At 50.9% G+C, this 54,868-nt stretch overlaps 3 protein-coding genes across 4 annotated transcripts; 2 read left to right on the top strand and 1 right to left on the bottom strand.

Annotated features, from left to right (window-relative positions):
* Nucleotides 1-4,390: 4,390 nt before the first annotated feature.
* On the top strand, nucleotides 4,391-19,858 carry CDKL2 (cyclin dependent kinase like 2). Of its 2 annotated transcripts, none has more exons than XM_059826784.1 (13): nucleotides 4,391-4,626; nucleotides 8,871-9,065; nucleotides 9,983-10,161; nucleotides 11,062-11,174; nucleotides 11,472-11,611; nucleotides 12,666-12,754; nucleotides 13,258-13,384; nucleotides 14,275-14,549; nucleotides 15,021-15,096; nucleotides 15,877-15,991; nucleotides 16,113-16,219; nucleotides 16,968-17,060; nucleotides 18,737-19,858. In XM_059826784.1, exons 1-12 carry the CDS (start codon nucleotides 4,459-4,461, stop codon nucleotides 17,025-17,027), a joined length of 1,644 nt encoding a protein of 547 aa, XP_059682767.1. In that variant the 5' UTR covers nucleotides 4,391-4,458; the 3' UTR covers nucleotides 17,028-17,060; nucleotides 18,737-19,858. The 2 variants fall into 2 exon arrangements, with proteins under 2 accessions (XP_059682767.1, XP_009812180.2); XM_009813878.2 differs by having other exon boundaries at nucleotides 15,021-15,111.
* RCHY1 (ring finger and CHY zinc finger domain containing 1) lies at nucleotides 19,437-26,865 on the top strand. The gene is made up of 10 exons (XM_059826724.1): nucleotides 19,437-19,463; nucleotides 21,124-21,162; nucleotides 21,246-21,365; nucleotides 21,526-21,641; nucleotides 21,766-21,844; nucleotides 22,357-22,401; nucleotides 22,504-22,562; nucleotides 23,501-23,527; nucleotides 24,123-24,243; nucleotides 25,260-26,865. Exons 1-10 carry the CDS (start codon nucleotides 19,437-19,439, stop codon nucleotides 25,386-25,388), a joined length of 762 nt encoding a protein of 253 aa, XP_059682707.1. The 3' UTR covers nucleotides 25,389-26,865.
* An 11,606-nt stretch (nucleotides 26,866-38,471) lies between these two features.
* On the bottom strand, nucleotides 38,472-52,354 carry PARM1 (prostate androgen-regulated mucin-like protein 1). The gene is made up of 4 exons (XM_059826723.1): nucleotides 52,306-52,354; nucleotides 40,127-40,834; nucleotides 39,279-39,357; nucleotides 38,472-38,684 (listed from the first exon to the last, which is right to left on the bottom strand). The coding sequence occupies exons 1-4, from the start codon at nucleotides 52,352-52,354 to the stop codon at nucleotides 38,600-38,602; spliced, it is 921 nt and encodes a 306-aa protein (XP_059682706.1). The 3' UTR covers nucleotides 38,472-38,599.
* Nucleotides 52,355-54,868: the final 2,514 nt, after the last annotated feature.

Raw genomic sequence — 54,868 nt, 5'->3', positions numbered from 1 at the left:
TCGCTAAAGGCATTTCTTCCCCTTCCAAGGGAAGAAGCGTCAGGGAGGTGAGGTGGCGGTGGTTGAGTTGTCTTCTGCGGGTGTATCCAGGTCGGAAAGGTCCTGTGTGAAAGGCAGGCGGGTGTTGAGGTTCCATCATCTGGGAAAACGGGATGGGTTGAAAAAAAAAAGGTAGTTTACCACAAAACTGCCTTGGAAAGGCGGCAGTAGCATCTCATGACCAACTGTATCATCAGCACCGCGTGCCACAGGTGTGCTTTATTTATCTATTTCATTCCCCTCCATTTTGTGCGATGAAAAGGAATGGGGTACATTGTGAAATCCTGTATTTTGGCATATGTTCGCTACAGCTTGCACACGAACAAAAATTCCTTAATTAAAACGAAACCAACCGTGGTAATTTCAGCCCTAAAAGATCACTTGGGGCACCAGACTACTTCACCTCTAACTTCTCTAAGTCGCTGGATACTTCATTATCAAAAATATTAAATATAAATAATAATATAAATATATATAATTATAATATAAATAAATATAAAAATAAATATATAAATAGAAATAATAACTAGTCATGACCCATCTAAAACCCAGTATCTAAATGATAGCGGCTATCACTATTTGTCTCACTGAGGTTTAACTACAAGAACTACGATGGATGATTCTGGCAGATACCCCGATGTCTGAAAAATTCTGGCAAACAAAATAGAAAACCAAAATCAGAACTGACACTGCGTTGACGTTCTCTAGATGAACATTTCTGAGAGCTACAGCAAGACAAACACGATGTGGAAGGCACACGGCACAGCCACGTGTTACTTGGTATAAAAAGCTAAACAATATATGAAAGAAATGCCATTGCCCCACATTCAAAGGATCCAGAATCCATATCGACAGAAATCGTATCTGTTGCACTCAGCTCAGAATACTGAAAATGTCTAATTTATATTGTAGATATTTAGAAAATGAAACTATCCAGTTATTCATTCATTTAGATACAGGGCTGCGTTCACTGTAAGACTACCAATTTAATTCTCAGAAAAAGAAAGCTCTTCTAGCTATTGACTTGAAAATTCTTCTGCCCCTTTCTCATTAACCTGGGGGATGTCCTTTCCTGTGGTCAGGGAAGATCGGAAGAGCTCACAGAGGTCTGCATTTAAAAGAAGAAAAATATTCCAGGGTTCCAAAGGCCAGCATGAAGAAGCATTGCCAGTAATCACACTTTTGAGGAGAGGAATCCAGTTCAAGGTCCCTGGTGGCTATGGGCATCACATTATGAGAGAAAAAAGGGTTTCTCTCAAATTACCGAGACACAACTGGGTCGATGCCATTGAGATACCAACAGGCTGTCAAACCTATCTGGAGCACAGGTGCTACACGGCTTAGCAAGAAACCTCACTCGTTTTTCACCACCTTCAGTCTCTCTGGCTTTAAATTACAGCACCCCACCAACACACATCATCATAAGTTAACAGTGTCGTTATGTATATAAAAATAAAGATCACTCAGAAAGCAAACCCCAAAGCAACCTATAGCCAAAAGAAATCGTTGTCATCTTTAATTAGTTGCTGATGGTAAAAACCAGCATTACTCACACAGCAGGGAGGCGGCTGGAATCTCTCATTAATAGAGATCCCATTGACACCGGACACTGTCCATAAGCGAGAAAGGCTGGTTCCCCATATTGTTTGCTATAATTAAAAATAAAATTGAAGAACCATCTGCACTGACAAAGTGAGTGTTTTGAAGTCTGCTGTGCATGCGTGGTTGTGGTTTGTGCCTTGCATATAACGAAGCCAAAAGTGGTACCTCAGCAGTGGAAGAGTTAATTGGTTGCCTAGTTAGCTAGCTATTAGCAGTGCTGAACAGATGCGGGGACCCAGAGAAGGCACTTGCTACAATAACGATGAGCAGTAGAAGGTGGGAAGAATGTAATAAATTAATGCCGACTGAGCTCTGATTTTTTTTCCTGGAAATGCGAGGTCAGCCTTGAAAGAGGCGTTACAGTGATTGCATTTAGGAAGTGAGAGTGAGGGTGAGAGAAATGAAAACAACCAGAAATGAATAACGGAAGGTGACACATATCAACATGACTGCAGAGAAATATGATAAAGGTTTCGGAAAGTATTATTGGAATATATGATGCCTCACGATGCTGTTTTCCACGGAATTGGCATTTTGGCAAGGTATATGCTGCTTCTCTCCCAAAGAGAAGTGTTGCAGTAGTCAAACCTGACAGGTGTTCATAAATTTCTTCAGAGCAATTGGAGACCTTTTCTTCCACAGTACCCTAGACTGTGCAGCGTAGGCCACCAAACTGAGGAGAGAAATGCCTAGGAATTGATTGGTAAAAACAGAAGAGGGAAAGGGGCTCAGCCCTTGATGATGACCGTGGGCTGTGACATTTTCCTAGCGACCTGACAGGGTAGGAGTTACACAGCTTTGCAGTCCTTTGAACGGACACAGCCGGTCTCTACTCCTTCCTCCCTGTTGCTTTCATCTCTTTTTTTTTTCCCCCCCCACAACTCTTAACACAGCACTTTTGTTCCAGGAACATCCACACAGAATTTCTTTGTTTCTGTAGTTACAGTTTCTGATTGCTTTTCCCTACTTGCATCCTGCTGTGCCGCTCATGTCCGGAGCAAGACAAGTCAATGTGAGCGCAAGACTCACCGTCACGGGTTGCTACATCACTCGCCGTCTCCTTCACTGGTGTGCGGCGGAAAGAGCAAGAGTATGTTAGCTTAAGTCTCCGTCGGTAAACACACACGCATGCCTCAGCTTTGCTAGAAGCAGCCCCTACTGAAGGAAACAGGTTACCTTCATGCCCGATGTTAAATTGCATGGAGTATGTGCAGAAACTGCCACGTTTTTAAAATAAAATGCACAGCAAGGGCACTGATACAGACATCCATTTCAAAGCAAGCTATTCCACCTTTATCCTTGCCACATTCTCAGCAACATAAGCTGCCTTGCAACAGCACACAGCTGCTCAGGCACAGCATATCCTTTAAATGAATTCATTCTGGATTTTTATCTTGGCGCTCTGCCCACCACACATTTTCATGCCAAGATAAGTTTGCTTAGTCATTTGTTTTTTATGTGTCTTAATGGCTCTAAGAAAAGAACCTCAAGGGAGAATGCTATATAAGGCCTTTTTACTGGTTATAGCCAAGTAGATTTCCAGCACATCTTGGGCACTCTCTTACGCTGGCTTTGTTAGGAAGGAGTCCGGCATCTCTTGCGCCATCAACTCACACATTTGTTTCCTGGCTATTCCTGTCTTTTCCCGACCCCTTGGCCCAACACTGAATAGCAATCCCAGGCTGAGGGGACAAGGATGCAGAGTTCTTCAAGACAAAAGCAGAGGAGGAAATTTTAGGAGCAATGGGCCTCGAGGAACAGGAGACTGTTGTAATTACTGTGGACAACCAGGTCATTGAAAAGGGGAATGCTCAGTACAACCAAAGGGCTCCCGGAAAGGACCTCTCAGTCCTGCGGAGCAATCCTTCCCTTTTGTGCGGTCGCTACTGAATACAGTATGTTTTCCCCTTCTTCTGATGAGAATCCTGTCTTAAACCTTTTAACTAATGAACATAATTACCCCTGTCTAACAGATACAGGGGCAGCTTTTTTTACCTTAAATCAGTAGACCTATTCATCGGGGCTCTCGATACTGTTTTTGCGTTCACTGGGGGAAGATACAGCTCACAGAGACAAGGCTCCCTCAGGGCTTCGCTGGGACCTCCACTGGTTTTCTAAAATTTTAGTAAAAGATTTGCAGGATGTTGTGTTTAAAAAAACAGATCTGTTTTGATACAGTATGATTTATTAATAGCCAAGGAATCTCGTCTCGCTGACACCCGTACCTTACTGTTTGCCTCAGCTGAGAAGAGCCATCAAACTTCTCCACATAACTTACCATTTTTTTTAAGAGAAGTGCAAAATATCTGGGTTACACTCTCCCGCACAGACACGCCAGAGGTGGGCCCGATGCCAAATAACACACGAATAAAGCTCGCGGCTGCCGCTGGCAGGGCCTCAGCCCGCACACGACCACCGGTAACAAGCCGCAGCCCGTCGCCGGGACAGGGACACGCGGTACCTCAGGAGCCCCGCCCCCGGGACCACCCTCCGCCCTGCCTCCCTCACGGCGGCCAGCCCACTCTCCTTCTCCCGCTGCGGCGGGGCTGCCGGCCGCTCTCCGGTACCGCCGGTTGCGGCAGCCCGCCTTCCCTCACAGCCGCCCGCCCGGCTGTGCGGTGCGGCTGTTGCGACAGGCGGGCCGCGCGCGGCGGCTGCGCCTTACGGCGGGCCGTTGTCTCGGTGACGGTGCGTTTGGCGGGGGCCCGCCGCCGTCCAGCAGCGGCGCGTGAGGCCCCGGTCCCTTCAACCCACCCCCGCCGCGGCCTAACGGAGCTTCCCCCGTTCCCGGCCTCCCTCAGGGGGAAAGCTGCGGCCATGGAGAAGTACCAGGTGCTGGGGCTCGTGGGGGAAGGCAGCTACGGGGTGGTGACCAAGTGCAGAAACAAGGAGAGCGGGCAGATCGTCGCCGTCAAGAAGTTCCTGGAAAGCGAGGACGACGCGGTGGTGAGGAAGATCGCCGTGAGGGAAATCAAGTTGCTGAAGGTGAGCAGGGGGCTGTGAGGGGAGCGGGCCTGCGTTTTCCAGCAAAGTCAGACCAAACCGATGGCTTTGTGGTTAAATTTGTAGCTCCTCGTTCAGCTGGGAGACGTTTGTGTCGCACTACGACGTCTGCCGCATCGAGGTGGTTAGTACCGAGTGTGACCTTTTTATTTTGAACCTCCTGCAGTTACTACTCCAGCAACCTGCCCTGCTGCAGGCCAGGGGAACGGTGCAGCTGAGCCCGGGTGTTCCCTGGGGAGGGGGAGCAGCGGTGTGCGGGTCCAGCCTCTGCCGTGCTCGAGGTTCCTGGTCACAGCGTGTTTTGAATCCTAGTCAGGTGTTTAAATACCTTCGTGAAGGCAAATGTCTCCTTTAAGCAGAATAGCAGCCTTCGTGTCTGTGGTCTGAGTTTGTCTTGCAGTAAAGGTGCTAGTTGTTTGGAACTGATGGGTGTGGGTGAGATCTACCTGCAGGGAGCTGGTGGGTTCTTGGGAGGAAACTGCCTCCTGAGACTCCTTAATAGTCCTTCAAGGAGTGGTGTTTATCCAGTGAAGTTAAAGGATGAGTGTAAATTTAAGCCATTGAGTCAGTTTTGAAAGGGAAACACAGTTGATTCTGACCACGATTTACAAAGTATAACTAAGTCCAAACCACAAGAGACTTGATCAGGCCCTGTTTGTATTTCCATGAGCAGCCAAGCCATGGTGGATTAATTTAGCCTTTGGGTTGTAGCCTTGCACAGCTGCTTTTCCCTTTGGCTGGGTGCTGTGCTGGATTTGCCTGGCTAAACCTGACTTGATTAGAAGTCTGTTAATGTGCCCTGTATTGAGCGGAGAAAGGTATGAGGAAGGGAGTCACAAGGTCTTTCTTGCCTCCTGGTGGTAATTGTGACTCCCTGTGTTGTGTACCAAATTTGAGTACCTTGCTGCTGGCAACTTGCTGAAAACGAAAGAAATGCTGAACTTCTAAAACCTGCAGGTGAGTGGTGACCTGGATGCGTGACAGTGTGCCTAACCAGACTGGGTACCGGTCTTACCTGATACGGATAGCTGCTTCTAGGAAAGTTTTACTTAATTTTATTTTATTTTATTGATGGCACTTCCCTGGCAGGCTTGTACTGCCAGTGAGAGGCTGGAAGAGGATAGGTATCAAATTCCCTGAACCTTATCAATCAACAGCTAGCCCCTAGGCTGAAGCCAGCTGGCACTGATGTCATTTGCTGTTTGAGTGCATGATTTGCCTGTTATCAATTGTGGATGCTTTATAATCAGCTAAATGTCCAGTCCTACTTCAGCCTGTTGTCTTCTTATGAGTAGTGTTATGTGGTGTAGCCTCATTGTGTGGGTTGGTTTATTAAAGGTATTTCTCTTCATGGGCTGTAGATACTCTGTCTGGGAAAATACCCAGCAGCTTTAGATAAACAGGGGTTTGTGTGTATGCTCCTCAGTGTTTTGTAACGTGGTCTTCCTGCTTCCTCTCTTGGCTTTGTTCTTCCTACAGAAGCTTTTGCAAGTTCCTAAACCGTTTCACTGCCAGGTTTTTCTGCTGCGTGCCTTTGTGAATAGGATGCCAAGGATGCAGGGTGGCATTCCGTGCCAGGACGTACATCTGTTCTTCTACTTGCTTTTTTTTCTTTCTTACCGCCTTCAGCCCCTGTGTTTGCCACTGTAACCTCTAGCAGTAGTTGGAGCATTTTTCTTCTTCCCTTGTCCCACAGGTGGTATGCACAGAGAAGTGCTTGTCCCTGTGCCTGGGCACACATGGTAGTTTTAAGCGTTGAGACAGGGGTGATGTGTCTGGTGAAGAAATGAAGTCTTACTACAGTTGGAGTGCATTTAGGCTTTTCCTCTGATGCGGGGTGTTCTGGAGGTGGGAATACGTGCAAGCCTGCCTCCTCTCCTCTTGACTGCCACAAGTGTCTTTTCGCAAGTCTGCCAGACTATAGTCCCTGTGCTGTGAAGGAAAAAAGTCATCTCTGCCATCACCGCAAGAGCTACAGACCCCTAGAGTTGATAGAAATGCATGTGCTGGAGCTTGAGACGCAGTCAGCAGCTCCAAGCGTTGTCCCCTCAAACTCTTTTAAAGCAGATCCATGGGAGTCTGCATTGTATCTGATCTGTTGGCCAGGCTCGCTCAGTTACTGAGTCAAAGCACGTACCACCTCCCAGGTGTGTTGGGAATTGACTTGTTTTCCTGGGTAGACGGGAACTTAGCAAGGGGAACATTTCCATATATAGCTCAATAAATGTGGCCTCTCACAGTGAAAATAAATACCTAGAGATTTAATCTTTTTGCAGTTTCTCCACCTGCATGCTCCCTGTGAACCTAATTTTTTTTTTTTTTTTTTTTCTCCTGTTCTGTAGTTTGGGCAGAAATTTAATCATGGCTGAAAACGGCAAAACCTCTTCAGGTCTCCTGTGCTCGGAAAAAATTATTCTTGAGAAGAGAGGTTTATTTCTAATTGATCATCTTTTTTAAAATCTTCACTTTTCAGACCTTCAAAGAAATCTGGGTCTTTGACAGACCCAAGTGCAGGTTGGCTGGCACTCCCTCTGGACTGACAGAGCATTTCCCCTACAAGTCCCTGTGCTCTGCAGTCCTTGGTCGTGATCCCTGGGCTATGGTGCTGCCTTCAGGCAGTCTCCGGTAATACTTCCCTGCTAGGCTCCAAGGTAATAAATAACTGCGCATTGTAGCATGGTCTGTTTTGTTAAAGTGGTGTGTGATAAACCAGTGTTACAAATATGTAATGAATTGGAGCTGGATTCTTGGCTGGTCACAATGTGATGACAAAATAACTAGAAAATAGATTGGCTTTTTCTTCCTTTTCATTTAAGTTGCAGTTTTTTTCTCTAAACTATCTTCAGCTTTACCCTCTGCATAATATTGGAGAAAAAAAATCTCTTCAAGTCCTTGGCGTCTCAGTTTTCACTCTGAATCCACTAGACACAGTTTAATAGAAGCTGTTTAATTGTTAACACTATTGTAGGCAAGAATGCTGAACTTTCTTTTTGTCCATTCAATGTGCCTGTATTCTGGCACACGTTAGTTATTGTAAATGTGTATAAGCTGGCAGCACCAACAGAGGTGCTTTGGGTATGGTAAGAGCTTAAAAGAAGAGTCTTCTATCAGCCTTATTAGAAAAAATTAACATACAGACACTGAGCAGTTGGTGATGAATTTGTCAGCTAGGTAGAACAGAGAGGTACTGCATCTGCTTTTGTTTTTCTTATAAATAGGGATGTAAGAGACTTTTAAAAAGAGGACCTAGAGAAAGGAGTGACAGAGAAGAAGGGTAGAACTTCCTGGAAACATGGGAGAAAGACATGAATCAGCTTTGGGTTGTTGGGAGAGGCAAAAAGTGTTCTTAAAACATTGAGAGCTGTCTTCAGCAATCCTTTGAATCCTGTCTGGAAGGGGTAGCTAGCATTGCTCCTTGTGCCCTGCCCTTGATGAGAATATCTCCTACAGGAGTCTGAGGCACAGATACAGCGCAATGTTACGGGAAAAAGCTGTGTTTATTGCTGCTTGAGCTGTTTGTAAGCAAAATCAGCGAACCAGCAAGGAGTCTCTACAGCTCACCTGTCATGGCTAAACACCCTGTTCTTCTTCTCACAGAGGTCAGAGACATACTTGGCAGCATGCTGAACTTTCCAGTACAAACTGTCCTGCTTGGTCTTTCCTGCTAGCTCGGGGACCTCTGGATTTTCCTTTGCCATGACAAGTCTGTGGGAGATGCTGTTAGGTGCCTGCTGTCTCTCACGTATTAACCACATGCTCCTCTGGAATTCTTTTTGACTTCCTCAAGATTTCTCTCACGTAAGCTTGATCTAAAGCTTGTCAAGATCAGGGCACGAGTTAGTGTCGCCTCTTATGTGAGGAGAGTATTGGTGAGAAGCAGAATACATGAGATTTTCCAACAACAGAACAGTGTATTCTGAGCATCCCCATTAAGAAGAAATGTCCTTAGTCAGTGGGGTTTTTATTTTTAGGTTACAAAAACAGGTGTCTGCATATATAAGGTAGTGGAAATCCTCCAGCTAATGTTAAAAAAAAATAAAATTGGCAAAATAAAAGCTATTCTAAAATATCAGTGAGCTTTTTTAAGAATAAATCAATGTGAGTGCCATGACAAGAAGAGCATTCCAGGGCAGCACACCAGCTGGGTTGCAGTTAAAAATATCTGGTCATAGTTTACCCATTATATGCTGTCAAGCTCTCATAAAATATTTCCTGTTTTATAACAGCAACTCAGGCATGAGAATCTCGTCAACCTGCTGGAAGTGTGTAAAAAGAAGAAACGGTGGTATCTGGTGTTTGAATTTGTGGATCACACGGTGCTTGATGACCTTGAGGCGTTTCCAAACGGACTAGACTACAGCAGGGTTCGGAAATACTTATTTCAGATTATGAGAGGAATAGCATTTTGTCACAGTCATAATGTAAGTATGCACAAGAAGTCAACTCTGCAGTTAACCTTGAATGAGTAGATACAGAAGCCTATATTTTTGACCTATATTAAAACTTAGAGAAATAAAGCTTTGGCTGAAAAGGAAGAGGCAGGGCAGAAGGGCTGGACTGAATTTCATATAAAATGTCAGAGCTTGATGCCAGCTAATCCAGTAGTCTGGCTCTGACTGATATGTGAGAGTGTTTCAAAGGAAGGGTCCAGAAGTCCGTGGGGATCCAATACTTGGTGGCACCTTATTGTATGTTGGCTTATCTTGCAGAGGGAGAGAGTCTCTCTTTCAAAAGTTTGATTCTGATAGTGTCTGTGTAAACATGTAGGCTTGCTTTTTCTCTTCAGTGTTTTTAGTTTTCTGTTCTCAACTGATTTCTAAAAGGTTTGCCAATTTAATCATAGTTGTGTAACTATAGATGTATAAACACAGGCACATTTATTTATTTATTTATTTATTCATGTTGATGTTGGGGAAACTGTCTCTCTTACGAATTCTCACAATGCTCTTCACATTTAACTGCAGGACATGCCCATGGCCCTTGCAATACTTACAGCTTTTAAACTTGTGGTCAAGGCCAGATTTTCAAGCATAATAAATTGTGCCTGTTAAAGTACCTATGGTAAATACACCTGCAGAACATATGCAGAGAGATACCTAAAATAAACGCTTCTGCGTGCAAAAATTAGCGGTTCTGTGTTTACCTGTGGACTTGGGTCAGCACTTGTTCATTGACTGTGTGCACACAGCTGTCTTTTGCAGACTCCGTATATTTCCCATGCCTGCAAAAATGTAATTTTCTACCTGGACGTGAGAAAGCTACTATTTTTGGTGAGCCAGTCAATTTACTGTGTAGAAATGGGGGATTTATTTGTCTTGACCTGCTTTTCTCTGTGCAGATAATACATCGGGATATTAAGCCAGAGAACATACTAGTTTCCCAGTCAGGAGTTGTAAAACTATGTGACTTTGGATTTGCCCGTACCTTAGCAGCTTCTGGGGAAGCTTACACAGACTACGTGGCAACCCGGTGGTACAGAGCTCCCGAGCTGCTGGTGGGAGATACCAAGTATGGCAAGTAAGAGACTGGCAGGCAAGGCTGCAGAAGGGTTGTGGGGAGTTTGGTGGGGGGGATGCTCTGTTTTTTGGGAGGGCAGGGGACTGTTGCTTGGCAAACAGGTTAAAGGGATGCTCTTCAGCATTCCCTAGTTACTCACTTGTAAAGGTTTAAGCCTTTCTCTTCTCTCTGCCGCTCTGCAGCTAACTGCTGCCAGTGCTACGCTTTCCTGGCTCAAAAGGCGAGGAGAGCCCTCAGCATTCCTGGTCTGTTGTGTATAGGAGCTTTTCAGTTGCCGATGCTAGTATTGGGGGAGGCTATGATAGACCTCCCTCCTGTGCAGTTGGAGTCATGGAGGGAAGGAAGGAAGAAAAGTCCCTCCAAACAATTTTGGACAGACATTTCAGGAGGGAGGAGGTGGGATGAATGAGATTCTTCTTAACTGGGATCCCTGGTGCCACAAAAGCAGGTCAGGACTTAAACTGTGTTATTCACAGGTCTGTTAGTACAATTGTGCAGGTTTATGTATGTCCCTGCATTACTTAAACTTAATTTTCAGTAAATGTACCTGAAGAGCTGATGCATGCAGAAAGAAGAGCTGCTTACCTTTGTGCTCTCTGAAGTGCAAGGTTCTACTGATGTGTTATGTTGTATTAGTATTTTTAAAGCACTGGGTTTTGGAACCTGATTTTACATCTTTCAGGCTTCTGCTAGCAGTCATCTGCTTCAGGAGCTGAATCCTTGCCATTCATCGGAGCACTAGTAAGCTTGCAAAACAGCTGTCTTGCTGTTCAGGGGGGCAGAGTTGCCCTTGGGGCTTGTAACCTGCTGAAGATGTGCTATGCACTGGCTTGGCTCAGCCTTTAGATCAAAGAGATGAATGAAGCTGTGCTGAGCTGGGGTGTTGGGTTTTTTTCCCAGGGCTGTGGACGTGTGGGCTATTGGCTCTCTGATAACAGAAATGCTTACAGGAGAGCCCCTCTTCCCTGGAGATTCAGACATTGACCAGCTCTACCATATCACCAAGTGCCTGGGTAAGAACAGCCTGCTTAGTAATGAAGGGGTCATATACATTTTGACAGGGGGAGTAGGGTGTGGGGAGAAAGGCTGTGATGTGTGCTGAACTATTTCTGAGAGCGTGTGCTCTTAGCTCCCCCTCTGTAGAAGGTGCTGGGAGCTTGCAAGTACAGCATCAATTCATGGCGCACAGGTGGAAAAAGAACGACCCAGACGGTAGCCCTTACGGTAGTGCTGATCCAGTATTTCAGCCTCTCAAATGTTTCACGGGACTGTATTTCTTCCACGTGGTTGCTTTGTTCGTGTGATTCCAGGTAATCTAATTCCAAGACACCAAGAGTTATTCTATAAAAATCCCCTCTTTGCTGGCATGAGGTTGCCTGAAGTGAAGGAGGCGGAATCTCTGGACAAACGATATCCCAAGCTCTCTGCTGCAGTGCTAGATTTAGCCAAGGTAATGAACTGATTGTTTACTGTGAAGGTTTCTCTGTTTACTTGTCCTTTGCCTTGGGGGGCTGAATAGAGCCTACAGAAAGGGCTGGGGCTGTTAAACTGGCTTTCTCTCAACTACCCATGCAATGAGCAACTGCTTGGATTGGTAGCTTAGTGAAGACTGCAAGGATACGACAGCTACTGTCCTGGGTGACAGGGGAGACTAAGCCAGTCATCTCCAGAGCCAAAATGGTGACCGCATATCCTCCAGGGAGGATTTGTAGCACATAGTGCCCCACTGATGAAGTTTTCCAAGGAGATTCGAAGGTGAAGAAGGACTCGTGTGTTAAAAGCATCCCCCGTACACCTCACTGCATCAGTTGATCTTTTTGAAAGGTCTCCCAACAAGCTTTGCCCCTCGTCTGCTACCGAAGTGGATGCTTGGTAGGTGATACACAGCCCCGTACTACTTACTTGCTAGCAGAGCTGTGTGGATACAGTGTTTTCTGCCAGCCCTGCCTCTGCCTGATGGTGAAGGCATTGCAAGCAAGTAGGCTGGGATGGAACGGCATCCAAACATGTCCCTTGCTCTTGGAGCTATGTGTCTACTGTGTGGGAGTTAGGAAGCCTACAACTTTGTAATAGATTCTGAAGAATCCTTCCAGGGAGTGTTTTTGTGCTTTCACACAGTAGTCTGGAGCACCGATATGTTGGGTAACTAAAACAACCTAAAAACCACGTGGTTGTATTTGAAATGCCTAATGATCAAAATAGATTCTAAAGCCTTAGTCAAACAAATGTAACTGAAGATAAGGGAGGTTTACTGAGAGTGGAATGATCTATTTATATGACCAGTATTCCCTATGCAATGAGTCTTTGTGAGCATTAGTGATTGGAATGGAAGAAGCCAGCAAACATGAAACTTCTTTGGCAGTGCTGTCTGTTGGGCTCATCTCAATATACAGGCCCTAGAAGGGGGAGTTCTGCAGCTTTCTTCTGGACTTCACTCAGAAATGCTAGAGCCTTTGTTTCTTTTCTAATGTATTTGCCTTCTAATGTTTACGTTGATTTGACAGAAGTGTTTGCAGATTGATCCAAGCAAAAGGCCATCCTGTGCTGAACTCTTGCAGTGCGATTTCTTTAACAAGGATGGATTTGCTGAAAGGTAAACAGTTCACTTCTTGCTCAAAGCAGGCTAATATTAGAAGGAAGTTAAGCAGTTGTGCTTGAAGATTGCATGCTGGGTTTGCAGAGCTGACAGCCGTTGAATGTCTTGGGTTTTGTTTGGTTTTAGCTTCCTGGATATAGAACATTTGAAAGGGAACGCATTGCAGCGGCATGTTTGCCTCATTGCCTTGTCATGACATGAATTCATCAGTGTGAGCACCCAGTGTCACACCGTATTGGGTAGTACAGTCTTGCACTATATTCACTGTCTGCATCTACACTAGACTGGGATACAAACACCTGTATTGCTGTAATGTGAAAAGCGTGTGCATGTAAGATTTGATTTCTTAATGGATTCAACATATTTGGCTGGCTTCTCGTTAGCTAGAAAGGCATGGTTTGTTTGGTAACTTGAAAGGCTATAGGAGCCTATGCTGAACACCAACTGGGGATGATACTGAGATTAACAGAAGCCCTTTTTTTTTTTTCCTTTGAATGTAGATTTGCTCAAGAGCTTAAATTAAAGATTCAGAAAGATGCCAGAGACCATCAATTGCAAAAGAAATTAAAAATCAGCAAAAGGGACAAAGATGATGTTTTAGAAGAAAAAAAAATGCTTGGTGTCCAGGTTGGTCCCTCTTTGTTTTCCAAACCTGTATTATTTTTTGTTTTCATGTTTTAAAATCACTATGTAAGTATGTGCAGCAGTTTACGTTCATAGCAAAAATATAAGCATAATTGTCCATTTCAATTTTTTAAAAAAGACTAAGTAAGTGTGATGTGACAGAGAAGTTCATCTTTGGAGGCCACTGTGAGTCTAAACAGTGCTGAAGACCTTGTCGCCCGATTCAAGGCAGTACATTAGGCCTGTGCCCCCACAGCTGCGACACTCGGTGCAAAACAGCCTGCAGGCTGTTGTGGAGAAATTCTGTGCCTTTGATTCCAGCTGTCTGGCTGCTACAAGGTTGCTCTAGTGCTTGGCTCGGCAGTTTGCAAGTGGCTATTTGGCCAGTCCCTTAAAGGTAAACTACATTGTGATGCCATTACTGGCAAATATGGAGCTGAAGGGAGAATCGGTTAGGAAGCATAACTCATGTTGAATCACGAAAACATGCTCTTATGCTGTTGTTTACCTCTGTTAAAGCCCTGTCTCCAAAACTACATATTTTGCTTTCAATCAGATACTAAGGAATAGAGGCTTCAGAGTGACTTTGAGGTGATGTTGGGCTCAGTTCTTACTTCATTTCTTTGGAAGTGAGACAGGATATGGCTGTTCTCCCTCCATCATTTCTGATCCTATTCTAAGGTAACTTATTTACAGAGGGTGCTGGAACCCTGATGAGTCTCTTCCAGTTTGATGGAAAACAGAGGTTTTCTACTAAAGACAACTCTGTCTCCATCAAGTCCTTGCAGAATCGTGCAGGTTTAGGCTTTTGACGTTTTTTCCTGCATGCGCTGCTCTAAGCTACTTTTAAAACATAACCGTAAGAGAAAGATGGTGCTTTTCTTCCCAAACAGGATTTCAGCATTGACCAGAAGAGCAGACATGCAAAGCTATTGAAGGCGAAGCGCTCTAAAGCCGATGCAGAGAAAGCAGGCCGATCCTCCAACCTGAGCTCCCTCTATGACAGTGCAATCAATCCATTTAAAATAAGCCCTCAAACCAGCCTGAAAGATTCCAGCAGCAGCCTGGACTACGGCAAGAATGCAGGCATAGTTATCCCTCCCATCAACCAGAACCTTTCTCCCACTACAGTTGGGATGGGACCTGTGCCGGGGAACCTTAATTACAGGTATGGGAGCAGAGCTAGAAGAGCTTGTATCTATTGTCCCTGTTGCCGAGGAACTGTAATGTCCTGAGAGAGGTGCAGGGTGATGATGTGGGAATGCGAGATGTGGGTTTGGGACAGGACACGACTTGGAACAGCGCTTTCGTGGAGGACTGGATGTGGATCAGAAAGCCTGGCTTCACCTCGAGCAGCTGTGCATGTCCACACAGGCACCGGGTCTCTGTGTTTCTGCATTTGGCAAAGCGCTACTGGACAGCAACAGTTTGCCAGCTGCTGTGACACTGGCCTTTTTTTGACCCATGGCTTGTCCTTTGGACCAAACTTCTCTGTTAAGTGACATCACGAAGGATGTTCTCCCTGTGAGCCTTCTTTCTACACATTTATGACAGTGTTTCTGGGTGTCTTACATTTGTTGTTTTTATATTCACAGTGTTACCCCAGTTAATACAAAGTTTGGGGCATTTTTTATTACAGAGTCGATGAAAAGAGTAAAAAATACTTGAGCCCATTTCTGAAGCAACGGAAGCATTCTCCAGCGGGCCGTTACAGTGTAAGCTTGACATCAGTAAGTCGTCTGTCTTTTCCTCTTGGCAAAGGAAAAATAAATTGTGAACTCAAGTACGTTTTATTGTCAAGAATCCCATCTGTTGCAGCCTTCACCATAAGGCCCAACTAGAAATATTATTTTCTTTACTCCTTTTTTCTTACAGGTGTGTCATCTGTTATCCTTTGCTAATAGTTATGTTATATGAAACATATTTTGTGTCAGAGGACAATTTGAAATGAGGGGAGTGGTCCAACAGAGGATATCTGCGAGACTTGGAATATATCCACAGCCTCCTGCCTGGCCAGGAAAAGTAGACCATGTGTGCTGTGCAACTGAAGCAGAATTGAGGATTTTGGTTTAACGTGGTCAGGGTCTTATTTAGTCATGTCATAAATGCATTAAAAATTGATAATGAAAACAAGTGAAATGGAAGGCTTTCCACTGCACTCACTATCTAGGCAATATTCTTTCCATGCCAGCAGGAATGTTTGCCTTTTTACAGATAACTAATCCGAGCCATTCTCCAAGTGTTGTATTTTGTCTCTCTGAAAGCAATCTCGCTTAGATGATTGGGTTTTTTTGCTGTGGCTGTTCTGTTGTTTGTAATGTATAAATAACACTTGAGCAGAATGGATTCCTTTACACACATTAAAGTCTTTGCTTTTACTCTTGCGCAAGTTCCAGCTACAGTGGAACATTGCTGTGTTGATGCATTTTTAAGCTTGAAAGTAGCTTTGTTTTTGCTATATTTTCATGAGCTGGTACTTATGCCCTTGATTACAGGTGAATGTGAATGAAAAAAACATCCTGCAGGCAAATAGAAAAAAATGGGAATTCTCCAAGACAGATGTACGTTTGCCAGAACTAAATCATCTCCCTGAACTGAGAGGAGTGGAAGGTACGAGCTTTGATGTCCTTTAAATAAAATCTGGATCCTAAGTAAGTGGCAGGAAGCAGTGTGCATTAGAGCAGTCAACTCTTGCTTCCTTAACATGGTATGCGTTGGTTGTGTTTTGCAGCGTGGCATCCCAGATTTCTGAAGAAGGAAAATAAAACAGTTTCAGAGTCCCGTGTCCCTTCCCTTGCTGCGATTGACCTCCATAACCCAAGTCTGGCCTCACAGCAGGTAACAAAGCAATAAAATAGTTTGTGCTGCTCTGTATTTGTTTGGTTCGGGACTTTCTGAACAGCGTCACCCACAAATTTCCAGTGTGACTCTTAACAGAAGCGGAACTTGCCTTTGTTTCTTCACTAAGTAAAAGGACCTGAGGCCTTATGCTGGGGGAAAAGAGAAGGGTCCCAGATGAAACATGGGGCTCTATTTGTCTCTCTGAGGTTAGCTAAATACTAGATTCTCACTGCTAAGACAGACAACATGAGTTGTTGCTGTTTCAGCTGGCTGGATCAAGGTGGAAGCAAGCCTGATTCACCAGAGTTGAAGAGAGATCGGGAGGGACATGTGTTTTGAGGAGAACTGTTCTGGCTGTTTTAGATGTTGAGGGGCTGAGTGCAGTAGGGAGGGAGAAATTGTAGGAGCCAGGCATAGGGAGAGAAGGGGAAAACTTGCAACTCTCTTAAAGATTAGTTCCTCAGTAACATTGGGATGTTATTTGGGAGTTAGGTAATTCCATAGGGAGTCACTTCGGCTACCTTTCTTCCAGTTGAGGTTTGGCAGACTGTATTGTGGGGGGAGCATTTTTTTGAAGTCTGATTTAATCACAGAAAAGATTTGTTTCAAGTTGCATGTCGGCATTGCATATGTCCCTAGAAGGTGGTTTCTGATTGTTCTCTCTATTTGTACTACACTTGGAAATTGACTCTCTCTTTTCTTTTCTTTCTTCCCCCCCCCCCCCCCCCCCCCCCCCAATTTACAGCTGTCAGGGTCCTTGATGCCCGATGCGTCAGAAGCCAGTTTCCCCAGAGTTGACCACTAACCTTGTGGAGGAGATCACACCTGTCTGTAAAAGGTAGGCTTTCATTTCTGCACTGTAGCCTTCTGATGGCTTTAATTTCTGCAGCGTAACCTTCCGGTATCTTTCAAATGGATAGTTTCATGAACACTTACCTAGTTAGGGGGTGCAATGGGAAAATGCTTTTACACTTCACATTCTTGATTAGAACAGACTTCTTAAGGAGGACAGCACACAGCTTTCTTCACAGATACTGAAGTTGGCTGTGACAGGTAAATCATTTTCCTGAGCTGAGGTGCTGGGCATTGGTGTTGGAAATTAAGTAGCCCACAAAGTTGGGGGTTGAGGAAGCTGACAGAGTAACAAAAAGGGGAAAGTGTCTGCCTTCATGTGAGGAGTGGAAAGAGATGGCTTGTATGTACAGCACTGTCTGGTGCATCACAGAAAATGGACTTGCAAGAAGTGAGAAAAGCATTTTGGGGGGGGCTTGTCAAGCTTAACATTAGGGAAAAATTTTAGTTAACTATGTCATGCAATCTAAATTTCTTTAATGTAGCTGTTGATACCTCAGTGCTCTCTGAGCGTGAGATAGGAGTCTGGGAGAGAAGGAGGCTTAGGAGAGTCCTGGCTGTGTGGTTGACTTGTAGTCTTAAGATTGAAATACTAAGTTTGAACTCTGCCACTGTATCTGCACTTTGACTTAGCATTGCATCTTATCATTCTAGATTGTTTTAAGCTGAGGCTTTTAAATATGGTTTTAATAGTTTCTCATCTTGCCCATCGAAAGACATGCAGTTCTCCAAGTCATTTTGTCTGAAAAAACAAGTCATAGAAAAAATTGTGTGGGTTTTTTTGTTGTTCTGTTTTTTTCTATTGGGGTATTGTTACCTCTTGTTGCTCACCAGCTTCCAGGGAGTCTGCTGTATGTGTTGGAGTTTGTCTCATCCTCTTGAAAGTGAGAACTGCAGTGCTTAGCTGAGGGTTTTTACTCTCATGATCACCCCTCTTTTCCTCACTGAGGCAGGGCAGAAGGACTGCACCTTCCAGAGGGAGCAAAAGTTGGGGAGAATTAAGAGGGAAGGAGACAAGGTGCTCTGGAAGGGTCTCCACAGGCTGTGCTCCAAAATCTCACCGGCTCTATTGGAACCTTGTGTGCTGCATAGATGGGCTCTACTCAGTGCTCTGGGTACCCTGGTGCTGCCAGCCTGCACCTCCAGGGATTCTCCCTGTGGCTGCAGGGACCACCAGGCACCACAGCCTCCCTCCTCTCTTAGTCAGTGTTAATTACAGATAGCCACGAGCATGTCACGGCAATACTCTTAACATCCAGATGCAAACTGTGCATCTCAGTTTTTTCTTTTGGGCTCTGGTGTTTCCTTTTTGAGGAGAGGGAGCAACTGCTGACTCTGAAATCTCTGCACGAATACTGCCCATGCTTTTAATCTATATGAGTGTATCTGTCACTTACATTCGTGTGATGTCATGGCTTAATGCTACTAGGAAGAAAGAAGAAAAAACATGGGGCTGGGAAGCAATCGTGATAATAGAAGTGGGGTGAAAAAGAAACCTTACTAAAGTTGTCTCATCTGTGAAGCACAGAGGTGTAAGTGCACAGCTTTAGCAAGGTAAGGATGGGTAATAAATCAAAATAAAGGAAGCGTATCATCAGGGAGTATCCTGTGGTTTTGTTAGCCTGTCCATAACGTCATTCTGCTTTTCTCCTCTTGATGCAGGTGGCTGAAACAGTGGGAACAGTCCACCTGAGCTTCCAGGTGCTAAAACTGCAAGGTCTCTGCAGGAGAGAGGAGGATCCCTTACTCTCTTGTTAGTGCAGCAGACTGCCGGGGGAAGTGGCTCGGGTCCAGTCCGAGAACAGAGCTCGCACTGCCATTGCTGCTGGATTTCTTGCAAAACAGCTCCTGAAATGTTGACTTTCTGGCCCGGGGCCAGGTCTTGTCTGAGGCTGCTGAGAGAAAAATAGTGGTTATTGGTGTGTGACAAGGGCAGAAGCTGGTTTGGAGGATTTTGAAGGAAGCTGGGCTTTCTTACGTCTAACTGCTGCCCTCTTGAGGGTTTTCTTTTTAAATGAATAGTGAAGAGAGTAGATAGCTGCTGAATTTGCCATGTTTCGGTGGGCTACCTGATCTGTATTGGAAAGCACCTTTGCCTTGACAAAAATGTCATTGAAGAAAATGTTTGTGCAAGAAATACAACATGTAAATGTGCCCAACTGTTGCTTTGAAACCCTTGCTGATGCTCAGCAGCATGTGTGACCTTGTGTTAGGTTCCTTTTCCCTCTGTGCTTTCGTCCACCAGTCTTTGGGTGTTTTTCTTTTGGGTCTTTAACTGGGCCTGTTGTCTGGCCACACTGGGTGGATGTCTGGCTGCTGTTGATGGTGAAGGAAGAATATCGATGTAGAATACTGAGCGGTCATGCAGGTGGCATGTGAAATGGCTCCTGTGAGTCATCAGTCCTTTAGGATTCCCTTTTGGGGGAATGGGATATGTAAGTGTAAAACTCGACAGTGGCTTGTGGGGAGAGAAAGTTGGCATCGCTTTTATCTTGGGACTGTTACGAGACCATTTTTGCTTAACTGCCCTCAGGTTGGCTGTAGTCAGTCAGTTCTACGGTGTCCCTGCGTTGCTCACTACTCTGTTTTCCAGCAGCTCGAGGCTGCTGTCACAGCTCACACCCCTGTACGGTGTAGTTCATTTTGGAACTTGTCTTTCCACAAAATGTGCCCTTTCCCATTGATGTATCATGGAAGAATACAGTATGAATGCCATCGTATTTAGAGCTTTGTGGCTATGCGGTGTTTTGGCATGTACATTAAAATTTGTAAGTAAAAGGGTATTCAAATCCCAAATTTCTTCATACTAGTGTGTGCTTACAAACGTAAGATGTGCTCATGTATGTCTTCCCTGGACTTGGTGTTATCTCTGCTCGTTTATGTTGGTGGTATTACCTGCACTGAAAAATAGAACTTTTGATTCAGTTTTTATTTAACAGTTGACATCATGTTTCTTGCAACCATTGACAAGCACCGGTTCCTAATGTCCCTCAGCAGCATCTGGCCAGCACGTAGCTGACCGTGCTCATCCAGTGTGCCCTTCCCAGCTCGGCTGGCCTACGGGCGATAGCACCGCTCCCTTCCCATTGCCATGCCTCTTCTGCGCCGCTGAGGAGGCTGAGGGGAGACCTCATCGCTCTCTACAGTTACCTGAAAGGGGGTTGTGGGGAGGGGGGTGTTGGTCTCTTCTCCCGAGTGACGGGACAAGAGGAAATGGCCTCAAGTTGCGCCAGGGGAGGTTCAGGCGGGATATTAGGGAAAATGTCTTTCCGGAGAGAGTGGTGAAGCCTTGGAAGAGGCTGCCCAGGGAGGTGGTGGAGTCACCATCACTGGAGGTGTTCAAGGAACGTGTGGATGAGGCATTGCGGGACGTGGTTTAATGGGCATGGTGGTGTTTTTTGGTTGATGGTTGGACTCAATGATCTTACAGGTCTTTTCCAACTTTATGGATTTTGTAATTCTGTGATTCTATGAACTGCTCCAGGGTAGCCCAGCTGCACCCATAGCCCCTATTCCCAACTGACCACAGCAGTCATTTAGCTAGCCGTGGGCAAACGCAACCAACCTACTTGCCTAAAATTGACCTACTGCGCATTCACCAAGGCCCCGGCGAATGGAGCGGCCCCCAGCCGGGGCCGGGACCCTCTCCCGCTGCCAGCACCAAGATGCTCAGCCTCGACACCCATGGGTGGTGGGTCCTTGTCCCCTCCTGGGAGACACGCGGGGGAACCCGCTGTCCCTGTGCTGCGCGGACGGCCAAGACCTCTGCGTTTAGTATTTGGGGAGGGGGGAAAAGAAGGGTTTGGGGGGAAGAGTGAGGGTTTTGGAGCGGGGCAGAGGAAGGTGGGGGGTGCAGGTTTTGGGGGCGGGGGGGAAAGAAAGGTTTAAGGCCAAGGGGGGGCTAATTTGAAAGCGCTGTTACAGACCGCTGCCGCACGCAGCCCCGCGCCTGGGCCCGGCCCTCCGGTAAGCGCCTCTCCGCCTCCGGAAGCGGAAGCGGCGGGGCGGCCGGGCAGGGCCGGGCGGCCATGGCGGCGGGCGGGGAGGAGGAGGGCTGCGAGCACTACCGGCGCGGCTGCCTGCTGCGGGTGAGGCGGTGGCGGGGCGGGGGGCAGGCGGCGGGGGTTGCCGGGGGCGGGCGCTGAGGTATGCCGTGCCGTGCCGTTCGCAGGCGCCCTGCTGCGGGAAGCTGTACGCCTGCCGGCTGTGCCACGACGGCGCTGAGGGGCACCGGCTGGACCGCTTCCGCGTGGCCGAAGTGCAGTGCACACGCTGCCGTCTCCTGCAGAAGGTGGGTCCGGGGCGGGGGGCAGAGGGCGCCGCCATTTCGGGGGGGGCGCCATTTTGAGGGGGGGCGCGCCGCCATTTCGAGGGGGGGGCGCCGGCGCCGCCATGTTGTGTGGGGGGCCGGGCGCGCACACCTAACGGCCGTCTCCCCGGTGCGGCGGCAGGCCCAGCAGCGCTGCGAGGGCTGCCACAGCCTCTTCGGCGAGTACTACTGCGGCATCTGCCACCTCTTCGACCGCGACAAGAAGCAGTACCACTGCGCCGAGTGCGGTATCTGCAGGTGCGTGTGGGGCGGGCGGGCGGGCCCCTCGGCCCGCAGGGACCCGGGCCCTGCCCCGCTGGGGCGGGGAACCGGGCGGGGCGGAGGGGAGGGAACGGCCCCGGCCTGACGCTGTTCTCCTCAGGATTGGTCCAAAGGAGGACTTTTTCCACTGTTCAAAATGCAATTTATGCCTCGGCTTGAGTCTTCGAGGAAAGCACAAGGTAAGAATACACCGCTTCACTCCACATCTTAAAAAAAAAAAACACCTTGAAAATGAAAGCTGGCAGTGCCTCGGCTCCATCCAAGGCCGTACGGACAAGGAGAGCAGCAGTTTCTCTTTCTCTGAGCGCACCTAACAGCAACACAGAGCGCTTCTGGGCTGGCTTTGCTAGCAGTTGAAGCTGTAGAAAATAAACCTTTTTATCTCCTTTTTCCCTTTCAAAAGGAGGTGTTGATTGCAAATCTGACGTGTAAGTTGGAGCTCCTGTTCCAGCTGCAGCGTAGGAAAAGCTAGGCTGCTTGCCACTGCAGGAGTTCCGGGAGCCCTTTTCTTATGTGTACTTTCAAGCTGTTTGGTTTTTTATACACTAAGCTACTATTAAGTCTCAGCACTTCAAACCTAAATGCAAACAGTAATGTTTCATACATCTTTTTTTTTTAAAGGAATTTTAGAATTTAGAAAAATGCAGATACCCATGCAGTAGCATAACCTTTCTTTTTTTTCTTTGTAAAGTGTATTGAAAATGTCTCCAGGCAGGACTGTCCGATATGTTTGGAGGTGAGCTGCTTCTTTTCGACTTTGGGATTTGCGTGTGGCTGTATTTTTGACTGTGTTTCAATTAATTTTCTTGGTTTTTGTTTGATACTTGCCTCGAACCAGGATATTCACACATCTCGTGTTGGAGCTCATGTTCTGCCCTGTGGTCACCTTCTTCACAGGTAAAGCATTGCAGATACTTGAGAAAGGGGAATAGCTGCTGCCCTGTGTGTGGCATTTCTTCAGCGGTACTACAGGCCTGGTTAGTCTGTATCAGCTACTTGCAGCTGGTTTCCAAGGGACCCACACAGTAGGGGATAGTCTCTATTGCATCAGGAAATACTTTCTTTAGAAAGGTTGTCTTCCTTCCACAGTAAATTTTGGCAGTGACGGAGGGACCTCTGTACTGTTCATTCTAAATTTTCCCATCCTGTAGGAAGTCCCACCTTGGTGCCAAAAACAGTTGCACGATGGTTTTAAGAGGTTGGTGGCAGGTCATCAGTTAAGTTTTACATTCTTCCCTTAAGACAGCCCCCCAAGACAATGGAACACTTTGTTGCGCTACAAAAGCTGCCAGCTCTGTCGGGATTTTGAAGTGATGTGATATATAGCGTTAGGTGCCTTTGGAGGATTAACTACCACGTTTCCTTTCCATTTTCCCTTTCTGCTTCTGTCTTGTGTTACAGACACAGCTTTTTGTCACTCCGTTGGCTCTCTTGGTTTTTCCCCCGTTGTTTCTGTGTGCTAAGTGAGTGGCCTCTGTGTTGGATCTAGGTCCCTCCAGACTGAATCTTCCCTCAACTCCTGTCCATCTTAAACTTAACTTGCGATGCATCACACTCCATTTTTTCAGCAAACTTGGACCACACAGTCTTTGTTACAGTGTTGACTCTGTTCCCTCGTGTTACGCTAGAAGACCTTAGAATGGAATCAAATGTGCTTTGTTGCCTAAGTGCCCAGTGATTTTGCTGGGAAGCTTTCTTCTCGCTTGGGCTCAGGATATATTTTAGCTTCTGGTTTGGGGATAGCTGTGTGCCTTTTTCCTTTGTTCAGTCCAAATGTGTTACCAGTCAGTAATAGCGTTCTTCTTACTGAACTTCTCATTGTGTTTTCTTTTCAGAACATGTTACGAGGACATGCTAAAGGAGTAAGTATTTCTAAACATCTCTTCTCTTAATACTGTAGTCCAAACAGATTACTTCAGGAGGCAAAGATGATCATGCCAGTCCTGTAGCGAGTAACTTAAAGCCAACTCCTAAAGGGATCAGGGGTCTTCGATTGCCAGTTCTGTTTGCGAGAACCTTATCGCTCTCTACAACTACCTGAACGGAGGTTGCAGAGAGGTGGGTGCTGGTCTCTTCTCCCAAGTGACAAGTGACAGGACAAGAGGAAACGGCCTCAAGTTGCACCAGGGGAGGTTTAGGCTGGATATTAGGAAAAATTTCTTCACTGAGAGAGTTGTCAAGCATTGGAACGAACTGCCCAGGGAGGTGGTGGAGTCACCATCCCTGGATATATTTAAAAGGTGATTAGGGACGTGGTTTAGAGGTGGACTTAGCAGGGTTAGGTTTATGGTTGGACTTGGTGATCTTAAAGGTCTTTTCCAGCCTAAATGATTCTATGTTGTGGTGTTTCTCTTTGACTGGTATGATATGAAACTTGTGCTTTTGGGTGGACTTGTTTCATGGTCCCACTCCATCTTCTGATTTAGAAATTTTTTTTTTTCTTTCCCTTTCTGCCAGAGGTTACAGGTGTCCTTTGTGCATGCACTCGGCTTTAGATATGACAAGGTACTGGCGTCAGCTGGATGACGAAGTAGCACAGACTCCTATGCCCACGGAGTATCAGAACATGATGGTGGAGGTAAGAGACGAGGCTTGTGCCGATGACGTCTATGTTCTTGGCAGATCTGCGCCTTTGCATTACTGGCAGTAGAGGGCACCTAGGAACTTGTCCTGGATGGGAAGTCAACCTGATGGTTAGGGAATGTTGAAGGAATGCCATGTGAGGGCTTACAGTATTCATCTACTGGGTTTATAAACACAAAAAAACCCCACCCCCCACCTGCACTCTAAAAATAACCAACCCCAAAACCACAACCCCTTAGTGTTGTAGTATCACACAGCAGAGAAACGGCTTGGTCTTTGGAAGTATCTTGCTTTCTCCAGTATTGTTAGATGCTGTCATAGCAAAAAGCAGGAACATCTGGTTTTTAACAGCTTGGAGCTTCGTGTTCCGGACTAAACGTGGTGGGGTTTCTGCAAAAATACTCAGCTGTTGATTTGTGCAAGGCTGGCAGATAGAGACGACTTCTGTTTCCTTTCTGTTTCTTTTTGTTAACTCAGAGCTGTGAAACTGGTTGCTGTTTGCAGGTAATGCTGACTTAAAAGGCACCGGTCATTAATGTTTCAGTTGCATCTGTTACGGTGTAGACAACCCATCCTACCGACTCTCGGAGTCAGGATATTTGGGAAAAACCTCTTTACTGTCTATTTTGAGAAGAATGCTTACTGGCCTGCCTTGCACAGCAGACTGGCTAATCTTAACTAGCTGCTGTTAACCTGCTCTCATCTTCACTTGAGGGTTTCTCTGGTGGTTTCCTACATCAAGAGCAGAAAGCAAAGCATGTCTATCCCTGACTCATGCAAGGAGTCACCTTGCCATACTAAAAGTAGCTGCTCTGCGATTACACAGTGTGATCTGGGTAGTTACAAATGGAAAAGTTAAATCAGCCCTGCTGTCTTCAAGAGGAGATATTTTCTCCTTTGTCCTCTGGTGGGAAACCAGTTCTGTGGTTGCTAGAAGCGTGATTGTAGTATGTTGTTGAGTGTCCTGCGGATGCTAAAGCCTCTCTCTCTCTCTCTTTTCTGCGTGTGTAGATCCTTTGCAATGACTGCAATGCCCGGTCTACAGTGCAGTTCCATCTCCTAGGCATGAAGTGCAAAAACTGTGAATCGTACAATACGGCCCAAGACGGAAGATGCCGGCTGCCTTTGGAGGAGCAGTGACCAACATACACACTGCATTCGGCTGGACGAGGAAGACTCTGCCATGGAAAAGACTGTCTATTTAAAAAAACACTTGCCAGTAAAAATTCGAAGTTGTCACGGCACCAATGAAATGGTTACAAGATCTAATTAATGCTGGTGCAAGGGAGTTTTGCTAATCTGCCCCCCTCCCTAGTACCTGGGGCAGAGCGCAGTCTGGCCCCTCAGGAAATTCTCCACCAAGCAGTGTGATGCCCGATGAAGGTTAGATTCTGGAGAGAATTGGCACCCTTTAAAAGAGCTGTTTACAGAGTCGGAGAAGAGACAGCCTAGAAGAATAACTAATGAGATGGCAGAATGAGAAATTATAAGCAGCTGACACAGCAGAAGATGTTTTGGGGCAGCTGAAGGTTGTGAGCATAACAGGAGGTGGAGGTATAGCTGTTCGGTTGCAGCTGCTGGGGAAAATTGGTAGCTTTCAGAGTGGCCTTTTTACATAAAGCTGACATCTGCAAAGTTTCACGCAAGTACGTTTTGTTCCTTTTAAATGACGTGTTTGTTCTAGGGCCTCAGAGCCGTCGGCGCAAGTGGATGGAGAGGGTGAACTAGCAGAAATTCCATCCCTTGGCTTGGTTTGTTGACACGTGCGTGCACACGGCACGCGTACAGAATTGGTTTTGGAACAAGGCCGGCTTGCCTGCGTACGTGCGATGAACAGCCTAAAAATCTAGCCGCGAGGCTGCCGTTCTCCCCCAGACGCCCATCTGACCTGCTATCTGTTCACTTAGCTTCCTTTGCTGGCTGCAGTCGCGTTTACACCCGTTTCTTCCTCATTTTGCTTTACTCGCTTACAAAGGCTGAGGTGTCGTAGGGTGTTAGGCGTATCTGTAGCTTGATATTTTGATGGTTAAGTATGCCAAGTGAAGCACGTACTGTTGTTGTGTCAGGATTGACGTCGGGCCATCTAATTGGGCTGAGCCTGAGGTGTTTGCTAAAGTAACAGCAGTTCATAGAGGCACTTGAGTAATGCGGGGACCAATTTTCTGTCGTTTGGGGTTTTTTTTTAACGGTATCTGATTTCATTGGGGGGCGAGAATGGAGGATGGAGGAATGCTTTTAAAAAAAAAAAAACAGGAAAAAAAACAACAAACCTCTCTACCTGTCTTCATGTAATATCCTGCCCAAGGTGTTTTGCAGTCTAAATATTACAGAAAGTTTCTTAGTTTCTCAGAATTTCAGAACGTGCAGGTAGTGTTCAATAATGAAATACGATACATGAAAAAGAGCCCAGTTACTCTTCACCATACAGCTACTTGTTTTTAACTTGTTTACTGTAAAACAACGGCTTTTCTTCTTAATCTGGCAGTGCCCCTTCATGTATGAAATGCTAGGACTGGGATGATAGTGTTACTGCAGCTTGCCTTTACTGGAGTATCTTGTTCTGAAGCACTTTTCTCACTGCTATAAATAAACGTAAAATAACTTCTATTAAAACCAATTACACGATGTGGGATGTGCTCTCTTTTTACACACGTAACTTCCCTGCTGAGTTTATGATTCAACGCTGCAAAACAAGGGTCAGATGTCTGAATGTGGGACCTCTGGGTCTCTATTATGAAAACACTGGTCTTCACAGCCCCTATACTGCCGTATTTCGGTGGTACCAGGTGAGGGGGTCTTGCCCACAGCGCGGAAGGGGACTGGTCCCAGTCTGGGCTCCCCAGTACTGGAAGGGCTGGGATGAGTTGGAGCAAGTCCAGCGTGGTGACCCGAGGTGGGCAGGCAGACTCAGGGGGCTCTCCCAGGGAGGAGATGGAGCCAGGCTCCTCTCGGAGCTGCCCGGCACCGGGATGGGAGGACAAACGTTTTGGCTGTGTGGGTGGCCAGGTGCCGGATCAGGCCCAGAGGCTCTCTGCATCCGTCGCAGGCAGCTTGCGGTGCTGGGGCTGGCTCTGAGCGGCGGCTTGGACCCCACCTCTGCTGCAATGGGACACCATCAGTTACCCACGCTCTGCTTGTGTCTCGCTGCGGGGAGGTCGTGTTACCCTTGGGAGACTCAAATTTTTGCAGAAATACATAAATCTGACACAGCAGAGCCCCTCCTGCATCGCTGAACCTCTCTGGAGAGAGCGGGATTGTCTCTGCCCAGGACAGCACCACACCGCTTGTCTCCTTACTCCTTCGCAGCGCTGTTTTATAGGCGAGCGGTGAATTAACCGTGCAGCCGTGCTGGGCGGGGGAGGCCCCATCAAAAGCGAAACCAGAGCGGCTTGCGTCATCCCAGCAAGCTGTGCCAGGAGCAGAGCAGCTGCCGAAACCCAGTTTCTTTGGGTCCCAGCTCATGTCCCTGCTCTCCCACCCCAAACCTGCCCCCGCCATCCTGCCCCTTCCGAACTAGGGGAACGCGGTTGGCTGTAGCTACGCGCACGGCAGAGCGGGCGCTTTGGGTTGAGGCTGGTTTCCTCCACTCTCCGCGGCACTTTGGACGAGTCCCATGGTGAGGAACCATGTGTGGGGCCAGGTGGGCTGCATCAGCTCATCTGGAGCCCATCAACAGCCTCGGGGCTGCCCTGGCTGGGAGCAGGGTGTTCGGTGAGGGAGCAGGTCGGGCTTCTGTCCTCCATTCTACTGGATCATCTCCCTGCCTTTGGGGGTGCTTCTGGGGAAAGGTGCTTTTCGGAGGTGTCGTGGGGGGGTATGGGCTGTGCTGGGCACCAAGTGGGGGTTTCTCCTGGGGGGGCTGCTGTTAAAATGAGGGAAGCTTGGGGGGGACTGCGTTGTCTTCGGAATTTAAAGCGGAGAAGGAGAATGGTTTGGCTCCTTGCTGTCTCCCCAATCCTCTCACGAGTGGGGTTTGGGGTTGGCCATCCTGGGGAGTGTCTCTCCGAGGGGATACGGGCTGGGACGGGGCTGGTTTGGCTACGGGACTGTGAGTCCCTGCTGCCACGTGCCTATCGAGTGAGGTCTTCCCACGGTGCTGACATCACTGCTTGACTTAAGCTCTTGTAGACGGTACGAAGGACTCTCCTCTTGCTTGTGGATGATGCTTTGGGTTCCTCCGTCGAAGCAGGCAGCGAGGCTCCCTGCTGCTTTGCAGCACCGTCCAAACGTGTGCCATCACCTGGTGACTCCGCTACCCTCTCCGGATGGAGACCTGCTCCCAGGTAAGCCGCGAGGGCCGATGGGGTTGTCATCCCAGAGCTTTGTGGCCTTGTAGGGAGATCCCAGCTGAGCCAACAGAGCCGTGCGGAGTATTTCTTGAATTGGGAGGGAGCAGCAGCTCTGGGTGTGCAGGGGAATTCGGGTGCCCGATGCCATCAGAGCTCATCCCACCACCGTCACCACCGCTGCTGCTGCACTGGGTCTTGCTCGGAGGTTGCTGCTGCCCGAACAGCTCCAGCCCCGCGGTGACTGCCAGCAGCTTGGCTCGCTGGTTTTGGCTGCCCAGAGGCAGGATAAAAAAAGGTTCAGGTGATGCCACTTGGATGTTTTCAAGGTGCTCTTCTTGCTTGAGCGTTACTGCTTGAGAAGTGACTTCCCTCTGGCTTTGAAAGGACAGGCAGGGTTAAAATGGGCTAAAAACGTGATGTCAAATGATGTTTTTGAGATGAATCTGAGGAATGTTGGGTTTTTTCTGCATTATTAAAGCGGTTATAGTCCTTCTCCTCCCAAAGAGGAGGGAAAAAAAATAATCCCTTGACCACACTTAGTTGCCACCTGAGAAGCCCTCCGATGGGAAATGCTGGGTAAGACGCCGTTTGCATAGGCAGTGCTGGCAGCAGGGCTGGGATTTGGGTGGTGGCTGGGGAAGCAGAGATGGCGTGGAGATGTGCTGAAGGCGTGCGGCGTAGCTGGGAAAAGGAACAAACAATAAAATCCTTCCTCTATTAAAAAAGCCACTAGTGAACGGATGCTCAGAAGAAGGTTGGGGACCTACGTCTGGTCCTCCTGGGCTCCGAAATTGGGGCAAGCTCTCTCTGTAGATGAGTGTGGCAGTGTCCCCGGCTAGGTGATGAGTGCTCTGGGTTGATGGCGGAGGTGCCCCCACCTTCTGCTGCTCTGGAAGCAGGGGATAAAACACTCTTTCGGGTTCCTCGCAAGCAAGTCTTGCATGACACAGGGTCATCGTAGGTGCTATCGGGGCTCCCTGTGTGGATGGGGCTGTAGTACGGCTTCGCGGGCGCCTGGCAGCTATTGCCTTCAGAAGGTGGTGAGATGTTGAGCGCATCTAAAGTGCTGCTGGAGGTGGAGGACACGGGCACTGACTTCCCTTTTACGTGTCTCTATGGATTTTCGCTGGCGAGTGGAGGAATGGAGACCGTCAGGTCCGCACCATCTCCTTGGGAAGGGCCAGGCTTGCCCGCCCGAACTGCGTCCCCATCCCGACGGCTGCGCTGGTGAGCCGTTGGCCAAGGACGCCGTTACCCCACTGGGTCTGATAGACCTCGCGGCTCTTTCTGGCAGCCCTTCTCCCTTCAAGAGGAGCACTGTGGCCATGAAAGCCTGAGCGCTGCCGGTGACGGTGGGACATGAAGCTCTTCCGCCAGAAGATGCTGCTGGAGGCAGCTGGAAGCAGCAATCCAACCTCAATTAAAAAAAAAAAAAACAAAACAGAGCAGGCAAATTCTCCCTGCGAGCAGCTGCTAGGGAGAAACAGATGCAGCGACTTGTTCGTTAACTTGATGAAATATATATTTAAAGAGATACGCTATCCCAGGGCTGCTGCTGAGGTCGTGGCCCGGTGGCAAGAGGGCACAACTAACGGAGGGGTGGATCAGTTAGGGCGGAAGGACGTACGGACGGGGGGTATTGCTGCTGGGGAGCACAGGGGGAAGAACACAGGCTCGTGGCTTGCCAAGGTCAAGGCTGAATTTCTGTGCATCTTGCAGCTATCATTTCCAGAGCGCTCCGCTCATTACCGGCAAATTGTTTCCTGTTTGTGGTTTGTTGGTTTTTTTTTTTCCTCCTGCAAAAGTAGTCGGTTCATTCAGCCGATAAATCATGTCGTGGTGCAGCTGGGAAGCCAACTTTGGAAAAGTCAATAGCGAAGTAGCCTTTGAATGTGTTGCTAACTGTAAAACCGCGCTGGTCAAGTCCGCAACCAAGCAGATTTGATGCTAAATGGTGTAAGCTAATTTCATCTCAGCTGGAAATATTCCAATTTAGGTTCCAACCACAAGAGGAGGCCGAAAGAGAACCCTTAGTTGAGCTGAGTTTTGGAAGAGCAGCTCCCTCCCCAGCTGGACTTTTGCATTGGGTTGAGAAGGAAAATGATCTTGGGGGTGGGATCCAGCTGATTTTGACCTTTTGTTCTCCTGCTTTTGGTATTTGCCTCTGCAAAGGGAGGGGGGCAGCTGGGGAACCCGATGCCACCCGCTGAACTGCTGTATCGTGCATTTATTTAGCTTGGCACTCGGCACCAAGCCAGGGAAATAAATTGCATTGCGCAGCAGAAAAACGAATGACTTTCCGAGGTGATAAAGATAAATGGAGGGGATCAAGACAAGGCGAGGAGCTGCTATATGGGATGGAAGGTGCTGCACTGAGCTTTGCTGCCCTGTCTTGTGGAGGTGCTGGATACGGTCTCCTTTTGGGGTGGGGAGGAGAGTCCTGTTTAGCAGCACACGAGCAGTGCTGTTGGACAAAGTGGGGTTCATTCCCACGTCCCTGGGGTTCAGTCCCGTCCTCCCAGGGACCGGTGCGTCTGGGGAGGCTGGTCCCCTGCATCCTGGCCCCTCTGCATCGATGGAGCAGCACGGTCTGCTCAGCCTCTGCAGGGGGGATGCGGGGCAGGTTGTGGGGCAGCCAGACCCGTGATGGCCGTAAGGATGAGCTGGTGCTGCTTTCCATCCTTGCTGTGGGCTGGCATCAAGGGGAGAGACGTGGTATTGACGTCGGGTGCTCCCCTGGGGCAGGCACGGTGCTGCCCGTCTCCATCCTACCGTGTGCTGCCTGAGTTTGGATGTGCCCAAGCAGCCGAGCGCCGCTGGGAGCGGGAAGGATGCTTGGATCAGAGGGATGCAGTGGTCCTGGGATGAAGGCAGCACGGTGGCTTAGCCGGTGGGCAAGCCCTGGCCAAGGGAACTGTTGCAAAGTTGTCCTTAATGCTGCAGGGCACGGCAGCGAGCTCCCACGCTGCCTGCCACCCGAAATTTGCTCGCCGGCGTAGGGCAAAATCAGGAGCAGATGGGATTATCGCTGCCTTGTGGGAAAAATGTAGTGTTCCAGCAGGCACGAGGGCCGCAGGCACAAACAAGGTCAGCGGAGCTATTAATAAAGCCAGGGCCTGACGAAGTATGCAAAACTCGGGAGAGGGACTCGTTAAGCCAAGGAGTGGAGCGATGCAGGACCGGGGGGGATCGGCTGAGCCCTCCATCCCGGTGGGATGGTGCAGGGCAATGGCTCAGGAGCAGTGGGGAAAGGGGATCCCCAGTTTTGGGCTGGAAGGATGGGTTTAATGACTCCAGTGTGGTTCTTGGCTTGCTGGTAGAAAGCAGATAAGTGTCATCTGGTGGCCTCAGGTCCAAAAACATCATCGCGGGGGGGAAGTAGGGGTATTGCATATTAAACCTGCACAGCCTTCCCCTGCCCTGGGCTCCTCTCAAGCTGGCTGCGTGCCTGGGAATGGGTGTGTGGGTGCAAGGCTGGAGCTGAAGGGGTGCTGGCATGGTACCCCAGAGCTGGCGGTTGCTCAGCTGGTGGGAGCGGCTGTGAAACTCAACCCTAAGCTCTACTGAAGCAGCAGCAGTACGTGTTTTCCATCTGCATCCCTGGGAGGTCACGGGGAAAGGCAGGCAGTGCTCTGCCGCTGGCCCCCACCTCTCGGGTGGGAGAAGCCCCTTCCCTGAAGCTGTGCGGGCTCCTCCTTGCTTGTGCACCCTTAAAATCCCCCCGTCCCGCAGCAGGAGAGCCTTGGCTTCCCCGGGACCCAGGCTGATGTCTTGCCCCTGCTCGGCTGCAGAGAAACCATCTGTTTTTCCTTTCCAACTGGAAGGAAGACAATTAGGGAAAGGCTCGTCATGTCGTGCTATTTATAGCTCGGAGGGCTAGCAGAGCATCTGTCCCTCCAGCTCCAAGCAGGGCTGGCTCTGTCCAGGGGTGTGCCGGGACCTCCGCGCTGGAAACGGGGTGATTTTCTCGCTTTTCCTCCTAACGGTCCCAGTTGGAGTTAGGGGGGGAGTTTGCACGTGGGTCTTAAAACTTGTCACTTTACACTGTCGTGAAATAGTTGCGCTCTGACACCTGAGCTGATTCCTGTATCTTTTGCAAGGAGCTGGCTCCAGTCTGGGTGGCGGAGGCTGGAGCAGAGCCTCCAGGGGACCTTGGGGTGCTGGCCCCCCCACTTTCCCCCTCTCGCTCATCCCCTCCTCCTCTCGCTCATCCCCTACAGCTTTTGAGGACAGGCATCCCTCAGGGCTGATGGAGTGGCAAGTCCAGGTCCCTGGAACAGAGCCGCTGCCCGGCTGAGCAGACGGGATAGGGTGGGTGGAAGAAGCTTGGGTGCTCTATGGAAAAAAAACCCCACAACAAACCCTTTCTAAACCTGTGAAATAACTGCAATATAACGGATTATCTGAAGACGCGTGAGAAGTTCTTAGGCCTTCAACACTTACTTCCCTGCTTGCGCTTGCAAGTAGTTTTGTTGGCAAAATAGAGTAAGAAATTAAACCCCCGGGAGCTCCTGGCTCTTTGTAGCTGCTGGCAAGCGGCAGTGGCTTTCGGGAGCGGTGGAGGTGGCAGGGTGGTGGGTGGGCTCCAGCACACCCTTGGGAGGTTGCGCACCCGAGGGTGAAGTCCCACCAGAGGCTGTTGGCTCTTGGTTGCGTCCCTCGACCCAGGCAGAGCTGCCGTTTGCTTGCCAAAGCTCAGACCTTCACCCTGCCATGGGCGCGCTGGGGCAACGGGGAGCAGAAGACCTCCCCAGTTGGGTCTTGGCTTGCGTTGGGTGCCTGAGGCTGCTCTTGGCTGATATATAAAATAAAGTGCTAAGAATAAAAACGCACAAAACTTTCTATAGCATCCACGAAGAGAAGATGGGTGGGCTGAAGGCCAAGTGGGTTTATGGGAGGTAGCTGTGAGCCATGAGAGCTGAAGGAGAGGGCTTCCCTGAGCTGCCCGTTGCTTGAGAAATGACCTTTGAATAGGAGCGGCACCTGAAGACGACAGCAATCCAGCGGCGTGCGCTGAACGGGCTGCGGAAACAAATTTCGTGGCCTTCGGTCCTTGCGTTGCAAGCTTTCCTGGGGGTTTTTGGTGGGATGTCACTTGTTGGAGGCTGGAGCTGTAGGAACGGGCGGTGCGAGGACAAGGTGATGCCTCCAGCTCTGGTCTGAGCTGCTGGGTGCTTAACATGCTCTGCGCTCGCCTGGGGGGTAATTATTTCATCTAATGATCGTTACTGCTCCTGGAGGCGGCAACCGAGAGCTCTCTCTGCTAATAAGTCATTAATACTTACTCCATTAATTCCACCAAGAGCTTGAGAAGATGACACTTGGAAGCATGTTGATGAGATATTAACATATTCACAAATGAGCAAAACAAAAGCACAATTAGTGAGGCCAGACGGAGCCTGGAAATGGCGATGAAAGCAGCTTGCCGCCTCTCTGGTGAGGGCAAGGCAGGAGACCTGGAGAGAGGGATCACGTCATCCGCAGCGCTGCTGCCAGGCTCTGCTGCTGCCCGAAAGGCCGGGGGAATGGGATGTTCTGCACAGAGCTATGCGAGCTATTTTTTCTATATAAATAAAGTATCTCGGAGATGAAATTGAGCCAAAGGCGGGGGGGAGGTGGGAAGCCTTTGGAAAAATGGAGTTTTGCTATTTTGGTAAATAAAACAGGCTGGTGGCAGAGAGTTAGCCTCATCTTTTTTTAGGAAGAGAAGAAGGAGAGAGAGGAAAAAAAAAAAAAAGGCTTTTTTTATGGCATATCCTGGCTGGTTTTTTTTTTCTTTTCTTCCATGCCATAGCAGTGTGGGAGGACAGAAATCCTGGGGTAAGCTGGAGGGTCTGAGGTGGGACCGTGAGAAGGGGGTTTGCAGCCGTCGCCTTGAACAGATGCATCATTCCTGCCCAAGGCTGACCCTTCGCGGGCATCATCCCCCATAATAAAGTGCTTTTTCCACTTAGCAAGTGCATCTGTTACTTTTTAGGCTGTCTTGCACCTCGGCCCTTGCTGGCACGCAGTGCTGTAGCATGAACGCATCATCCGTGTTGCAGGGGGGATGCATTATCAATAAATTAAATAGGAAGTCTGGTGTATCTGTGCTGTGGTCACCCAGGAAAGCCCTTTGGCGCAATCTCGGCACCGGCTTCCCTCTGCCCCGTATCGGAGCTGCCCGTACAGCATCCTTCCTCCAGCAGACCTGATCTCCCGGTACCCCTCAAGTCCCCAAATCCAGCAGGCAGCTGAATTTGGCCGCGTGTTTCTGGGCAGGCAGGCGGTGATGGGGCCGAGTTCAGTGGTGTGCCTTGCAGAGGCTGGGGGAGAGCTCTGGTCTTCACGTAGGGTGAGCTGAAATAACCCCCAGCTCTTTGTTCTTCGCAGCGCGACGCGTTTAACAACCCCGCGGCAGTGCGGAGGGCTTTCGTTTTGAGGATGCTCTGAGTCACGGGGACGGTACTGCAGCTCATATCCCAGCCTGCTGTTTTCGGCTCTCTTTCCAAACTACAGGGATGAATGTGATGTATTTATTTATGATTTGTTGCTTGGAGTCGGCGTGTAACTGCCTCACGCCTTCCTCTCTACCCGCCATTAAAAAATAGAAGGAGTTTTGCAAGAAGCCCTTTTTCACCAGGGGGAAAATAAGGCTGAAGCTCGGGCACGGTGTAAATGTCGATAAAGGCTTTGGGAGATTTGGGAGAGGGCAGGAGAGGTACCCTTCCCCAGGCTTGAGGCTCTGGTGATGGGCTGGGAGGCTTGAGTCCTGCCAGGAGGTGGGATCTCCAACCTTTCTTCTTGTACCTGACCTGTTAAGCGGGTGCTGTGGGGCAGAGGCTGTGCCTTACTGCTTATACCACGCTGGGGAGCAAAGAAAAGACACCAGGGATGGTTTCTGGTCCCAGGCTGCTGCGGGAAGCGAGGGATCTCTTTTCACCCCGGGATATCCCCAAAAATACGTACAGCCTCTTCCTTGCAATGTAGGCAAGAGATATTAATTCATTTCAAGCATCCAAGCGTAGGGTTGAGCAGGAAAGCGGACCCCCCGCGCCAGCCTCGCGGACCCGCAGCTCGGCGGCGCTGGGGACGAGACGGCATCTCCGGTTTTCGCCGTTGGTGCAGAGATGAAGTGTGAATTTGCATACGAAATTAGCCGATGCTGATGGGGGCTGGTTTAATTTCTTGGCCAAGCTTTCCTCCTAGAAACTCACAGCGTCCTGCAGAAGATCCCAGAACCACAGAATCCCAGAATCACTAAGGTTGGCAAAGACCTGTGAGATCATCAAGCCCAATCACCAACCCAACCCCACCATGACCACTAAACCACGTCCCGCAGTGCCACATCTACACGTTCCTTGAACACCTCCAGTGATGGTGACTCCACCACCTCCCTGGGCAGCCTCTGCCAGTGCTTAACCGCCCTCTCAGGAAAGACATTTTTCGTAATATCCAGCCTGAACCTCCCCTGGTGCAACTTGAGGCCATTCCCTCTTGTCCTGTCGCTTGTCACTTGGGAGAAGAGACCAACACCCCCCTCCCCACAACCCCCTTTCAGGCAGTTGCAGAGAGTGATGAGGTCTCCCCAAAGATGATGTTCTCCTTCGTGAAAAAGGAATTTATTCCCATGGGGATTATATTTTTAAGTGAAGGTAATGGCTTTTCCTCTCCCTTTATTCCATCACTTATTTTAGCAGTGGCATTTGAGCAAAAAGTGAGTGATTTTTTTAGTAGTTTGGGGTGGGTTTTTTTCAATGCTGGCTCTTCCCTGTTGCTGGACAATATAGAGATGTAGCTCAGGAGGGGTTTTAAAGCCAAGTGAAGCAAACGGACCCCCCGATGAGCAACTTCTTGCTGGCAGGGGCGAGGGAGAGGCTTTTCTGCGTGGTTTTGGAGAGGGCGAGTGCAGCACCGTGCCGTCCAATTCAATTCACAAGCAGAAGGGTGGGGGTTTTTTTACTTAGTTCATGGATTTTCTTAGCCGAGGTGGCCTAATTCGCTGCTTCTTGGCTGCCAAAAAGGCAAAAGGGAGTTCTGCTCGTCCCGAGCATCCTCGAAGTCTGTGCCACCACTGGGCTTCCTGCCTCGGCATCGCATTCCCCTCTCTTCCCCCGCCTCCCTAAACGCATCCCGTCTCTCCGGAGCCTAGCGGGAATAGCTAGTGGCTGGCAGGATGCTGTCCCAGGGAAGAGGGCGAGTGGGATACAGAGCAGTCCTACCATAAATCTTGCTCCGTACACGCTCCCAGCCCCAACAGTTTCCCGGGCTGGCTGCGGTTTGAAGGTGCAGCGACCGTTCACTGCTTTATTCTCAGTTTCTACCCCATTTGAAGTAGAAGAGGGTGAGGAAGAGCTTGGTATCCACAGCTTAGCAGGTAGGCTTCGTGCCAGCAAGTCTCACTCTTGAGCCACCTGACCCAGGCTAACATAAAGAGGGAGGTGAAAGGATGGGCCACTGAAGAGGCTAAAAAGGCTAGTACGGAAAAGGAAAATGCATAACAATCGCATTTCCTATTGGGAAGCAGAGCTGAAGGGGTTGTTCTCATTTCTCCCGACCTTTTCAGGTGGCTGTTGCGATGCCGGCCGCATTTATTACGCTCGCATCAAGAGATGATGCATCTGTTGCGGGAAGCAATCACGCAAGCGCCCCGAGCTTTGATGTTCCCCGGGACGCTTCGTTTAGCAGCCGGGGTGAACGGCAGAGCCTGTTTCCCAGCCTGTGCTGCCGATTAACCCGAAGCAAACCAACGCCTGCGTTTCAGGTGAGGTGGCAGCTCGAGCCGCTCCTGCCTCATCTTTGCATCCCACGGGGAACGGCAGCTTCTTCTTGGTCGCCCTCCCTATAGCAGCGCACGCCCCGCTGCTTCACGGCTTCGGCAAAGAGGTATCTTGGAGAATACCCTGATGAACCTCATGCCCTCCCCATGCAAGAAAACAGTCTGTAATTAAGAGCAGGGACATAAAACGCTGCAAACTGGCACATCTCTACCCACGCAAGGGTGCCGCTGCCTTCCCCAAAACCCCTCCAGAAACCCGGTCATGCCACCGTCTTGCCCAGGGTCTGCGGGAAACAGCCGATCTACAAGCTCTGGGGTGATGGGGACCAGCTCTGGGGAACTTGCTGGGATGCCCCAAACCTCCTCAGCATCATTTAGTGCCAATTTATTTATCAAGGCCACGCGGGCTGAGGGCTTTGCTTTTCACTGCCGGGAGATTTAGCCGGAGGTAGAAGTGGCTGAGCGCGGGGACGTGGGCTGGGGTGAGCATCCCCTCCCCAAACTAGCCCTGCCATCGGCCACCCCCCGGCTTCGCGTGCTAGTAGCTGAATGCATAAATTGGGGATTAAAAAATGCTTCGCTGTATTTTAGCAGCCAAGTTTTTCAAGGATTAAAAATAAAAATGCGGAGCAAGCGTGTGAAATGGGGCACCTCTCAGCCCAGGAGCATGGATGGTCAACGCACCTTCCCAGGGGCTCTCGGGCCGTGTTTGGTGGGGAGAAAAAAGCAATTAAATGGAAAAAAAAGAAATTACAAGCTTCTGTGCAGAAGCACCTGCAAAAAAAGAAAGGGAGCAGTGATGGAGCAGCGCCGTAACCGCTCGTGGCCCCTGGCGAGGGAAGGTGAAGGATTTCACAGCGGGGCGATGCAGAGAGGTGATTTTGGAGGCAGGGGCACGCGAAAGCACGGGAGACCCCTGCACGCTACTGGCTCTGGCTGGGCAGCCCCCTTGTCCCCCCACCGAGCCATGGGGCAGCAGCGTTTCAAGGGATGCCCCGGCGCTGGCTGACCCCCCATCCCCTCCCTTTACCTCCCCCCATCCCTTTCCCCTGCAGAATTTGGGTTCCCTTGCCTGCAAACCAAGTGGCCAACGTGCCCCAGCACCCAGAGTTTCCTACGCAAAGGCCAAAATTCAGGTTTATTGTGGGCGCTGCACGCCCGCCCTCCGGTCGCCTGTCGTCCGTCGGACCCGCCGTAATCCTGCCCGCAGCAGCGGCTGAGCGCCCGGGCATCTCCTTGACAGCGGATGCTCTGCTGCAGAAGCACTTATAAATTAAGGATTTATTTTTTTCCCCTCGTCCCTGCTAGGAGTCGTCGTAGAGAGGGTTGTTGTAGTTGCCCCAGGAGCCGTAGTCGTGGTCATCCAAAAGCCTGCCGTAGGAGGAGTGCCTGAAGGGGAAAGCAAACCGCCCAGCGTTACCGGTTGCTTTGGTGGTTTATTAGTTATTTTACCGGGGAGCGAAAAATAAACGCATGCAAGTCCTCACTAGGTTGAGCTTTGGGATATTTTAGCAGGAAGCACCAGGACAGAAAATAAGCTCAGGCAGGATTTTGGCCCCGTTGAACCAGACTGGGACATGCCAGGGAATTAAAACAAGACGTTTGCTCGTCCCAGTTGTCGGCAAAGCCTCATTACAGATGCTCAGCGCTGGGCTGTGCTGCTGTTTATTGTCTAAGTCACGGCAAGACCCGTGGCAGCAGCTTGCCCTAGGGACAATTACTGGTTATGACTATGCTGAACAGCGTCTCTGGCATTTGAGTGAGGCTGTTGTAAAACGAGGAAGAAAAACTCTGCTTTTCAAAAAGAAGATGCAGCCGTGTTGGGACTAGAGGCTGCACATCGCCCCGCCGGCCTTGGGGACAGCATCTCCCCCGGGCTTTGCCCCTGAGCATCACCCCTGTGATGGCGAGGGGGGCTGCAGCCCCGGAGGGGGTGTCGAGCTCGAGCACCCTGCCAGGCAGGCGCCCCAAAACCAGCCTTACCTGATCTTGAGGTACGCCGCCACCCCGAACACCAGCACCACCACCACGATGACCGTCATGGTTATGGCCACGATGCTCCCTGCGGAGGAAGGCTCTGTCAGAAAGGGCAGCGCTCAGCCCCCCCCCGAGTCCCAGCCCCATAGCACCCACCCCACAGCCCAGCTGCTCTTGATACACCCATGCCAGCCATTTCGGGGGGCAGGATGGGGCATTCCCTTACTGCTTCCCAAAGCTGCGGAGGACACTGGGCACCCCTATATTCTTGCAATGAGCCCCTTCCCATCCGTAAAGGCAGGGCAGGTGGATTTGGGATAAAACACAGCTGGGCTTTGCTTGAGGGCTATGGACTTGCTCCTTGATGTTCCTCCCAGCACCAGGCAGCACTGAGTGCTGAGCCAAAGCTAGAAAATGCTCCATGTCTCTCCCTTTTCTGGCCTTCTGAAGCCCTTTTAAGCTATCTGAGCTCACAGAAGAGGACAGGTGAAATCTAGTGTCAGCTTAGGGAGGTCTCCAGGAGGGAGAAGAAAAACCTACATCTCCCTAACTCAGGCTGCACCCACCGTCCAGGCACTTGTTTCCTCTCATCCTTAAGTGTTTCAAATCAAATTTACAACTAAGGGTTTTATTCACGTCTCCGGGCAACTGAGGTTTGGTATCTACGACTCCTCGTCTCCACCGGTGGAGCAGATGACATTGGCTCCTCCAGGAAAGCTCAGCTTTTGCTGAATGGTGCTCTCAGACAGTTGACCACCTCCTTCCTTCCAATTTGGGGGGTCTGCCCCTCTTACCTAAGCACCTTGAGGTTGCCCTTATACCTATATATGCGTATGGAGAGTGGCGGTGCTCACCTGTGCTCAAGGCACGTGGGACCTCTTCCATGGTGACTCCGGTGGAAAGGGTGGTTTTGCCGGTGGCCGCGGCCTCCGCTGCGGTGGGGCTCGTCACAGTCACTGGGGGGGACGTTGGCTCCACGGCCAGGCTTGATGCCATGGCCAGCGTCCCCAGGGAAGGGACGTCCTTGGTCAGTGCCGGTGGCTGGGCGGTGCCAGGGCTCATGAGGAGAGGTGTTGGGGACAAGTCCGTCCTGGGGGGTGAGTGCAGGTTGCTGGTGGGGAGGGAGGAGGAGGAGGATGATGCAGGTGTACCCGTGGGGCTGGGAGCTGCCCTGAAATCCATCGTGCCTCTTGCCAAGCTGGCAGTATTTACTGTCTGAAGACCTGGGGCTGTCTCCAAGGTTGGTGGCACCAAGCTGGTGTTGGAGGCTACGGATGGGCTGTCGGTTATGGTGACGGTGGCCGCGGTGATGGAGCTCCCCGTGACGGAGGCAGGAGCAGGGGACAGTGTCACCCTGGGGGTGTCACTGCGGCCATCCCCCTCTGCCAGCCCAGAGGACACCTTGTCTCCGGCAGGTCCCATAGACATGGGCAGCGAGGGCTGGCCAGGAGCTGGCGTGGGGACAGCTGCATCCCTGGAGCCCGGCCCGGCTGGGATCTCCTCCGAGGGGAAGGGAGGGCTGGCGGGGGTGAGGGGTGATGCTGTGGAGTCACCGCCCAGTCCTAGGAGTGAGACAAAGAAGTATTAATACAATGGGGGAATTCTTGGGGCAACCTGGGGTTTGGGTGAGCACTAAGGGGTTTGGGAATGAAGCTGGAAATAAGTTTATTGTTTTTAAAATGCTGAGAGCCATCTAAAATAAAGACATGGGAAATAGCCCTGCATAGCTAGAGGTGGGGTTTAAACCAGACCAGTTGCCCTAGTATGGGTCGGCACCATTTTTTCCCAAGGTTGGGATCCTCCCCTGTTCCCAGACACCCCCTCCATCTTCCCAGCATCTCCTCCTAGCAGCCGGCAAAGCAGCAGGAGAGCAAGCTCCTACTCAGCAGCAACCACCACGCAGCTGGGAATGATAACACAAGACTCCTCTTTCTCCTCTTCCCCCATTTCCTTGTGCATTCATTCATTTATCTCCATTTCTTAGCATGAAGATGAGTCATTTTTTCCTCTATCCTCACCAGCAGACTGCTGGAGCTTTCCCCCCCCCCCCCTTTCTACTCTCTAGGGCTAAACTCAGCACTGGGCCAGCACTAGCAGCTCGCTCCCTCAGCACGGTTGGCCCAAGGGAAGAGCATGCCAACACTAAGTGACATCAGGAGGGATTTATTCTAATGTATTGATTTGTTTTCCTATGTATTGATTTGTTTACACCCCCAGAGCATCCCAAGCCCAGCACTAGGAAGAGCAAGAACTGGCTCTGGCACAAACAAGCCGCAATGAACTAATTATTATGAGTGTGAAGGACAAAAACCTCAGAAAAACGCTGATTTCAGGGGAATCCTGAAGCCAAACTCCCACCTCCGCTCCAAAGACGGGAGCTTGGCGCTTATCTAAGGGAGAAACAACAGCAGTGAGACCACAGACAACTATCATGGTAGCTCTTTGTGAGCAGGAGCTTGCATATCATACATGGTTGGGCATCGCTGGTGGGCACATCAGGCTCTCCTCCCCATCACCAAGCCACCCCCCAAGGACACGTTGTCAACACCACAGCCAAATTTGCAGTCCTCCAAAGTCAACGTGAAATGCCACCCACGTAGGTGATACCCAAGGTAGCAAGAAAGGACCCAACCGGTACCAGACGTGTGTTAGATGGAACAGACCTGTTGCTGTCTGACCACGCGACTCTTATTGCGCATAAAGCCGCGCCGGGAAACAGTGACATGGAAAGGACTCAAATTTGGGAGCAGGGGCTGTGCAACACAGGGTTCTTCCAGCCAAGCCCCTCACTGCTGAGCACCCAGGAGAGCCACGCAGCTCCCAGGGCACAGACAGCACCTCGTGCTGAAGGGGAGATGGAAACTCTTCGCGCCTGTATGTAGAAATGGTGGGATGCAGCACCCGAGAGCAGGGACTCACTAAACCATGGGTTTGGGTGTTTTCAGCCATCGGTGCAAACAGAAGGCTGTGGGGGTCTAATACAGCTTCACTCAACCTGCACACCTTCAGTGGAGGAGGACAGCAGAAGGGACATCTCAGCTAAGGACCTCCAGCTCCCTGCAGCGAGCACGGGGCACATGGCACGCCTTTCATGAAGGCATTTTCTGTCTGGAAACTGCAAACATGTGCTTGGCCAAGGATTTAAAGCCAGCTCTGGGGCACGGCTTCTACTAGAACCCAAGGCACTTCGGAGCACAAGTCCCTGGCACACTTGACCCCAAATTTTTTCCCCTGGCACCATAGATACCCCTGTGATGGACCCCATTGCCCAAGCAGGAGGGTCTGGGAGGTGGGACTGAGGCCACGGGTGCTCAATTCTCCCAGGGACAGGCACTTGGAGATGCCTCTGAGCTTTCAGCCTCCTCAGGCTCTCGGTCTGCTGAGGTGCAAGGCTGATAGAACTCAGGGTAAGAGAGAGGAGATGGATGACAAGCTGGAGTCTGGTTACCAAATAAACCACCTGGCTCAGCACCCATGGTTTCCACACCCAGCCCAACCACAGCAGCAGGGAAGCACCCAGACATCCCTCCTCCTCCTCCTCCCCAGCTTTCCAAAGCATACCAGGCTCCTGCAAAGCTTCTGCTGTCAACAGGGCACTGGTGTCTCCTCATCCCAAGACCTCTACATCTCAGGCTTCCTGGTTAATACCTGGGAGATACTGGCACGTGAACTTCAGCTGCATTACTGTGATAATCCTGAGCTTAAAAGCCATTAGTCCAGATGAAAGCACTGGTTTTCACAGCTTGGCTTCACCCACAGCATCTCACCAGAACAAAGCCTGCCCACAGCACTGGCTCCATCCAACAAACCTGGTGGGTCCCCACTCATCCTGTCCCCTCCTGCAAAAGCTGGTGGCTCCCTTGCTCAGTTCAGGCACTGCAACACCATAAAATTAAATATTCCCCGTGACACTCTGTTCCCTTGCATAGCTCTCCATGCTGACGTGCCACAGGCAGCAAGTGCCAGGTCCCGTGCCACTGTGGTGGGACCTGCAAAGCACCTGCAGCAACATCTGTTAGAGACCGTTTGGTACATCACTTTCAGAGGCCAGGAACAAGCTGCAAGAACCTGCCCCTTCAACGTGTTGATATTGAGGGTCAAGTGGTTGATTTGTACCCTTTTTGCTTGTACATTGGTACCCCCCCCTTGCCCTTTCTTGACCAGGTTGAAGCATCCCCATACGGTCTTCCCAACACACTCAATTTGGGGGCAGGTGGTAAAGTACGAAGAAGGGAGCCTGCTGAAACTGCATCTCCTTTTTTAAGGGAAAGAAGGCACAAGTGCCATTTCTAGCAGGTACTGTTCATCCACAACCTCCCACATCGCAAGAGCTGAAGGTGCCATCAGCCACAAGCCCAGGAGAGCACAGCCCGCTGATTTTCATTGTCAAGGGTGGAACATGAAATCCCTGGCTGGATTCGTGAAGAGCATTGAGCAACAGGGTCTTTCTCAAGGCTTTAACACCATGCAGCCATCCTGGGCCTTATGCAAGAGGAGGAACGGTCTCTGCCAGAGAGCAGAAGGTCTGCTTTGGAGATGCTTGCGTGAAAAGGCATATCAGCAATGCTGATATCAAGGCATGTTTGCACTGGAGATGGCTGAGCCAGGGCAGAAATCAGTTACCATGTGGTAGCGGAGGGTGCTGGAGGTGTTGACGAACCCAGGCCGAGCATTTCCTCACCCTTTGTGTTCAACACCTATCTGTATTTCTGTAAAATAATCCTGTCTCCATCACACCTTGGCATTCCAGATGTACAACTTCTCCGACAGGTAGCAGACAGCCTCTGCAGCCCATAGCGTGACCTGTTGCTGTTACACCAAGCACAGCAGGACTGGTAGCACCTTCAAAGTTTATTGCCTCTCTAACACAGATGCTTCCAGTCTCTCTTGGACACAGGCAGCTTACCACCTCTCTGCAAACCACCCTGGCATCCCACATCGCTTGCTTGTGCTTTGGGTCAGCAGAGCTCATGATCTGCTTGAATTTTGGAGTCAAACGGATGGGGACCTCAAAAAGCTGGCGGTACTACTAGCTGGGATGAGTCAGGAAGTTTTCCATGATATCTAAGGAGTATCAGTTCAGAGGGTGAGCCAAAACTGGATGCAGGAACAATCCTTGGCCACTGGCTGAGCACCGCCAGCCAAACACGTCACAAGCCATAGGGCCATTTCCCAGGAGAGCAAGCACAGCGCTCAGCTCAGCCCTGGTTCTCCCCATCTCCCCCTGCTCCTGCCGCCAAGCTTTGGTTTCCAGATTGATAGTGCTGTGTTAATCTCCGCTAGCAAAGCCTGCCCATGCCAGCCCTCCACTAACCTCTTGTTCCCCCGAGCCATCACCTCCATGGGGTTATCCGGGACCCAGCAACTGCCCCGGGGTCCAGCTCTCACCCGCAGCACATCACCCCTCACACACAGGCTGTGCCCCTTCCCGCTGCAGGAAAAACCCAGCCAGGATCCCGGAGGCAATACAGGCTGCTTCTGAACCAGGTTAGGACGAGGGGACAAGAAGGATCTCGCTGAGGACCCCCTCGGCTGATAGCTCCACATGTCCCCGTGCCACTGCACCAGCTCACGGACAGCCTGTCCCGCCGGCGGGTGCTGCCTGTCCCCGGGGAGCTGGGTGGCCAGAAGAGCACCCAGCTTATCTCCAAGCCCAGTCCTCTACCCACACACCTGGAAAAAAAATAAGAAAAGCCAAGATGGGGGTTTCCCTTGCTTCTCCCAACATCTGGACTGTAGGAGCTGCAGCTGTGAGCGGGAACCAGAGCAGTGCACCAGCATAAGGCACAAAAAAACACTAGAAAACTTCTTTTAGGACAGCATGACTTCAAAGGCTAAAAAAAACCTCAAACAGAGTTTGTCAGAGGGACTGAAGGATGTTAGCTATCAAAGGATGCCAAGCGTAGTTCAGCCCAGAGGAATTTGCCCATCTAATTCACTTAAGGCAGTTGACCACCCCGCTGGAATCCAGCCCAGAGCAGAGGCGGGCAGGGGACTGCCAGGACAAGGGAACTGTCTAGGAAAATAGCAGTGCCACACTTCGCAGCCCCACATGAGTTTCGAAAGGTCCTTTTTCTAGGTTGTCTTCCCTAGGAGTATGGGAAACAGCCAAGAAAAGAGAAACCCAAACCCCCGTAATAGAAATACCTTGCTCTTAAGGAATATTAACCCTCATCACCTGCCAACCCAAGGAGTGAACCATCCCCCTGATGGATTATCTCCCTCTCCTATTTGCATGCTGTTCTCCTGGCTTCTGCAAGCCAGACAAAGGTGGAGGTCTCACCCTTGCAGAAGCGGAACGCTTCCTATGCTCCGCTCGGGAAACAGCTGCCTGACCTGGGCTGGCAGCCTCTGCAGCAACGCATTTCTCAGGCACTCCAGAAGCAATTGCAGCAAGCTTTTCCATTGTTCTGCCAGCTGCAACACAGCACAAAAAACCCAAGAGAACATCTCTAGCCCAAGTGAATGACATCAGATGGAGCAGCCATGCCACAGCAAACAAACATCCACTGATAAGGCAGAGATGGAGCTTTTCAAGAGCTTCGCTTCGTGACTCATCACATCTGATGTAACTACCAGAAGGTCCGCGTGACCTAATCCACACACCACATGCATTAGTGCTGTCAGCCTGAATTAACTAAGGCACCCATACCCCCGCAGCAGCCGGTGACGCTCCTCTAGCAGCCAAGGCCCCAGGCATAACACAGGTTTCTGCAACATTACAGAATCACAGAGTCTTTAAGGTTGGAAAAGACCTATAAAGGTCATCAAGTCCAACCACCAACCCAACCCCACCATGTCCACTCAACCATGTCCCACAGTGCCACGTCCACACATTCCTTGAACACCTCCAGCGATGGTGACTCCACCACCTCCCTGGGCAGCCTCTTCCAGTGCTTCACCACTCTCTCAGGAAAGACATTTCTCCTAATATCCAGCCTGAACCTCCCCTGGCGCAACTTGAGGCCACTTCCTCTTGTCCTATCACTTGTCACTTGGGAGAAGAGACCAACACCCACCTCCCCACAACCCCCTTTCAGGCAGTTGTAGAGAGCGATGAGGTCTCCCCTCAGCCCCCTCTTCTCCAGACTGAACACCCCCAGCTCCCTCAACCGCTTCTCATAAGACTTCATATTGCTCCTTTCTTTCTCATCCCTCCCAGCAGCTTATCCTGACTGTCCTTACACAGAGAACCTAAGCACCCTTTCTGACCAAGGAATACAACAACAGATGGAGAACAAACCATTGCAAAAAGGAAATGTGTTGGGCACCCACAGCTTACCTTGCTCATGGAGCAAGGTTGAGCACCCCTTTCCCCACCAGCTCAGCAGCTGCTTCTGGGGCAGGCACTAAGGAAAGCACCTAAGCAACATACTCAACTTATGGGTCTCTGCTTTTGAAAGCAAAAGTCAAGATTAACCTCACCGCATACCTACAAGATGCATCTAGGGTAGATAAAGATGTTATTAGAGCCCCACCCAAAGCTCAAGACAAGGAGATATATTAAGCTTGGGTCAGAAAATAAAACAAAACTATAAATAAAATCAGAATATCAACCCAAAACAAAAAAAGAAGGTGTTGGACACAACCTATTGACACCATGGGTACAAACCCCTCACCCCAACGCTACAAATGTATGTGTCTACCACACAGTTAAAATAACAAGTGGGGATCTGAGCTTAAATGGAGGTCCCGGCCCAATGGGCTGAGGGTGGGTGGGTGGGGGGTCCCAGGCGAGGCTCGTTGGGGTGATTAGGGGCTATTAGCACAGTTAGGGGCTCTGACATAAAAGCTGGTGGTTGGAGCTGTGTCCTTTCCCCACACAGGGTTGCTAAGACTGTGAGAAAAATATTATGGGTAATTAATTGTAAATGATGGCATTAGTGAGGGAAAGCGTGTGCGCAAGGGTGAGTTCTTCAAGGTTTTCAGAGAAGCAACTGGACCTTAAGAAGTAAGGTAAGTTGGTGTGCCTCACTCTGAGTGATGTGTTGGGTCATTTATAATCTTCTTTGACCTTCTTCAGGTCCTGTATTATGCCAGTTCTCACCAAGTAATGATGATGGAGCAACACTGACTCTTCTGGTCCTGCAGCATGCGTTGGTTTATTACCAGGTTAAGTGATGCAGAGCAGTAAAACAACTTCTGCTTAAATATAGGGTGAGGATTTCCTGTTCGTGACCTGTTGGCTTGGCTTTGGTTTCTGTGGCTGAGCATTACCATATTTTGCACTGTTTTCTGCGGTTCCCTTCCCCTTGGCTTATGCTCAGGTGTAACTTTTACTGTGTTATTGCTGTTTAGCTATAAAACTGGTAGCATCCAGCTGAGCTGTGGATGGCAAAAGGTCTCCTTGTGGTGGCGAAAACTAAATAAAACCGGTTTTTGCTTTGGGTTCAACTTGTTTTTCCAGCTGTTCAGCACAGGGCTGCTTCACCTTTCTCTGTCACTGTGTAATTTGGGCTTTGGTGTTGCTCATGTCTAACCTCTCTGGTTGGAGGGACCCATCTGCAGTAAATAAGGGTCTGACTAAACTCTGTACTGATATGGAAGGATGATGTGGTTGTCTTTGGTACTGAGCTTGTGTCTCTGCTCATCTAGGGCACTGCTGCAGAGCCCTGCCTTGTTATCCCCAAGAAATAAGGGTGATGGGGTGGTCTGGGAGCAGCTCTGCAGGCTCTGAGCTCTGGCTCAGAGCCAACACGCTTTCCCCACCACCTCAGAGGGAGCAGCCAGGCTGGTACTGGGAAATGGCAACTCTTGGGGGCATAATCGGCTGCTCTTGAGCTCAAAATCAACCAGGGCCAACACAGTGGCTCTCCAGGGCTGTAGCAAACCCCCAGCACCACATCTGCTTGCTAATGACCTATAATGCTAGCAGCAGCGGGGTGTTGTGCTGCTTCCTTGCTGCCTGCTCAGCTCCTACTGTATCCCCTTTCTTTTCAATGCCAGGTTGTGTTGGCGATGATATAAAACAAGTTGTGAGAGGAGGGAGAAATCAAGTGAGACAATCAGGGGCCAGAAACATCAGCAGGTAAAAGGCAAAAGTAGCTGATAACTGGGTAAAGAAGTCAAAGCCATCAGATGAAATAAAGCTGCAGTTGCTCTGATTTACTGGTGAGCTGAGCTGGCTTCCTGCGTGATTGGTTTTCTTCTGCTGCATGGTCATTAAGTGGTTTAAGTCTAATTGCTCTGAAGCCCGAAGCTTTCTGTAGCAAAGAAAAAGAGCTACGCAATGGAAATCAATGTGCTGTCTCCATGTGTCCCTCACCATCCAGAGGCCCCATCCCTGGGGCGCAGCCTGTCCCAAACACGCGGCTGGCCAGGGCACCCTGGGATGTCCCTTGGCAGCCCTCCTTGAGGATGCAGCCCCCCATGGGTTACTGCTGCGGAAACCCACCGGGATCCACCTCCCTGGATGTAGGGGTTGTACCAGCATCTCTTGCAGATGCCTGGCCTGCCTTTTGCAAAAGGCAAGAGCAAAATCCTCATGGCCAAAGAGGTAAAGCTGGGGGGCTTTGGGCAAGCTGGCAAAGAAGGGCTCCAAGTGAGGTCTTCACTGGCTGGTGGGTTATGGTCTGGCTTGGAGCAGTAGCTGCTCTTCTCCAGGCTGTTGCATGGGAGGAAGGAGCTAACACGGGGCTCGCTCTTGCATGCTTTTAAGGCCCTGAGGAAAGCTGTGGTAGGCAGATTGCTCTTGAGGAACCAGGCGGACAGCTTCACCATCCTGCGGTGTCTGCTCTTCCCAGCTACAAATGATAACGTCAACTTTTTTAAAATCAAGACGGTTGCCTGTGTGCTGCACGGTCCCTACAGCCAGCTCCTTCCTTGCCTGGGGAAACCTGGCGTGGGTGTCCCAGTCCTCCTCCAAATCCAGCAGCGAGGGCTGTTGGTTGCATGACAAACCCACCCTTCACAGCAGCTGCGGAGTTGGGTGGTCCCACCACCCTCCATGCAAAGAAAACATGATGTTCCCCCCCATGGCTTAGTGTTGCTTAATTATTCAAATCATGAAGGACTCTGTCCTGAAGCTGCAATGAAATTACAGCAGAAAAGAAGGTGAAGAGGAGTATTTAGATGATTTTCCTCAGAGTGACAAAGCAACCTGTGGCTACCGGTTAACCCACGCAGCTGGAGGTGTCTGATGAGGACCTGGGGTGGAAAGCCTCTGCGCTCCTGGGGAACCCCTGGCTGGCAGCGCCCTGTGTCACCCTTGGGGTGTGTTGGCAGGCTGTCACCTCGCACGGTGGCTTCAGCTGATTGCTGGGCATATTGAGGCTGCTGGGTGGAGTGGGAACTTTTCATCTCAGTGTGAGCTTTGCCCTCAGTAAGAGCAGTAGTTTACAGCACCAGCTCTTTCTAAAATGATTTTTGCTTGATTTAAATAAAAAAAATACTTTAGTATTGCATGTTCTATTTTTAAAACATGCAGATGTGTGTTACGCTGTGCCTATTTCTCGGGGTTGTTACACCATGGGAGGAGAAACCCTTTGTCAGCTCTCTGGGCTGGGAGGCTGGCAGCTGGACCTGCGGCTGAGCTCAGGCCCCCTCACGCTACATTTTCCCAGGTGGATATCTTGGATGTGGCTCTTGAGGTGGCCAGGCATGTTGCAAACAGCAGCTCTGCCCAAGTGACACCACACCAGCTAAATCATTTTCCTGGCTAGCTGCTAATTATTGCTGCTTGGTGCAGCTTTCAACCTGGACCAGCCCCATCCCAGCCTTCCCCAGGAGGAGAAACAATTGAGTTTTTGAGCATCCTCTACTATTAGAGGTCAAAGCTGTTGCTTGCTTGTTTGGGCTGGAAGAAGGCATAATTAATTACCCATCTCCCAGGCATTTCAGCTCATACATGGGGGAATGGGACTTGGACCCCTCAAAGCTTCATGTCCCCCCTGGCAGCTCAAAGCACCCCATGACACCAGGCTCAGAGCCCCCAAAAAAGCAACTTTTCCTCCCTGGAGACTCCCTGCAGAAGCACCCAAAGCCTTTAAAGCTGAAAGCTGCCTCTTGCAGGTACTTCAAAATGTCTCGGCTGCTGGGTGGGGGGCAAAGCAAATTGCTAAGGGGAGAAGCGGGTTCGGGGCTGCAGCACCCAGGTGTTGGTATGGGGGCAGGCATCATGTCAGGAAAGAAAAGCAGGTTTGAATGTACATCCAGAGTAAGAAATAATAATAGGATAAAAACTTCCTTGTGAGAGATGCTATTATTTCATTATGTGGCCAGGCGAAGCCCAGCCTTATGTTACTCCTGCCCAGTGACATCCTCTCTGTCACTAAGTCCTAAAGAATGAGCTTGAAGCATATTTAAATCATGCTTTTTGTTTTCTCATGGGTGATAAATATGTGTTTTTAAGTATTATTTCCATGGGGGGAGAAAAAAGTTGCAGAAAACATCCAAAATATTAGGGGCTTTGGGGGTGTTTGGGAGCAACCCGAGAACAACGGGACCATACTCCAGGGACATTTTTCCCGGCTCTTCTGCCAAACCCTGCTGGCACTGGTGCTTTAGAGAGGGATGGTCGTGGGAACAGCTTGGGGTTTGGCCCGGGTGCTGGGAAAAACCGGCCTCCCAACCCCAAAGCAGCCAAGGGTTGACTCCCAGCAGAGGCCAGTGGCTTGCCGCTGCGGTGGCCGAATCGGGGCCAGGCAGAAGCCCGCAAAGGAGGTGAGCGGCATCGTTGTGGACCAAAATGTAGGTTCATCCCCATCCCTCCCAAAGGCTCTTGCTTGGAAAGCACAGAAACAAGAGCTTGTTGGCAAACTCCTCCTCTGCAAGGAGAAGGATTTAGCCAGCTCTCCCTCCTCTTGCGCTAGTGGGGTCACTTAACAGGGGAAGATCTCCCCGAAGCTGATGTGGTCCGGGGTGACGGTTTGCTGCTCCTGCAGACGTGGTCCCCCCCTGTTGTGGGGACATGGCTGCGGGTTTTTGCCGGGAGCTCAAAACCTCGCCCAGCCTCGTCCCCTCGCGCTGCTCTGCCGCACGCTGAGAGCTATTTAATAACCACAGCTTTGCTGGACGTAGTTCTCCTTCTGCGCGTCCCCGTCACTCGCTTATGCAAGTGTGTTTTTCGTGTTTCTGAGCAAGCAGCTCTTCGTGGTGTTTATTGAAAACCCAGCCTGGACAGAGGGATAACCTGTGTGTGCTGTGATTTGAAAGCGCTCGCTGTCGCACCGGCCAGGGACCGAACCGTCTCTGGCTGTCTTACTGGGGGAAAGACATCAAATAGGGTGTTTCTATGAAATGGGGGTGTTGATAGTGCTGGGGGGCAGGAGGAGAGAGATGCCTTTTGCCGGTGGGGGAAAGCGCTGGGTGTGCAGGAGCTTCTGCTCAAGGCCAGGTGAGCGATAAAAGCTCCTTCCCCTGGGAAGGGGGATGCGGGGCTGGGGGGTGAGCTCCATCCTGAGAAGGTGGATGTGGGGCTGGGGGGTGAGCTCCATCCCGGGCAGGGGGATGTGGGGCTGGGGGGTGAGCTCCATCCCGGGCAGGGGGATGCGGGGCTGGGGGGTGAGCTCCAGCCCGGGCAGGGGGATGCGGGGCTGGGGATGAGCTCCGGCCCGGGAAGGGGGATGCGGGGCTGGGGGGTGAGCTCCAGCCCGGGCAGGGGGATGCGGGGCTGGGGGGTGAGCTCCATCCTGGGCAGGGGGGCCGCCGGCAAGGAGGTGCTGGTGGTCCCCTGAAGTTGTCCTCCTGCGCCCCAGCTTCAGGTCAGCCAGGGACCCGGCTGGGGACTCCTGTGCGGGGCAGGGGTGGAGGAAAAGGGGGGCGAAACGCCTCTCCCCCGGCCCCACCGGTGTCGGGGCAGCCGCGGGCACGGGGCGTGCGAGTGGGATCGGGGGGGGGGGGTTGCTCTGCGGACCCCTTCTCCGGCCATCCTCCCTATGCCGGGAGGGAGCCGGGCTGCCCCCGGGGCGGGGGGGGGGCTGCCTTCACCCCGTCCCTGTCCCCATCGCACGGCTCCCAGCCCGGCAGCGGGGGTCCCCGGTACCACCCCCCCGCCCCGGTATCCCCCCAGCCCGGTGCGGCGGCAGGCGCTTACCTGCCGGGAGGAGGAGGAGGGCGAGGAGGAGGCGGCAGCAGCAGCCCATGGTGCCGGCGGCGCTGGCAGCCGCGGCGGGAGGGACGCACCGCCCGGCCCCGCTGCCCGCCCGCCGCCGCGCCCCCGGTCCGGCCCCCGCCGCCGCCCCCCCCCGCCCCGTTCCACCGCCGGGCGCACAGCGGCACCTGCCGGCACCGGGGACCGCGGCGGGGCTTGGGGAGGGGGCACCGGGGGTAGGATGGGGGCACCGGGGATAGGATGCGGGACACGGGGTGTAGGATGGGGGCACCGGGTGTAGGATGGGGGGTACCCGGTGTAGGATGGGGGCACCGCGTGTAGGATGCGGGACACGGTGTGTAGGATGGGGGCACCGGCTGTAGGATGGGGGTACCGGGTGTAGGATGCGGGACACGGGGTGTAGGATGGGGGTACCGGGTGTAGGATGTGGGGCACCGGGTGTAGGATGCAGGGCACCGGGTGTAGGATGGGGGTACCGGGTGTAGGATGTGGGGCACCGGGTGTAGGATGGGGGTACCGGGTGTAGGATGCGGGGGTACCAGGAGTAGGATGCAGGGCACCGGGTGTAGGATGGGGGTACCGGGTGTAGGATGCGGGGTACCAGGAGTAGGATGCTGGGCACCGGGTGTAGGATGCGGGGTACCCGGTGTAGGATACTGGGCACCGGGTGTAGGATGCGGGACACGGGGTGTAGGATGCGGAGCATGGGGTGTAGGAAGGGGGTACCCAGTGTAGGATGAGGGGTACCAGGTGTAGGGTGCTGGGCACCCAGTGTAGGATGCTGGGCACCCAGTGTAGGATGCGGGGCACCGGGTGTAGGATGCTGGACACCGGGTGTAGGATGCAGGGTATCAGGTGTAGGATGCTGGCCACCGGGTGTAGGACGCGGGGTACCTGGAGTAGGATGCTGGGCACAGGGCATCAGCAGTGGGCATCGGGGACTGGCCATAGGGTAGCGGGCACTGGGCAGTCCATACTGGGCACGGGCACCCTGCCCTGGGATGAGGCACGGGGCACCCAGATCTGGTACTGGGTGCTGAGCACCGCACCAGGACTCAGCCCCAAGCGTGGCACGTTGTCAGAGGGCATCACGCACTGGGCATGGGCTGCTTTTGTCCCAGCCGGTGGCATCGGGGGGGTGCTCGGGGTGCCCCGTGGCACTCCCATTGCCCCTCTCCTTCCTCAGGGCCACACCGTCTCCTGCCTGAATATAACTTATGCTTTTAAAGAAATAAATGGGGTGTGCGCCTTGCCAGGGCACCCCTGTCCCGCCACTGCCTGCCCTTGCTGCTGAGCATCATCTGCTACATCTGGGGGGGGACATCAAGGGGGGCCAGGCCAGAGCCAGGCAGCCGGGGCCTTTCCACAGCATAAACAGCTCCCAAACCGCAGCTCCCGGTGCCCAAAGGACCCAACCAGGAGACACCTGTGGTGCCGTGGGAGGTACGAGTGCCATTTTTTTACTTCTTTCCTTCTGGAAAGCGCTTTGCTGCATGTGAAAGGGTTTTAGGCTGAACTCATCCTCTCCAGGCTTTCGCATGCTCGCTACGGAAAAGGATGTCATTGAACCTGGGCTGTGGCCGAGCTATCTTTAACTGGGGTTCCGCAGCCATCCGTTCTGTTGCATTGTGTGGCGTTTTCTCGGGATGGATCCTGGCTCCGGGCCTAAACCAGCAGGACACAAAATCCAAGTCAGCTGGTGTTTCTGGAATGGCCGGGACGCCAGCTGCCTTGCCGTACGTCAGGTGGCATCGGCATCTCAGCTCCCCTTGAAACCTTTCTTTGGCTTGGGAGGAGGAAAAATAATGTTACCACTGCAGGAACTTGGTGCCGTGGGAACCGCGTGGCGATTTCCCTGCCGCTGGTCTCCCACCCTTTTTTTGACTTTCTTTTGCAGAAGGTGCCGCATGTTTCCACAGGCAGGAGGAGGTTTCCAAGGAGAGGGCAGGGCTGGGCACAGCCACCGCTCCCCACCGTGCCGTTGGGTGCAAACCCCGCACGTGAGCTGGGTGCCAGGGTGCCAAGTGCTGGGCTGCGGGGGGCCTTGAACACCCCTGCTGGGCACCGTCCTTGGGCTCCAGCTGCCATCTGCCTGGTCACCCCTGCCTGGTCTCATCAGCATGTTCAGCACAGCAGGACCACCTTTGCCTGGTCTCATCTGCATGGCCACTTCTGCATGGTCATCCCTATCTGGTCTCATCAGCATGGCCACCTCTGCCTGGTCTTATCAGCTTGGTCAGCACGGCAGGGCCACCTCTGCCTGGTGTCATCTGCATGGCCACCTCTGCATGGCCACCTCTGTCCGGTCTCATCAGCATGGTCTCATCAGCATGGTCACCTCTATCTCATCTCATCAGCATGTCCACCTTTTCACGGTCTTTTCAGCATGGTCAGCATGGCAGGGCCACCTTTGCCTGGTCTCATCTGCATGGCCACCTCTGCATGACCACTTCTGTCTGGTCCCCTCATCAGCATGGTCACCCCTATCTGATCTCATCAGCATGGCCACCTCTGCCTGGTCTTTTCAGCATGATCAGCACAGCAG

Source organism: Gavia stellata, chromosome 19 (genome assembly GCF_030936135.1).
Source record: "Gavia stellata isolate bGavSte3 chromosome 19, bGavSte3.hap2, whole genome shotgun sequence".
In the NCBI taxonomy this organism is placed as follows: domain Eukaryota; kingdom Metazoa; phylum Chordata; class Aves; order Gaviiformes; family Gaviidae; genus Gavia; species Gavia stellata.
This window is presented reverse-complemented; position numbering and strand designations above follow the sequence as displayed.

Coding starts and splice junctions, on each gene's coding strand:
- RCHY1 (XM_059826724.1), top strand. CDS start 19,437: ATGCAGGTGGCATGTGAAATGGCTCCT. Junction 21,366..21,525: donor GCTGCCGTCTCCTGCAGAAG/GTGGGTCCGGGG, acceptor GTGCGGCGGCAG/GCCCAGCAGCGCTGCGAGGG. Junction 21,845..22,356: donor GTCTTCGAGGAAAGCACAAG/GTAAGAATACAC, acceptor TTCTTTGTAAAG/TGTATTGAAAATGTCTCCAG.
- PARM1 (XM_059826723.1), bottom strand. CDS start 52,354: ATGGGCTGCTGCTGCCGCCTCCTCCTCGCCCTCCTCCTCCTCCCGGCA. Junction 40,835..52,305: donor CCTCCTCCTCCTCCCGGCAG/GTAAGCGCCTGC, acceptor TCTCACTCCTAG/GACTGGGCGGTGACTCCACA. Junction 39,358..40,126: donor CCCACGTGCCTTGAGCACAG/GTGAGCACCGCC, acceptor CTTCCTCCGCAG/GGAGCATCGTGGCCATAACC.
- CDKL2 (XM_009813878.2), top strand. CDS start 4,459: ATGGAGAAGTACCAGGTGCTGGGGCTCGTGGGGGAAGGCAGCTACGGG. Junction 10,162..11,061: donor GGAGATACCAAGTATGGCAA/GTAAGAGACTGG, acceptor TTTTTTTCCCAG/GGCTGTGGACGTGTGGGCTA. Junction 14,550..15,020: donor CCGGGGAACCTTAATTACAG/GTATGGGAGCAG, acceptor TTTTTATTACAG/AGTCGATGAAAAGAGTAAAA.